Raw genomic sequence first — 72089 nt, forward strand, 5'->3', positions numbered from 1 at the left:
CCCGTTTGGTGTCTCGGGAACCCTGCACACATCGTTTGGGGCTGTGAGCGAAACTCCGACTGGATCTCCTCGCGGATGGAACCCGAATAGGCGATAAACCTGGACTAGAGACTTGTGCGGTTAGTCAGGTCGTGGTATACACCCACGTCGGCTTTCGCTTGAAGTCTGCCGAGCACATGTCGTGTGCAGACGCTAAGTGGTGGAAACATGTGTGATGAAGTACACCCCTGCAGGGTATAAAACTATTCGAATAGCCGCGTGCGCGGTAAAGGACTTCTGGGTTCCCTATAACAATTCGTAGACAAGTGAAAGTGGATACTCTAAAATGCGCAAGATAAGCGTGAGTGCTATGGATGGCGTTCTCATAGAGAGACGGGAGCGGATCCATAGTGGTGTATTGATATGGTGAATATGTGGACTCGTGTGCGCCACCTCAAAAGAGTTACTTGCAGTCGTAGTTTAAGATAGCCACCGAGTCAAAGCTGGCTTGCTGCAGTTAAACTCCACCACCCCCCTTTGTTGATACCGATGCATATGTAGCTAGTTCTGATGTATGTCTTGCTGAGTACTTTTGTACTCATGTTTGCTTAATTTATGTTTTGCAGAGAGACTTCAGTCTCGCTAGTAGTTTCGTGTGGACTTCAACGTTTAGCTTGATACCCCAGCTACGATCTTTTGCCCTCGGCAGGATCTGGTAGATAGTCAGGCTTCTTAGCCTTTTCCATTTGTAGATGTCTGTACTCAGACATGTTAAGCTTCTGCATGTGCTTTGATTTGTATGCTATGATTGTTGGGTCATGAGACCCATGTTTGTAATATCTCGCTCCTCGGAGCCTAATGAATAAATACTTGAGTCGTAGAGTTATGTTGTGATACCATGTTGTATTTACACATATCGAGCATATTGCGTGTATGATTGAAATGCTTGGTATGTGTGGGATCCGACAATCTAGTTGTTTATCCTTGGCAGCCTCTCTTATGGGGAAATGTAGTCTAGTGCTTCCATGAGCCATAGTAGTCCGCTACAGCCCGGTTCACCGGAGTCCTGCTAGCCCAGCACTACTGCTCAGGATACTTGACTGGTCGGCATGTGTTTCACTTCGTTCTTGTGTCTGTCCCTTCGGGGAAATGTCACGCGCTGACATCCGGAGTCATGCCTAGCCTGCTACAGCCCGGGTTCCCAGAGTCCTGTTAGCCCAGTGCTACAGCCCGGATTCACACGCCGTTGACCGACATGCTCGATGTGATTCATGTATGCCTGTCCCCATAGGTCTGTGCCGCTTTGGGTTCACGACTAGCCATGTCGGCCCGGGTTCTCTGTCATATGGATGCTAGCAACACTATCATCTACATGAGCCAAAAGGCGCAAACGGTCCCGGGCCATGGTAAGGCGACACCCATGGGGATACCGTGCGTGAGGCCGCAATGTGATATGAGGTGTTACCGGCTAGATCAATGTGACTTGGAATCGGGGTCCTGACATCGAGATAGTCTTCCTTAGCTGATTTATCAGCTTTGTTGGAGACCAACAATGATGTGTCACTATCCTGAACCTTATATACATTAATTCCTTTACCATTGCTTAATAAGGCACTCTTCCCCAATATTCTGTCAGCATTCTAAAAGAAGAAACAAGCAGACACATAACAGGTTTAGCATGTACTAGTATGTGAAACTCATTTCGGTGAACCAGTTCATTAGTAAGGTGGACAGGATTAAACTACCAAGTCTTCTATTGCCAAGTACTAGTACATAATAAAAGCATCAAACAAACATATATCTATGTCCTATGGTCACTGCATTGTCTTCCCAAATCAAAATAGAGACAAGGTTCAAATCATATCAGTTCAAGATAAAGCAGCAATGAAAGAATACAAAGCATGGGAAACTGCACGGCACAACAAGATTTCAGATGGGTATCACGGGTCTACATGTACAACAACACTATTGGCTCTGTTGTGATGCTAGGAATGTGCATGATATGAGAAGTCAACTGTATACACAATTGAAATTGAAATCAACAGAGCTATTGATAAGAGCAAACCTATTAAAGAAACATGCGTGAGCATACCTGCTGTGACATTGGAGTTTCGATTGGATCCTTCAATTTAAAAATAAGTTTCTATGAGTAAATACAGTGATACAAGAGCAAAGTAGTATGCACGATAACAATCATAGTTAAAAAAGGCGCGCCTAGGCTCTAGGCGTTGGCAAAACGCATTGCGCATAACTACGCTTAATCTGTGCATAACTGCGCATAAGCATGCGCTTTGGTCGGTAAAGCGCAAGGCGGTGGCAAAACACACAATTAATGCCTAGCGCTTTTTTGAACTATGATAGCAATGGAATCTTAAATTAGAACAGTTGTTCTTCGGGTTTAGGCACTTATTCTACATGAACAGAGTATAGTAAGATGCAAGAATATAGTACTTAAAAATAGAAAATGAGCTCAGAGACCTTACCACATTCTTGGTTCGGGACCAGTATAGAGCAAGGCATTCACAGTCATCGTCCAGTAAATGTGTTTCAGGAGAACGTAAGGGAATTTGATGAATTTCTTTGCTGGTGAAGTACGTTTTCTTCAGGTAATTCTGATACTACCACCAAGCATTCTTGAAGATAGCAGAGGTATTAGCATAGGTTACCTCATCCTGAGTTTCCAAATCGGTCCTTCTCTATAGAGAAAAATGGGAAAATTTGCTGTATTATAATCATCATAGAGGTAGGATGTATGGGACAAAGCAAAGTAATTGCCATGAATAACATTACTTACACATAACTCATGGAAAAACACCTGCAACTGGCATTTTCCTTCATCTTCAGTATAATATTTCCAAGATGGGAAGATACGCACATACGATTTAACAACATCAAATGCAATAGATGCTAAACTACGACTAGCTGGTTGTGCTTCCTCCACAGGAATAGGCGTACTAGCTGGTGGAGTTGGGGTTCGCCGTGGTAGTACTGGCCCTTTGGGCACTGGAGATGGTGTTGTGTGTCAATAGGAACTGGGTTACTATCTGCTGGGGTTGGGGTTAGATTTGGTGAAGCTGGTTCTCTGTCCATCGCAGTAGGGGTACAATCTGCGAGAGTTTGGATTATGTGTGGTAGGGCTGGTTCTCGTGCATGTACAACTGAGGTGCCATCTCCACCAAGAGGTAGCACTGTTTTATTTGAAGATCGTGTTTTTAGTCTGCTAGATACTGGCATCACCCGCTCCAATTCAAATGGCTGATAAACAGGAAACATAGTTGAATATACAGACATTGTATGAGAGACAGATGCAATAGATAGTGTGGAAAAAAGAGGGCATGAAATAGTTGACATGTATATTGTTTAACTAAAACGGATAGCATGACATAATTACACATATATGATGTCTATCTAAACTGGATATCATAGCATAACATAATTCAAAGATATGATGAATAACTAAACAGGATCGCATGACATAATTCACCTACATGTTATCTAAGTAATCAGGATCGCATCATTTAATTCACATATGTGATTTATATGCTAAACAGAGGGCATTCGATATGATGTCTGAACTAAGAACATGGTGTTGAATATTGTGTATATGATGTCTAAAGTATGCAATGCAAGACACCATATGCATGATATGAGCAGTATAACCGTGCCAAGTTAGAGCATACACCTCGGTGGGGGAATAGGACTGGTCATCTATCTCTGAATCCATCTCTGAGGAGCTATCGGGACCCAACAAGAGATATGCTTTGACAGGTAGCACTGTCTGCTCTGAAGGCCTTGTTTTCACTCCAGATTTTTCAATCTCCCACCCAAATGGCTGATTCACAGGAAGAGTAGTTTAATGTACAAACATTGTCGACAAATGGAAATGTAATGAAGAAAAGGATGGGCAAGATATCATTCAAATATATGATGCCTGGTTAAACAGGATGGCATTGCACATTTCACATATATTATGGCTGGCTAAAAGATATGAGACTGCATAATTCCCATATATGATATAGACACTAAACAGGTGGCATTACTGAACATGTCTAAACTAAGCAGATGACATATATGATGTCAAAAGTAGGCACTACAAGGCAACATATGCATGATATGACTAACATCATCATGCCAAGGTAGAGCAAACACCTTGGGGGGGTAAATAGGAGTGGTTAGCGGTGTCTGAATCCGCCTCAGAACAGATAGCTTCCTCTGGATTACAATCTGGGGAGGGGTGGGGAGGGTTTTCCATTGAACCCGCCATGGAGCGATGTCTGCATGACATTGTATTGCCGCGCAAAACTCTTCTCTTTTTCTCTACATGTTCAGCATGACTGTGTACAATATCAGACATGCATATGAAAAAATATGGTGAGATTATGTAAGGAGAGCATGCAGAAATTTAGAGTGATGGTAACAACCAGTGGATGGATCCAAAAATAATGATAGCAGGCTGATGATTGCTTTAATTTAATAAAAAGATAGATGATGATTGCTTTACTATTTGTTTCCCACCCAAGATGAACAACATAGGCATACCCTAGGTGAACCAGATATTAGACAGAGATACTATTCATTGCTTCCTAGATATGTGCCCCACAACTAATTTAGAACTCAAGTTTGAACATTAATTTGGACCTGACTTGGAGTCCAAGAGGTGAACAGGACGTCAAGGCTGAAGCAGCACAAGACAGACATCGTCAATCTCAAGTGGGATTCTAATAGCATCTCCAATAGATGATGTAAAATAGATGTAAAATTTACATCACCAAAAACCACCTGACTACAACAGATGAGGTAAAAACTGTTGACTCTGAACTTAACTGTCGAAACTGAAATTTACTGTAGAATCTGAATGTTACTGTCGAAACTGAACGCAATGGTAGCAGAGAGGCACTTGACATGTAGTTTAGGGAGGGCCTGCAGTTCATCTTCAACCTGCACCCCCCTGAGCCGCCAGCCACCAACGGCCGAACCACCGGCCCCAGCACTGCCTCGCCGCCCCGAAACAACTCCCCACCGCCGGTCCCCCGCCGCCCTGGCCAGCCCTCTAGGCCCCCCGCCCCCACCCTGAACCCTAAGTTAGATAGTGGGGTTCCTCTCCGGTGAGCCCCCGTCCCCGCTGCGGGTGGTTCTTCCTTAACTCCGGCGAGCCCCCCCCCTGAAAATTGACTGACCCGAAAGTCGATTCAGTCGACTGAAGTGTAGCTACATCGAAGCAGAGCAGCAGCACGAGCGAGGGGGAGAGCAGCAGTGCGAGCGAGCGAGCGAGAGCCGGAGCAGCAGCAGCTGGGCGAGCGAGCGATCGAGCGAGAGCCGGAGCAGCAGCAGCAGCAGCGCGAGCGACAGTCGGAGCAGCAGCAGCAGATCCGGCTGGTATGGACGCCGCCGCCAAAGGGGCCTCACACTAGGGGGGCGCCGTGGAGATGTCGCCCGCAGCGTCGGCTTCAAGGTACGCTCCATAGGGGTGCGGGATGGAGCATCGTCGGCGCCAGGAGGTCGAGTTAAGGAGAAGGTGCGATGCGATGAGTGTACAACCTCTTTGGTGGCGTAGAGTAGGCCTCGGCTTCGTCCGAGGAGTCGGTGAGGAATGATGTGGTTCCGGTAGAGCAGGTTAAGGCGACGCTGTGGGGATGGAGCAGCCGCGATAGACGAGGCGATCATCGGGGCAGCTCCTTGGAGGTGGAGGACGGGGCGGCTGAACCGGCGGGACGACGAGATGGACGACAGATCCTCATTTGGGGAGGTGGACGAGGAACATCGAGCTGTTGCAGTGGACGACGTAGTCGGGGAAGAGGCTCCGGCTGGACAGCGGTGAGGTGGCGGACGGAGGAGGGTGGGGTTTCGTGGCTGGAGCAGAGAGGTTATGGCGGCCTAGGATTTCGAATGGCAAAAAGGAGGCGATGGGAGGGGGTGAACCATGACTTATGGACGCGCTTGTCCAAAATGTAGGGTGTGTAACAAAAGTACCCCCCACCGATTTGAACTAGCGGCCCTTTCAGCTCAGGGTTATAAAGGGGATTTCGCGTGTGGGGATTTTGCATCTGGAGGGAGTTTTCGTGCGCATTGTAATTTCAGGATAGCAAGGTGCGGGTTGTGAAGGCACCAGTTTTGGGAGCACGATATCTGAATTTTCAGGATATAACAAGACGTGGGTTGAATTTTAGGGACAAGCCTAATGTGTAATATTGTACTTGTACGTACCAAATCAACTCGCACTTCCCTCAACCAAAAAAGAAAACGAAAAAATAAACTATTCACACCACAGAAAGAGAGAGTCTTGCCCCGTTTTACTATAAAAATGCTATTCAAAGCTACTCCCTCCTTCCATCTATATAGGGCCTAATGTGTTTTTCGATGCTAACTTTGACCAAATATTAGAGCAATAATATATGACATGCAACTTACACAAAGCACACCATTAAATTCGTCTGTGAAAGGTTCTTTCAATGATATAATTTTCACATTGTGCATGTCATGTACTATTAATCTTGTCAATAGTCAAAGGCGGTCTTAAAAACGCATTACGCCCTATATAGATGGAAGAAGGAGGGAGTATGAATCCATGTTATGTCCAATTAAATTTTTTCGCTTCCTGTATGATGCATGTAACCTACTCATACCAACATTTTAGTGCATTCCAAATGTCTATACTACCGCTGCAATTCGAACTGAATTTGAATTCGTTTCTCTATTTCAATAAGAATCTACAATCATGATTGTTGCCAACTTCAACCATCATTCGTGTATTACACATTAGCCCAAATTATGATCAATGTTATATATATTATACATAGTACTAGCAAGGTGCCCATACGTTCCACAGAACATCAACATGATCAAGGGGAGGCCTAATTTGCAAATATGGAGAGGGGTGTGGGTATCTTTTTCAAAATTGCCATAGTTTCCTTCCTATCCGTCAGATATAAATCAGACGGCCTATATTACAGGATGGCAGGCACACCATCATCAACAAGTCCATTTTTTATAAGAGTAGATATAAAATATATTATATGTAGTATAACATGTTCATAACCATGTGTATCACCGTTATATATATTCACACATGCGTCGGTTTAAAGCATTATGATAAATTCTTCAAATATCTGAATTCTCTTTTTATAATGAAGTATGATCTCTATTCGTCTTTTACACCCACACAACCCTCTTATCTTTGTAGCTAGCGCTAACTCTCTCTTGTGCATGCACACGCCCGCATCCCTCTCACCCTCCCGCAGCATTCTCTAGCTCCATCGCGCCAATTCGTCTTTTCACTTTAGGTCGTTCACCCACGGTGTGTGTAGGCCCAGCTCCTTCTTTATGGCACACATCGATCGATATGCCTCTCTAGCCAGGTGTGCCTAGCACAAACACAAGCTTCCCCTCTTCTCTTATCAGCGTCCATGCCTCACTCCCACCACTCTTTTCATTGATCTTGTACTCGCACACTCCTTCCCCCTCGATATAGTATGTCTCTCGCACCACCTCCTAGATGCATCCCTCTCTCTCTCTATCCTTCTCCCCATGCCTCATTTGCTTCTAACACACACACATGCATGTATACCGATCAATCTCCCAACATATACCTAGGTCGACTTTAGCTATTCCCCCCCCATCGATCGACGTACCTCACAAGTTATGTCTCTCCTTTCTTTGACAAAGGACGATTGATCTTCCTATGTAGTTACGTCTGCTTACCAAAGCCATATCGTCCCCCTCATCATTCATGCATGCCTCCTGACCCGTCTCTCACACGCACGTGCACAGACAGGCAGCCATCCCCTCTCTTATTGATATTGCAGGCATGCCCTCCGGTTGTCTAGCGAGCCTATCCCACCATTTGTTAGAAGCAACTCCAGTACCACCCCCTCCAACACTCTAGCTCTGTCTCTCTCCCAACCTTATTCCTCTCCTACACATATGCATGGATGCCGATCGATCTCCCATAATACATGAGGTAGATCGATCTCCCTTAATACATGAGGTAGGCCTCTCTCCTCCTCCACACATATACCAGCCATTGTACCTCTACAGTTAATTAGGCCTCACTCCCCCCCCCACCACCACACACCGATAGTCGAGCGCTGTAGGTAGGTATCCATGCCACAGAGACGAACTGCACATGTCCCCTCTCACGTCCCAGTAGGCCATCCACTCTATATCTTTGACGTGGGCACACACAAATTCGATGGCACTCCTTATCGATCGCGCGCGCACACACACACATGATCCCTCTCTTCGATTCTACGGACACCTCAAGCCGATGATACCTCCACTCTCTTCTCATGGATCGCCCCCTCTATATATATGATATATCCAAGACTCTATTTCACACACATTGCATATGTTACATTTTTTGATTGACCCCCCCCCAAAAAAAACTCTCACGAACCCACACACTATATCTCTCTATGTTTGAATCTCTCTCACACAACCCCACGTAGGTGGTGTACATATACAAGAAGATAATAGGTGCATCGTGCACATACTCACGCTTCGTGCCCAGCCACACCCGCACGGGTACACAGTGGAGCTCATTTCTGTACGAAATGGCAGCCTGATACGTCTCCGTCGTATCTATAATTTTTGATTGTTCCATGCCAATATTCTACAACTTTCATATACTTTTGGCAACTTTTTATACTATTTTTGGGACTAACATATTGATCCAGTGCCCAGTGCCAGTTCCTGTTTGTTGCATGTTTTTTGTTTCGCAGAATATCCATATCAAACGGAGTCCAAACGGAACAAAAACTGACGGAGATTTTTTTTGGAATATATATGATTTTTGGGAAGAAGAATCCACGCGAGACGATGCTCGAGGGGCCCACGAGGTAGGGGGGCGCGCCCCTGACCCTCGTGGCCACCCTGTAAGGCAGTTGGAGCCCTTCTTTCGCCGCAAGAAAGCTAATATCCGGATAGAGATCGTGTTAAAATTTCAGCCCAATCGGAGTTACGGATCTCCGGGAATATAAGAAACGGTGAAAGGGAAGAATCTGAGAACGTAGAAACAGAGAGAGACAGAGAGACAGATCCAATATCGGAGGGGCTCTCGCCCCTCCCATGCCATGGAGACCATGGAACAGAGGGAAAACCCTTCTCCCATCAAGGGAGGAGGTCAAGGAAGAAGAAGAAGGAGGGGGGCTCTCTCCCCCTCGCTTCCGGTGGCACCGGAGTGCCGCATGTGGCCATCATCATCACCACGATCTACACCAACACCTCCGCCATCTTCACCAACATCTCCATCACCTTCCCCCCTCTATCTACAGCGGTCCACTCTCCCGCAACCCGCTGTACCCTCTACTTGAACATGGTGCTTTATGCTTCATATTATTATCCAATGATGTGTTGCCATCCTATGATGTCTGAGTAGATTTTTGTTGTCCTATCGGTGGTTGATGAATTGCTATGATTGATTTAATTTGCTTGTGGTTATGTTGCTGTCCTTTGGTGCCCATCATATGATTGCGCGCGTGGATCACACCCTAGGGTTAGTTGTATGTTGATAGGACTATGTATTGGAGGGCAAGAGTGACAGAAGCTTCAACCTAGCATAGAAATTGATGCATACGGGATTGAAGGGGGGCCAATATATCTTAATGCTATGGTTGGGTTTTACCTTAATGAACATTAGTAGTTGCGGATGCTTGCTAATATTTCCAATCATAAGTGCATAGAATTCCAAGTCAGGGATGACATGCTAGCAGTGGCCTGTCCCACATAATACTTGCTATCGGTCTAGTAAAGTAGTCAATTGCTTAAGGGACAATTTCGCAACTCCTACCACCACTTTTCCACACTCTCTATATTTACTTTATTGTTTCTTTATCTAAAAAGCCCCTACTTTTTATTTACGTACTCTTTATTATCTTGCAAACCCATCCAACAACACCTACAAAGTACTTCTAGTTTCATACTTGTTCTAGGTAAAGCGAACATCAAGCGTGCGTAGAGTTGTATCGATGGTTGATAGAACTTGAGGGAATATTTGTTCTACCTTTAGCTCCTCGTTGGGTTCGACACTCTTACTTATCGAAAACTATTGCGATCCCCTATACTTGTGGGTTATCACAGCCCACGTGCTAAGTTGAACGTGTGTAGCGGTTGTTTACCTACGGAGGTCGTGTACCACGCGTGCACGAAACAAAGTTCGACTTGATGCGTTGGCGCGTTATTTTTAAATAAAGTTATATCGCTCAATGGCATGTACACGGAATATAAAACGGTTTTCATGGATAAAAAGGTAGTCCGCTCCACTATATACAATCGAGCCTGCCTACCTGGTTTGTCTCTCTTCAGAGTATCTCACACAAGGCTGCGGTGGCCTCTCTCTCTCTCTCACCATTGGTCACTGATCCGGCCGCATCCTATCCGCCGGCGGAAAGGGAGGACGTGCATCGTTTCTCTGTTTGACGGCGCCGAGGCAGCACGTCCCGATCTACGGTACGTACCGTTCTCTCTGACCAAGCTCTGGCGTGGTAGGGCCTACGCCACCTACTCGCTGCTGTAGTATGGGCATATTCTGCCCGCCGCCGCTCACCTAGTTACATCCCGACGACCTCCAGGTATCCCCTCCATCCTTGCTCCACTGCCCGTCTTCCCACGTCGCTGCATGTGGATCTTCCATAGTTCTTTGCCCAAAACGTAGCTCGTCCGGCGTACTTTCTATATTGCAATCTCGTCCTCACACCGTTTTAGACAAACACAACCGTGTTGTTATCTTCCCTTAGGACAAGGAACATGCTTCTTTTTTGTCGTCGCATGTGTCATCAACTGTTATTGGCCAGTAATTGTTTCCTTTCTACCTCTTTTTTGCAAACAGGGCTATCCATTTCACCTTGTTGCTATTGCGACCTTTTGGTGAACTGCACAAATCACTTTTTTCTTAAGAGTGTTTTGTGCAGTTGTACTAAAATGTCACACGGGCAACGTCTCTACATTTTAGTGCGACTGCACAAAGGGATATTTGTTTTGCTCTATCCTCCTCGTCCAACTCCGAGCCTAATCTTCTCCAACTAGTTACTCTTAAGAGAGACCGCAAAGGTGACCGGCTTCTATTTTTTGTGTTTATTGTTTCATCAGCAGTCCTCTATTATTGTAATCACACTTAATATCTTTGGAACAGGGACGCTCGGCTCTATTTTAGTGGAACTGCACAAAATGATCGGAATGTTGCATGCTCCAGACAGCTACCTTTTTCCCAACATGCCTTGCTGATTTAGACAGAGCTGGGGGGGGACGTTGCTGCCAATGAAAGCATGGATTAATTTTAATTTATCACCTTCTCACAACTTTGTCTTCAGTTGTGATGTAAATATTAGCTCTGATCTGCTAATAATTGAGATGCATTAGCAAGGAAGTTAGTTTTTTTGTTGTTTTCGAAAGAGCATCAATGGCAAGACACACGAAACAAAAGCTGAAAGCTCACACCATTGTACAATTTCATGTCGCTGGAAAATTATTTGTATAGTACAGCAATTATGTAAACAAATGCTGGAAGCTTGATAGCATCGTCAGAAGCCTCTTCGGCATCCGGGTCCATGTGCCATGCACAAAATTATACTCCTTCGTTCCTAAATATTTGTCTTTTTCCAAATTTCAAATGGGCATAATTTAGAGTGTAGATTCACTCATTTTGCTTCGTATGTGTACTCCCTCCGTTCCTAAATATTTGTCTTTCTAGAGATTTCAACAAGTCACTACATACGGAGCAAAATGAGTGAACCTACACTCTAAAATATGTCTATATACATCAGTATGTAATAGTCCATTTGAATCTCTAAAAAGACAAATATTTGAGTAGTCACTCATTGAAATCTCTAGAAAGACAAATACTTCGGAGTATATTTAAGAACCGAGGGGGTAGTGCACAACCACATGGGAGACTCAGCCCGGTGGTTGCGCCGCATTAATAGTGAGTAATGAGCGGTCAAATCATAAGCCCCACCTTTCCCACTGTAAGTTGCTCGGAAGAAGCAACCATCAATACGCTCTTCTTTGAATCCACTCATACTACTCCATCCGTCACTGTTTATAGAGCGCGCTTCAGAAAAAGAAAAAATCTCTGGGACCAAGGCGACTAGCGATCGGCCTGAAAAGTAGCATTGGTAGTTATAGCACGGCGTCTATTACTAGAGGAAATAATGCATACACACATGCATGCGGTGCTTCCACCCCGGGTACACACATGCATGCACTTACTCCACTCCGTAGTACATCGAGAGAAAATTGTGGACTTGATTGCGGTTACCACGCCCTAATTAATTGAGCATTAAATCAAACGCATCTAAAGTCTCTCTGCTGGTGGAAATGCATTGAGAGAAATGCATCATAATGAAGCGCGCCCTGTAAACTGTGACGGAGGGAGGAGTAGTATGAAGGTGCAAAACCAAGTACGCGTATGGCCAGTCGGTCAACGCACCTCCTCTTGGCATATCACTGACATGTGGGACTGGAGTGTGAGCAAACCGATCTCAATTGACGGCAAAATGGCCAACCCGCCATTCCTTGAGAGTGACGAGGAGCGAGACCACACAGACGGGCTCGCACGGAGGCCAAGATATATTCGAGCATGGTTGATCAATATCATCATTACATGTTGGGCTGCCGTTTTCCGCCCTTCTCCGGAATAAATGTGTACTTTATCAGAGATTAAAAAAATAAGAGTACAGACGCTCCACCATGCGGTTCTAGTAGTAGTACTACTCGTACTACTAAACCTTGCGCTTGGCTCTTTGCCTCTTTGTGAAGTCAAACAATGATGGTACTTCGCATGTTCGGTACTACAGTGTATGCCTCTGGCAATCTGACACCGAATGAAATGATGCATGTCCACCGCCTGGGCGAGGATAGGTTGCATTAGTCAAAAGGCGTAAGCAAGCTTCACCTTGTCCTGCAAGCTTCTCCTCGTTCTGCGAGTTGACGGGACACACCAAAAAGTAGTGCTAGTCCATACTCCCTCCTTTCCGGTTAATATGGCTTAATCTTTTGTGGGTAAATGAGAGAGCTTTATTCATATATAAGCATTCTTAGGACGATCAACCAAGACACTGGTCACTAGGAAGCGAGGTACCCCGCAAAAAAGAAGTAGGAAGCGAGGTGTTTCATCAAGCCAGCTCTCGGCCACATTCAAAGTGCAGCATGCACGGTTCGCACAAAGATGCGCCACAAGGTTTGCCGACCTGTTTACATGCTGAATAACAAAAAAGAGGAAATTTTACTGAGCGCTCCTATTTGTAATAGGATATGAGCCAGAATTAAGCGAGAATTGTGGTGAGTGTTCCATGCAATCAACTTCCATTATCACATGCGAGAACCCTCGAAGAGAACCAAATGTGTTGAAGATTGCTTTATCACATTTTAAAAATATAATAAGAGTGCAGACTCTCCTCCATCCGGTTCCTAGTACTAGTATAGTACATACCTCTATAGACTATAGTAGTAGTACTAGTACTAGTAAACTTTGCGCTTGGTTGTTCGCCTCTTCGGGAAGTCGAACAATAATAGTACTAGTATAGTGTATGCTTCTAGCAATCTGACGCCGAATTAACTGTTGCATGTCCACCGCCTGAGCGAGAGAGAGCTTGCATTAGTCAAAAGTTTCTCCTTGTTCTGCGAGCCACCGCGTGCAAGCTTCTCCCGTCCTGCAACCTTCTCCTCGTTCGACAAGTTGACGGGACACAACAAAGTAATGCTAGTCCATACTGCCTCCTCTCCGGTTAATATGGCTTAATTTCAAACGAGATAAATACACTGTCTGTCACTGTATATTTGTAAAAAATACGATCAGTGGACTTCATAATACGCTCATTGCGCTCAATATATACATTTTCCGGTGTTTATACGATCACTAGCTCACCCTGGCTGAGTATGTGTGTGCATGCACGTGTAGGTTGAGCACTTGAGCGTGACCGTGTGTGTTCCTTCGTGTGCTCGGACATGCATGCATTAGGGCGTCACGCGCGTTTTTGCGTCCATGTGTACGTGTGACTGTTGCATACACGTAGGGGGAGTACATGTAGGGGCCACTAAAGGAGCAGTCAAATCACACGGTAAGTTAGTCGGAAGAAGCAACCATCATTTCACTCTTCAATGACACGTACGCAATATAAAATGGTTGATATGGAGAGAAAAATAAAACCACTATATATACACTAGCAGGAGCCTAAGCTACAAGCCTGCTTGCTTGGGTTGCTCTCTTCACAAGCATAGAAAAACGGTGGCCACACCGCTGGTCACATATCCGGCCTGGTCCTGCAGCTGGGGGAAGGGAACAATGTTCTGCGTAGACGCGGTCGACATCGGCGAGGGATAAAATCCACAGTCAGTGCATCCCAATCGAGGGTCACCACGGTATGGGCTGATGTCGTGTCCCAACCGCCCTTCTAGCTACATCCCGACGTCCCAGGTAGTCCATCTTCCTTTTGGAGCCGGCTTGCTCCACTGCCGCAGCTCCCCACGTAGCTCCATCTCCATGTCGATCTTTCTCCACTTCTATTGGCTTCTACTTGTGATGAGTTTATGTCTCATGAACTAGTGCCAGTACTATTATTCTAATCACACTTCTTCAATATCTTTTCCATTAGGGATGCTCAGCTCGATTTTAGTGGAACTGCACAAAAGCATCATACGATCCGAGGGTGCCAGCCGTCTTTCCTTCGACAGGTTCTACCTGGCCAGTAAATTAAATCATGTTTAGGGTTTAGGGTTTAAGTCGTAGTGACCCCATTAGTAGTTTTTCTTTCGTGCACGCTCTCACAACTTTTGTCTTTAGTTCTGAAGTAAATATTGGCTATGATCTGTGAATCATTGAGATGCATCAGCATGCGTGTTAGCTTTCCTTTGTATTTGATGGAATGTTGTAATGGGGCAACCTTGGAGTAGGAATGAAAGTGGAGTGGAAAGTTTCTGTTTTTCCGGAGAAAAAATGGAAACGGAGAGAAACCAACGTTTCATTTCGTTGGATCGTGCCATCGAGCAAAACCAACGTTTAAATCACGAAAATTCTAAACTCACGCACTTTTACAGGGATCTTTTACGGGGTCATTCACAACTAATCTTCTCTCCCCCTGATTTTAAATTGGAGTGGGCCCCTTACCTTATTTCTATCCATTGAAAACCTGCCAGCTAAACCACCCCGTGAATCCTGTAAAAACTTGTCCGTGCGTGTAGCATTGCTCTTTAAATCACGTCTGTCTCGTTCGTGTCTCACCCTCCTCCACGGCTCGACCCCACACGGTCGCTCGGCATGCCACTCACCGCAAACCGAGTATACGATAACTTTCCTGCCTGCTTGTCGATGGATCGCGCCATGGAGTACTAGTACTATTGGAAGAGCATGACGAGTTGGGGGAGGACAGCTAGCTGTAGCACGGACTCCCAAGAACTTTTTACATGCATGTTGTGGCCGGCTATTGCGACCTTTGAACACGGAGCAGTCGCATGCACTAGGAAGCGGCGCGGGCGACGCTCTCTCGGCCAGCGCACTGCTTCAATGCCGGCGCCAGTGAGAGGCCGTGTCTGCTCTGGCTGGGCATGAATGCGGCACTGACCGTTTCAGGTGGGAAGCATGCATGGGTGATGAAGAGGGTTCGGGTTGGTCAGGAGCGACGGTGCCAGCGGTCCAGACGCCCGCAAGCAAGAGATGTTGTACGTTAATATTGCCGCGTATATAATTAACAACGTAAATAATGTGCCAGTTGGACGAATATGATTGGAGATGGGGATGGAAATGGAATTTTACGTAAACACGGATATGCATGTCTATGTCTATGTGTGTGTGCGCGACGACTCTCGCGACCTGGAAGCGGGGGCATGTTTTTGATCGAGTTTCCTTTCTTGGTATGTTAAAAAATTGTCCGCCAGTTTTCGTTTCTTTTTTCCGGAACGCGTGTATTCTATTTAAAACCACTGCTATGGAGAGATTGTTTTAGTCCATTATAGCCTCTTGTTTGATAGAGTTTCTCGCGTCTTGCTCTCTCACCCTCTCCATATCAAAACAAGATGACAGTGTCCACACTATCTCTCTCCTCACCGGTGGTCACAGATCCAGCTGAATCCTATACGTTCCGGGAGGTGAGGAGGTGCAGCGTTGACGTTGTCACCGTCGGCGATGGAGGAAGCCAATGCGTACCGTCCTCTTGGAGCCGGCACTGGCATGGGCAAAGGTCCTCCGCGCCCTTGTTCGCTGCCATCGTGTGGGCAGATCCCGCCCGCCCGCCTAAGCGACATCTCGCACACCTGAGGTATAACTTCTGGTACTGGTCCAGCTCCCCAGGTCACTGCATGTGGGTTTTCTTCTATGCGACTACTCCCCAGCTCCCCATGTATAGTAGCTAGGGTTCGTCGGCTGGTCCAACATCACCTACTATTATAGAGGAAATGCCACTCGAAAAGTTGCCCTGATGTATGCCTCGGTGGAGGAATACATGTTGTTTCAACAAAAAGTACATGGTGGTTGTGCGGTCATTGTCCATATGCTCCTATTGCTGCTGCTAATCTAATACTATCACTGGTTAAATGAAGAAATGTTTTTTTCTCGGGTATCCTGGTTTAGTTCCCATCAAGATAATCATGATGCTTCTGTTTGTTGGTGTACTTTTCATAATTCTTATTGACAATTGAGATGTCATTGTTAATCTTGTAAAACAAAGTAACAACACTATATCCCTTTTTTATATTTTTGGAAACAGCGATGCATATCTCCATACCCGGGCATGTCTTCCTCAATTTTAGTGGAACTGCACAAAATTGGATGGCCATTGTTGTTCCGCCTCACTGTCCTCTGCCACGTGGTTCTTCCTTCCTCGAGCTTGATTACTAAGAAGAAACAGACCACAGTGAGGATTTGTCAAACTTCATAGGTGCCTCATCCAAACTTGATGCCAAATGGATGATGCATCACCACGATGACCTATCGATGCTCATGGTTTCGCCTCATGGTTGCGTCGGCTGGTGAAGCTGATCGGTTTTCAATGAAAAACAAGATGTCTTCCATCAGTGCTCTTTGCTTGTTACCCACAAAGATGATATCCTTCGTCGGTTCACCTTGGTTGCGTTGGAGACGCGGTCGTCTTTCACGTTGGTGCAATTTTGTCACACAATTGGCTATGAACCAAATGTTTCCTCGAAGAAGGATCGATGTTGGTACTAAGAGCATAAGTTTTGTTTTGATTTCTAAGCCTTCTCACAACTTTGTCTCCAGCTCCCCTATAATTTTATTTGTCCAGCTGTTAACTTTGATTAAAAAATGGTGTGGACTAAAAACCCGGATGGACGTTGTAGCCCTTCAGTTTTATTTACTCCGCATATTATATTTGACTGAAGTAAGTTTAGGCCGAACACAACAAACCATAATTATTAGAGAGGGCAAACTGTACATACTCTCAAACCTTTTCGATAATTGAAATTAAAATTCTTTCTTTGTACACACTCTCACATGTTTCCGATAATTTGGCGCATGTGTGGTTGTTCACTTAAGGGAGGGTAGTGTACCGCACGTGAAGGACAGGAAGTGCGACCAGGACGCGTGGATCGTTAGTTCATCAGAAGTACTCCCTCCATTTCTAAATATTTGTCTTTCAAGTGGTTTGAAATGGACTACCACATACGGATGTATATAGACATTTTTTACAGTGTAGATTCACTCATTTTGCTCCGTATGTAGTCATTTGTTGAAATCTCTAGAAAGACAAATATTTAGGAATAGAGGGAGTAGTAGTTTTCTTCACTGGTACGTTAAATAAAGAGTTTCGTTTCATACTTACACAATTTAAAATGATTGTTATGGAGAGAATAAGAAAACCACTCCACTATATATTAGTCGTATACACGAGTACTATATGGACGCAGCTTCATTGACTTTAGTGCACCTGCCTTTGGGTTTATGACAGGTGGGCCCAAAATGTGGCTGGCCCACCTGTCATACAGCCAAAAGCAGGTGCAGTTAAGGCACCGGAGCTCAGTCCATACTACAGTATATATATAAGTTGGAGCCTCAGCGCTTGTTCGCTAGGGTTTGCACTCTCCACACTCTCGCCGCACTACATATATATATACACGCTGGAGGCTCAGCGTTCCTTTGCTAGGGTTTGCTATATTCATAGTCTCTCACCCTCTTCACCAGATCTAAACAAGACTGTGTTGTGGCCTCTGTCTCTCTCACCCCCCTCACAGCTGGCGAAGGAAGCGCCGGGATCCCGTCGCACCGGGAAGGGGAGGAGGTGCAGCGTTCACTCTATCACCTTCGGCGAGGGAGGCAATCCACTACCGGCTGCGCTTTTCTCTTTCACCCAGCACCTGTGTGGGAGGGCCACTGACCCCTTCTTGCTCGCTGTTGTATGTAGTTTGGGCAGATCCGACCTCCCGCCGCAAGCCTTGCCACATCCTGACGACCCTAAGGTATAAGTTTCTTCGAAACCATCATTGGTCTAGCTGCATGCAGATCTTTTTCGATTCTGTAGTCGAATCTAGGTATTGGTTCAAAGAGGAAAGAAGGATGTGGTGGGGTGGAGCATGAATCTAGGACGTGGTTCAATGAGGAAAGGAGGGAGGGAAAGTAGTATAGACTAGCTATCCAGCCACTTTGTTGGTCGAAAAGGGAAAAGGGGGGTAACCCAGTACACACATCTGTAAGGAACCAAACTCTTTGTTGAAAAGGGAAAGAAACTGGGGGGTCGGGTAGTTTGTGCAGGACTAGATTTGATGCCCTCACATAGGAAAAAGTATCAAAGAGAACAAATATGGGACCAACACAGATATGTTGCTTGGCTACATACTCTGCATCACCCATTTATACGTGTGGACGCACATGGTGCTGGCATGTCCCATGTCCCATCCACATGATCGTGCAGTGTGTTTTGTGATGTTGTGCTACTTGTATTGGTACTGTTTTAAATAAATGTTGAATTGAAGCTATTGTATTGCTCTCTTTTCCCATTAAGTAGTGAACAAAAATGGTACCAACCCAGACATGATGCTTGTTGCTTTGTTATAACAAACTCTGCATCACCCCCTTTATAAGTAGATGGAAGCACATGGTCTTAGGGATCGGCAAGAGTACCATTTCTGTTAGGGATCGGCCGGAGTACATGTTTAAGAAATGTATTGTTCAGATAATGTCTCTGTTATTATATATCAATTACAGTATTTACAAATGGTACTGTCCTGCTTTGTAGTTCTTTCTACATGTTTAACCAAGGTATTGTTAAGATAATGCCTCTGTTAAAATGAATCAGTCACATTGTTTTAGGAATGATACTTTTCTGCTTTGTCGTTCTTTATACATGTTGAAACGAGGCATTGTTAAGATAATGCCTCAGTTAATATGAATGAATCCCACTGATTGAGAATTGCTACTCTCCTACTTTGTTTCCCATTAAGATAAGGTAGATCAGTAGATGTTTTTCTTCTGGGAGTACAAGTCATCAACCGTTATTTCTCAGTAATTGTTTCCCTTGTACCTATTGTTGCTTACAGGGATATCAAAATTAAAGCTTGGTTTTATTCCGACTTTGATTTTAGTTGAACTGCACAAAAGGAGCCAATGTGTCTAAGGCAAACTGCTGCATTAGTGGGTCCAGTTGGTCTTACCACTTTGTAGAAAGAAGCAGTCACTATTTGCGCTACATTACACAAGGAATGATCAAGAAGCTTTCTAGAGTATTAGTAGACGTTGGTGACATGACTAGTCTGCAGAGAGCATAGGAAACTCTACAACACGTGGAGTGCACTGAGCAAAAAGTGCCCAAACAAGTACAGGAAGCTAGGACAGGACTCCAAATCTGTCAATGTCATTCTAAGCAACAATGATGGGGCATCTGGGTATGGTAATCTGTTTATCGTACTTTCAGTTTGTTAGTCCACCGATTGGTGGGTTGACACTGGGGCCAATATTCATGTGGGTGCTGTTGTGTCTTTGTTTTCTTGCAGCATATAAATACGATATCCACAGGGATGCTCAGCTTGATTTTAGTGAAACTGCACAAAATGTCTGGATGGTTTGTGTCCTCCATAATACTTCATCATGCACAATACATCGACTGGTTCTCTAATCATTCGTCGTCACTTGGTGTTGCCAACGTCAGCCATTAAGAAGGGTAAGAAGAAAGACAAAAAGAGATATGGCTGATTTACTTGTGGTTCGGAGGAACACTAGGAAAACAAGTGCCCAAGAAAGTACCAAGAAGCCAGGACAGGACTCCAAGTCTGTCAATGTCACTCTAAGCAACAATGATGGGGCATCTGGGTATGGTAATCTGTTTACCGTACTTTCAGTTTGTTGGTCCACCGATTGGTGGGTTGACACTGGGGCCAATATTCATGTGTGTGCTGATGTGTCTTTGCTTTCTGGAAGCATATAAATATGAAATCCACAGGGATGCGCAGCTTGATTTTAGTGGAACTGCACAAAATGTTTAGATGGTTCGTGTCCTCCATAATACTTCATCATGCACAATACATCGAATGGTTCTCTAATCATTCGTCGTCACCTTGAGCCACTGGACTATCAGATGACAAACTAATGGCAAACCCTGCCCGTTCCACAATCATAGGCATTACATATTTTTTATGGGAAAAGCTTGTCAAAGTTGACATTAGTTTAATATATTGGAATTGGAAAACCTTGTCAATTTTTGCTCATTGATGTTAGCCAGAAGACATGCATTTGATATTTTTGAGTGGGATGCCCTTTGCTGTGAGCAACGTCGATCGTTTTTTCCTATTCCTGTCTTCAATTCAGAAGTAAATATTTACTCTGCTGAGATGCATAGTCACATGAATGTTGACTTATGTAAGATATTTTAAGAGTTTGTTCTGAATATTGTCTATGTAATGCCAGGCATTGTATTTGATTGCAAAGTTGAGCTTGGAATGTTGTGGCATGCGGCATCACGAGTTGTTCACCGTGCCTCCTGAGAATAATGATTTGTATTGTTTTGCATGTCGATCTAATGCCAGTGATTTGCTTGTTAAGAAGATCATCCTCTTCTGTTGTTTCCGTGCTTAAGAAGTTCATCGTCTTATGTTTCATTCATAGCCTATACGACAAGTCGGGTAGGTTAGACGTGAAACCATATGATCTTCCGACCAACTCATCATCTTAGGTCGTGATTCGATCGTCGTTTTCCAAACAAAACCACTTGTAAAACCAACACTTGTAAATAAAAGCAGATGGTCTCGGGCGAAGCGCTTGGTTGGTCGATTTCGACTAGTAAAATATACATTGGTCTCTCAAATTACACGCGTAACCCACCGATTTTACTTACAGACCTCGGGCCCTCGGTTTCATTACGCTTGTATTTTACGCGTTGTTTCCAATGACGAGTAAACTACACTTGTATCTTAATACAAGTGTGAAATAAACTAGAGCTCCCAAGTGCGGCCTTACCGTTTCATGCCGTCTCAGTCTCTCGAAGGTGCTCATAGGTGTCTGATGATCCTGGCTTTCTGAATGAGCAGCGGGCGCTGTATCAAACCATTCGTAGGGCCCGCGAGGCCCTCTCCGTCGTCCTTCAAGTTGTTGCGCTAGCCGTGGCGCCGAGCATTGTTAACATGGTCAATGAACATGAGGATTTAGGAGATGACTTTATTTTGAGTGGATGATAGTAGGGACCCACTAGGGCCATAGCCGTACGTACGCAAGTGCCTCCTTATTATGTACAACTATATATTTTTGATTCCTCCTGGTTTCCTGACATCACGGTCCCACACCATTGTCAACCTATGTAGTCAATATAAGCGAGAGAATTGCACAAGGTGCGGCCGACAGTTGGGACCAAGCAGCTCGAGCAGTGTTTGTGTTTTTGAGGCGTGAGCACTGTAGAATTTTTCTTGGCGATGTTTTCGTTGTTGTTCAGAGGAGAGCAGGGTAGTAACTGTGCGGGTTGTGGCCCGTCTAGCCCAGGACAGATATCCAACCCAGATATTAATTTTTTTCAAGATGAAAATTGCTAGCCCAGCTATACGTTTTTTTTTGAGGAATACCCAGGCAAGGTCAACTTGTTATTCTCCGCCCCGCTGGGCTGCAAACCTTTCCTAGGAGGGATGCATTAGGCTTAACAGGAAAATGGGCTTTAAAAAATAATAAATGGGATGTAATTATAGAAACTGGGCAGTAACTATAAAAAATACACCAAACACGAAATTAGTTTATAAAATATTATTTATGGATTTTGAAAATCTTAATTTTTAATTGTTGTGCGCGCAATGTTTCATTGGATTTTTACGTAATTCAACTTTATATTTAATCTGACTAGAAATTTCAGGATAAAAATATTTTGGATCCCATCAAAATGTGGGAAATTTTATTGAATTCTGTCTTGAACGGTTGTTTTTTTAATAAATCTTGAACGGTTGGTTGAAATTATTAATCCTTGACCTAGCTAGAAAATGGGCTATACTTTTAACAAACTGTAAATGGGCTGTAGTAAATTACATTAGAATTCAAAATGGGTTGTACATTCTTACAAATCGCAAATGGGCTATAAGTTCTCTGCCACACACTTGTGGGCCTACTAAGTTGACGCGTCCCCTAAACAAAGAAGTTGACGCGTATGCAAGGCTTTGTCAACTTATTATAGTCAACACACGATTCTAGCAGCAGTGGCCGTTGGATGTCTATCCGACGGATGTCGTGCTTCTTCTTCAATCTCGGATATTCTAGCTTCGGTCGCCCAAAAAATGATTCCTCCCCTGACATCTGGGGCGCACCGTTTTGGAGGCTGACCTATGGGCCTACTAAGTTCACGTGTACCAAGGGCTTTGTCAACTTAGTCAATATAAACGATTCTAGCTGCAGTGATCGTATGATGTCCATCCAACGGCCGTAGTGCTTCTTCAACCTCTGGTCTTCTTGCTCCAGCCGCCCAAAGCAGCGTCGGTCGTGCCGCCTGCTCCTGCCTCCCGTGGCCGGCTGTGCTGCCGCGGAGGCCTCACCGCCCCCTACTACTCCCACCACTGGCCAGGCCATCCCTCCACTCACCCACACCCCTGTTATTCTGCGGCAACGGTAGCCTCACACTGCAGCCGAACCAGTGAACCCTCGTACTCCTCTCCACGCGGGCTTCCACTGCCGCGTCTTCCCCAGCTCCACGTCGTCCCCTTCCTAGGCCTCGCCGTCGTCCACCGCCCTGGTGCTCTCGGCGTGGCGTGGTCAACGTGGTCAAAGAACGACTTCCATCGGAAGAGTACTGTACGTGGAGAGGCTGACAGCTGGGTCCACGACGGCCGCAAGGAAGTGCCTCCTTATTACACGCAAAATAATTATTCCTCCACCTGACAGGAGGGACCCACCGGACGGGCCACCGTATTTCGCAAAAAAATGTTTCCCCCTGACTGTTGGGACCCACCAGCTACATCTTCGCACGCAAGGAAGTGCCTCCTTATTACGCACGAAAAAATGAATACTCCCCCTGCTAGCTGGGACCCAGTATAGTGGTCGGCTGACTTGTGGGCCTACTAAGTTGACGGGGACGGAGGGCTTTGTCAACTTAGTCAATATGCATGATTCTAGCTCCAGTGACCGTACGATGTCCATCCAACGGCCGTAGTGCTTCTTCAACCTCTAGTCTTCTTGCTCTAGACGCCCAAACCAGCGCCGGTCGTGCCTCGTGCTCCTGCCTCCCGTGGCCAACTGCGATGCGGTGGAGGCCTCACCGCCCCCTACTACTCTCACCGCTGGCCAGGACATCCCTCTACTCACCCACACCCCATGTTATTCTACGGCGACGGCAGCCTCACACCGCAGCGAACTAGTGAACCCTCATACCCCTCTACGCGTGGGCATCCACTGCTGCGTCTTCCCCGGCTCCGCGTCGTCCCCTTCCTAGGTCTCACCGTCGTCCACCGCCCTGGTGCTCTCGGTGCGGCATGGTCAACATGTTCAAGGAACGGCTTCCATCGAACGTGGACTGTATGGGGAGAGGCTGACAGCTGGGTCCATGGGCGCAGCAAGGAAGTGCCTCCTTATTATGCGCAAAATAATTATTCCTCCACCTGACAGCGGGGACCCATCGGACGGGCCACCGTATTTCGCGAAAAAAACATTTCCCCCTGACTGCTGGGACCCACCAGATACATCTTCGCACGCAAGGAAGTGTGTCTGGGCCAAAAAACAATTCGCCCCCTGACTGTTGGGACCCACCAGCTACATCTTTGCACGCAAGGAAGTGCCTGACAGTCGGGACCCACCTGGTCAAAGCGTACGTAGCGTTGTCATTCTGGTCACGAACGTGTACGTACATACTAGTCGATGTAGAGGCGCACACGTGTCGTAGTAGAGGCGCGCACGTAGCGTGTACACGTACGTACAGCGGCCAGTGTGCAAGAAATAAAATACGGCCACGTACATACATACGGGCGGGGTCTCGAACGCCTACTCGTGCATACGTACGGCCAGGGCTCGTGTACATGGCTAGGTCGGAACGGAGAAACTGCATCGTCCTCGTGTTCATCGGGAGCCAACCGGCTGGTTCGGAACGGAATGCGTCGTTGTGTTCATCGGGAGGGCTTGGACGGAACAGCCGATGGAAACGAGGCCTGGCGTACCGCAGAACGGAGAAAACGGCCTTGTGTTCGACCGGCCATGTTCGAAATGGGATCTTGTTCATCGGGAGGGGTCTGGTGTATTGCAAAATGGAGGAACCGGACCTCCTATGGTCAAAACGGGGTCCTGTTGATCGGGAGGGGTGTGGCGTACCACAAAATGAAGGAAACGGACTTGTGTTGGAGCGCTACGGTCGAAACAGGGGTCCTGTTCATTGGGAGGGGTGTGGCGTACCGCAAAACGGGACTCCATGGGATACTGTTCATCTCCACCGTCGACCCCCTCCAGCCTCCACGGGCTACTGTTCATCCACCGTCGACCTCCTCCAGCCTCCACCTCCGATTGTTCATCCACGGGCTCCTGTTCATCCAGCCTCCACCGTGCGCTACTCCACCGGCTACTATTCTACCAGCCCTCTCCACGGGCTCCTGTTCAACCACCCCTCCACGGTCTACTGTTCATCCAGCCCTCCACCGTCTACTGTTCATCCAGCCCTCCACGGGGTGGTCCTGTTCATCCAGCCCTCCACGGGTCCTGTCATCCAGCCCCAACCGGCTCGATCGATCGGGGTCATGTTCATCCAGAGGCAACATCACGGGGTCCTGTTCATCCAAACCCCCCCCCAGCAACGCTCACTGTTCATCCAGAGGCAGCATCAATCGGCTTCAGTTAGCAGCAGTAGCGAAGGAACCGCTCGATCGAGTTCAGTTAACAGTCATTGATTGATCGCTCGGATTCAGTAACGCGTAGCCTGCAGTGCAATCGCTCGGGTTCAGTTAGAGCCCAACGCCTCGCACCCACGCGTGTGCGTGTACGAGAGATACGCGCATCGCTCGGCCTCGACCACCCACCGTAACTGGGAACACCCCGATATTTTCCTCGCCCTCGCTTCTACCATAGTTTTTTCTGTCATGGACGGCCCAAAGAATGCCATAGTTACGTCTCCGGCCCGCCCAGGACGAAAAGCCCATTTTTTGTCATGATTTTTTGTCATAGAAGTAGGATCCCACCACATCTATGATGATACCGGGTTTTGTCACAATTATCGTCATCGAAGTGTCATAAGTATGACAGGAAAAAAATTCGTTTGGCCCAAAATGTCACAGATGTGTCTTTTTTTTGTAGTGCAACGAGTTTGCCGGAGGTTGAGGTTGGGTTGAGTGAAGATATATTTGAGGCTCTTGTGATTGGTGAAATGTCCACTTGCCTTCCCAACAAGAGATGTCTCCATGTTATTAATGCACGGACAACTGCCGCCAACTTAAGATCGTGAGTGGGGTACCTCCTTTCATTTGGCTTCAACTGACGAGAAGCATAGGCCACAACTTTCTTCTCTTGCATTAACACGGCACTGAGACCTTGCAACGAGGCATCACATAAAACCTTGAAGGGTTTGTACTCATCCGGAGGAGTTAGGACAGGAGCTGGACGAGTTTCTCTTTGAGAGTGTTGAAAGCAACGTCACACTCAGGAGTCCAGGAATACTTGACATGCTTCTGGAGGAGGTTGGATAGAGGCTTAGCAATCTTTGAGAAGTTTTCAACAAATCTTCAGCAATAGCTTGCAAGCCCAAGGAAACTGCGGAGCTGCTTGACATTCTGAGGAGGCTCCCAGTTCACAATTTCATAAACCTTCTCCGGATTAACAGCAATGCCCTTGGCAGAGATGATGTGGCCAAGGTAAAGAAATTCATCAAGCAAAAACTCACATTTGGAGAACTTTGCATAGAATTGATACTCTCTGAGCTTGTCGAGCACCAATCGCAAATGCTTGGCATGATCCTTCTTATTCTTGGAGAAAACCAGGATATCGTCGAGACACACCATGACGAATTCATTGGTGTAGGGGTTGAAGATGAAGTTCATCATGCGAGAGGAAGTTGGAGGGGCATTGACAAGCCCAAAAGACATGAAAGTATATTCATAAGAACCAAAGCTTGTTCTGAATGCTGTCTCGGGGATATCTTCTTCACGAATGTGAATCTGATGATAACCCATACGGAGGTCAAGCTTGAAAAACACCTTTGCACCTTTGAGTTGCTCGAATAGCTCATTGATGTTGGGAAGTGGTTACTTATTCTTGATTGTCTTCTTGTTCAATGGGCGGTAATCGACGCAAAGTCGGTCCGTGCCATCCTTCTTCTGGACAAAAAGAACACCACAACCCCACGGAGATGAACTTGGTCTGATCAGTCCCAGACGCTCTTGTTCATCGAGATGTTTCTTCAATTCTTTCAGCTCTTTTGGCCCAAGCTTGTATGGGCACTTGCAAACGGGTTCTGTACCGGGCTCAAGATCAATAACGAACTTGACTAGCCGATGAGGAGGCATACCTGGATGCTCTTCTAGAAAGACATCTTGATACTCACAAACAACTCGGTCTAAGAAATAGCGTCTAACTCTCCCTTCTCATTTAGAAAGAAAAGCCAAATGGTTTCATCACGAGCGGCATAGATGATCACATCCTCAGAAGGGTGCGTCAATTTAATCTCCCTGGCAGCACAATCAAGGGAAGCCTTGTGCTGAGAAAGCCAATCCATGCCAAGAATGAGATCAATATTAGAGTCGCCAAGAACCATTGGAGAAGCCAGAAATTTATAATTGCCCATCTTGATGCCAACATCCGGAACCATCATTTTGGTATGCATGAACAAACCGGGAGAGGAAACCGATATCGGCCTAGGAAGATCAACAGTATGCAAATTGTGCATGGATGCAAAAGGCCTTGATATGAATGAAATAGATGCACCAGTATCGAATAAAACTTTTACAGGAATATCATTAACTGGGAGATTACCCATGATCACTTCTGAAGAATCCTCTGCTTGAGCTGAATTCATCATGTTCACCCTTGGAGACTTGGGATTCTGCTTGACAACTGCATTGCTTGCTAACCGGACAGGAGGAGGAGGCGGAAGGCGCCTTTGGTTGACGCACTTTTTAGAATAGTGACCCTTCATACCACACTTGTGACAAGTGACCTCTGAAAGCGGATGGAAAGGTGTAGGAGGACCACCTGTCATCGGAGCCTGAGTCTGAGACTTGTTCTGATAGCCTGGGTTGGGGGGGTGGGAAGATCCACGACCACTTGAGTTCTTCTACTGGTAGGGCTGACGAAGCGGAGGAGGTGGAGGAAGCCAGAACTTCTGTTGCTTAGCTGCCACTTTTGAGGAAGAAGAAGACTGGACTGCATCCCTGATTCTCTTCTTTGAAGCCTCACATTGAGTTGAGCAGCTTCTTGCTTGAGGGCCATGTTGTAGAACTGATCGAACTGAGTAGGCTCAACAAGAATGAGAGCTAACTGCAGATCCTCTCTTAGGCCACCCCCGATGTGATAGATCATGCTCTTTTCATCAGGAACGTCTTGCCTTGCGAAGCGAGCAAGCTTCTAAAACTAGATGTTGTATTGATACATGGATATGCTTCCTTGCATGAGATTGCGGAATTCCTCACGCTTGCTCTCGACAACACTTGTTGGAATGTGATGAGCTCGAAAGTCCCAGCAGAAGTTAGTCCAGGTAATCTCTTGACCCCCTCTGGAATCTTTGTACCGCTGATACCAATCAGCTGCTTGGTCCTTGAGCTGAAAAGAAGCGAACTTGACGTAGTCCTCAGGCCTGACATTGCTGCATTCAAAATGCTTGTTGATGTCCACGAGCCAATCATCGGCGTCCATGGCCTCGGCACAATCGCTGAAAGACTTTGGTTGATTTGCAAGAAACTGGTTGAGGGTAGCAAACTGAGGATGGTTGTTGAATTGCCCTTGACCTTGATTTCCTTGGTTGCCTTGGCCTTGGTTGCACTCTTGCAAGAGTTGCAAAAGCATCTGAGTATTGGCGTTGGTGGCCGCCATCACAGCTTGCCATGCCTTCGGAGGCGGAGGAGGTGGTGGAGGTGGAGGGTTCTACTGTTCCCCATCGTTGCGGTCCGGATTCAGACACGTGGGAGGAGGCATCCTGAAGAGGGTGACATCTGTTAGAACCATTATAGACATATAGACAAGCTGAATCAACGAATAGAAATTGCAACATACAGTCTTCACGATAAACATTCGAACAGAGATTGAACGAATGCATTGCAAAGTTAACATTACACGACCATTAAGGGTGAGAAGCCACTTAGAGAAAGGTTGATGAATGAAACAACAAGGTACGACTGGAACAAATAAATGGTAAGGATCACCCAATCCCATACCAATTATCTGCCGGAAGAATAACTAAGAGCTACTTGAATTCCCACCTATTAACTCCCGAAACTTTCTGGTTATGCAATCTGGTGTTGGGGATACAGGGAGGCACAATATATATCAGACAACTAACAAGCCCTACGCTCCAACTGTATCCATCCGTCAACACATAACCAAGAAAACTTCGGAAATCGTGTACCTCAACCTTCGAAAAGCATCCGTTATACTAGCTGTGGCAATACTCCCGAACTCCTTCCCCAATACTGGGTGGCATCGAGGTTATCTCACCACTAACTGCATAAAAGAGATTTTCGATGTCGGCGAGCTCAGGTATTCCAGAACTGCAACAATAAGATTGTGACGACAACACCTTGGAGCTCAACTCCCCGGGACACTGCCACAACCCCAAAATGTTAGGAGGCACCAAGAACAATGTTCTCGTCACAAGAATATCGGAATGATCCCAAGATACCCGCGTGATCCTAAAAAAATTAGTGAAAATGAGGAGAGGAAAGTCAAAAAATCTACGTCAGGAGTCCTTAACAGAGCGACGAAGGGGGCTGAGGAGTAAAAAGAATCCTACTCTCCGATATATATAATCCTAAGACTCAAAACAGTTTTGTTCTAGACTCAACAACGTCAACGATTCGATCAAGCAGGGGGCTCCTAAGTCGGGATGGCTCTGATTACCAACTTGTAACGCCCAAGATGCGGCTATATCTCCCACATGTCGGGGCACGACTTAGAGGCATAGCCGCATTTTGGTATGGTCACAAGAAGGGTCATCTTCACACAATCCCATGTAAATGAACAAGATGTAAATAGTTGGCTTACAATCGCCACGTCACACAATGATCAAATTATTCATACATCAATCAGAGTACACACAAGGTCCGACCATGGACGACCCAGATGAAAAGAAGACAACCCCAAATGCTAAGTCCCGATCGCGTCCCTACTGGGCACCACTACTAATCATCCGGAAAGGAAACATAGTAACGGCCAAGGTCTTCGTCGAACTCCCACTTGAGCTCAGTGGCATCACCTGCATTGGTATCATCGGCACCTGCAACTATTTTTGTAATAACTGTGAGTCACAAGGACTCAGCAATCTCAAAACCCGCGAGATCAAGACTATTTAAGCTTAAAGGTAGGATGTGGTTATAAGGTGGAGTTGCAGCAAGCACTAAGCAAATATGGTGGCTAACATATAAGTACAAGAGTAAGATGAGAAACTGCGTAACACACGTAGAGCTACAAGTGATCAAGAAGTGATCCTGAACTACTTACGTTCATACATAACCCAACCATGTTCACTTCCCAAACCCCGTCGAAAAGACACCATCACGGTTACACACGCGGTTGGTGTATTTTAATTAAGTCAAGTGTCAAGTTCTCTACAACCGGATATTAACAAATTCTCATCTGCCACATAACCGCGAACACGGCTCTCGAAAGTTTATACCCTACAGGGTGTCCCAACTTAGCCCATCACAAGCTCTCATGATCAACGAAGGATATTCCTTCTCCCTGAACAACCCAATCAGACTCGGAATCCCGGTTACAAGACATTAATTTCGACAATGGTAAAACAAGACCAGCAAGACCGCTCGATGTGCCGACAAATCCCGATATGAGTCACACGTATCTCGTTCTCAGGGCACACCGGATGGGCAAGACGTCGGGTTGGCTGAAACCCTGGTTGCCCAGGGGGCGTCGGACATCGCCCAGGTTGGACCAGCACTCAGAGGAACACTGGCCCGGGTTGTTGATTAAGAATCCTCGGGTTAATTAATCCCTATGCATATTTTAGTTGTTATTACGCAAATGGTAAAACCAAGGTTGGGCCTTGCTGGAGGAGTTTTATTCAAAGCAAACTATCAAGGGGGTCCCATAACTCCAACCACGTAAGGAACGCAAAATCAAGGAACATAACACCGGTATGATGGAAACTAGGGCGGCAAGAGTGGAACAAAACACCGAGCAAAAGGCCAAGCCTTCCACCCTTTGCCAAGTATATAGATGCATTAATTAAATAAGAGATATTGTGATATCCCAACATGTCCATGTTCCAACATGGAACAACCTACACTGCACCTGCAACTAGCAACGCTATAAGAGGGGCTGAGCAAAAGCGGTAACATAGCCAAACAACAGTTTGCTAGGAAGGTGGGTTAGAGGCTTGACAAACAAGTGGTAGGTAGCGTGACATAGCGATAGAGCGAACAACTAGCAAGCAAAGATAGAAGTGATATTGGGGGTAATGATCATCTTGCCTGCAAAGTTCTCAGGGTTGTCGAAAGCTTGCTCCTCATAAACATACTCGACATGATCCTCGTTCACGAACTCGTCTCCCGGCTCTATCCAAAGAAAGAACAGAAGCAACGGAACAACAATCAATCACGGTGTAATGCACAAGCAACATGATGCAAGACATGGCATGGAATGCAAGGTATGATGTGCAATGCATAAGGGTACTCCGGAAGGGAAAATATGATAATGGCATTAACTTGGCTAAACAAGCATGCCATTGGATAGGTTGAGAGATTTCGGTTGAAATCGATATGAAGATCACCGAAAACGGATGCACAGTTTGCAAATGACGAGCAAAACAAGAACAACGCAAAACTACGTTTAACAGCATCATAGCACTTAAGATGCATCATGAAAATATGCTACAACACTCCAACATAACAACAAAACACATGACAGAGAAGTACATGTGAAGCTCTACAAATCATGAACACTGAGCTACTACTAGAACTCACTAGAACAAGTCTAAAATAGCATGGCAAACATGCAAATGAGAATAGTTTACAGACTTAGCAGCTTTTCACTGATCTTGACAGAAACAGTATCAGGTAGCAATGTTTAGAGCTAGTAAACTACATGCTACAGGAACATATCATGGCAAACTTAAGCATGGCATGCTAGTACTAAAGGCAATGAACAAAACTCCCTTACTGAACTTGAGCCAAAGATGCACAAAAAAGATGGTAGCATCAATGCAAACATGGGAAGTGATATGAACGGATTCGGACAGTAGAAAACATGGCATCGCAGAAACAGATTCATGATAGCAATTTTGCAAGCTCGTGCAACTCACCACAAAGCATTTCATGGCATAACAAAGCAACTAACAGTAAGAAGACACATTTATGAAGCTAAAAATGGCAAGATCATGGTCATAGGGTGCATGGATCACTAGCAAAACACATGGCAAAAATGCACTTCCTGTTAACAGACTGACAACAATAATATTTAGCAAAAGGAGAGCATGGTAATGACAAGCTACAGTACCACATAATTACAAACAAAGGCATGAATAGATAGAGCATAACTATATCTTCAAAACATCCTTACTTAACTTCATCAAAATATGCAAGGATTTACTTGTGGCGACAAGTCAACATAGCAACCTAATGTGACAGGAAAAGACTTGGCAGAAAAACTAAGTGGTTGAAATCAGCAACATCAACTGGCCTACTTGGCATGCTTGTGCTAGTCACCACAGGGCACATAAAAATACAATGATTACACCACTGTAAATATGGCATGAAGATGCTCCTAAAACATGTAGACATGATGCTCAAAAGATGAGCACACAAAATGCTATGAAAAAGACAAATCAGCAAGTTATGATAATTTCCAACAGATAACATCATTTAGCACTTTTGCAATGAAGATTAGTGCATCAATGTGGACAGTAACATGCATGCAAATGACACTAGCATGTAGAGCATCACGAGACGAACATTTCGGTATATCATGCATGCAAAACGGAGCTACGAGCACGAACTTATGGACGGTCGAACATGTGCACATGAGATGAAATATTTCGGGGACTCAGAGAAATTTTACCCTCACAGATCTAGGGTTTGACTGGGCACGCGAACCGAGGCGCGGCGAACTCACCGAAGACGGGCGGCGCGGAGGTGGTCGACGGGGAAGGAGGACGTCGGGGTCGGCGTGAGGCGCCGGAGACGATGGGGCGGCGGAGGCGCGGGGTCCGGCGGCGAGGTTGGGCGGCGGCGCGGGCAAGGCAGGTGCGGTTGGCGGCGAGGCGAGGCCGGGAGGCGAGCGGCGGCGGCGGAGCTCCTGCTCCGACGAGGTCGAGGAGGGAGGCCGGCATCGCAGCGGCGGCTGGCGCACGGGTGCGGTCGGGCGGCGGCACGGGGCGGATGGGCCGGGAGGGCCCCGTTTGGGCTTGGCGGGCCGCGGGACGCGGATGCGGTGGCGATGATGGGCGGCCGGAGGGCCACGTGGCAACGCCTGGTTAGCTGGGCCATCGGCGGACGTGTCCGGCGGCGCGTGGAGCGGAATGGCTAGGGCTTGCCTATGACTCTGGAGGGGAGGCCTTTTTATATGTAGATGGAGCTAGGAGATTCCAAATGAGGTGCGGTTTTTGCCCAGACGATCGTGATCCAACGACGGAGAGCATGGAGGAGGTTTAGATGGGCTAGTGGGCTGTTGTGGAGGGGTGTTGAGCTGCAAAGAGAGAGGGGTTTCGGCGGTTACACGGTTAACCGTTGGGGCATCAAACGACCTCCAAATGGAACGGAATTTGACAGACGGCCTACCGGTGATGTATCAACGCCACTCGACAAATCTCAGTCCATTCCGATAACATTTTTCTCCCGCTCACGAAACAAGATCTGAGAGGTGTAATGGGTGCATGTGTGAGTGTCGGATCCTGAAACGGACAACGGGAAAAAAGACCGGATGCATGAGACGAATACAAATGCAAATGGGATGCACATGATAACATGAGATAAAATGCATGACATGAACAAAATGCAAAATGAGGACAAAACTCAACCACGAAGAATATAATATATAACATTACCGAAAATGGCAAGAGTTAGAGTTACAATTATGAAATGTTACATCTGGAACGTTACAAGCGGCTTCGAGATATTGAACGTACTATAAATTTAGCAGAGATGTCACCATACACCTTCAGCCCAGCATCGTCGGATCGGATGCTTAAACCTCGAGTTAGCTAACTAGGATGGATTATCCATCCAACCTTAACCAGAAGGTTAGCAATTTCCCTTGCAAATTTAGGTTTAGTTGCACACCAAGAGCATCTTCACAAGGTATTACTTAGCTTGTTACTAGGAAGAGAGAGAATGAACCATTTTGTGCAAAGTAGGTCTCCAATAAATAGTTGCTTTGACTTGTTACTAACACTACAGAAGTATTAATTGCTGCCATGTGTGAGGTGGTGAGAGGCAGCAGCATTGAGGGATGAGGCCATGGAATTCCCCATTCCCAAATCCTTCTTTAGGATGAGAGAGGGTAGAGCTGGGTCAAGAGTAAAATGGGACTCAGCATTGAATTGATGGTACCGTCAGGTGAGGGAGAAGCTGATAGGGGTTTAACCAGGGGATAGTGGAGCTGGTGTCAGTATGGAGATCAAGGCCGCGCCGGCATGTCCCAGTCTGTGGTGCTGGAAGCTACAGAGCAGCATCAGGCGAAGCCTCCAGGGTGAGGATCCAAGAGAATAGAAGGGTATCGAGTCATATTAGTATTTGCGTTTCTTGTGAGATCATGCTCATCATCTTGTGTGCTTATTGAGCATGTCTGTGTTATCCTATTCCTTCTTAACTCTTTCAAAATGGAAGTAAAATCAGATTCTAAAAATTGATATCTTTGAATTTGTGCAGTTTGTATCATGTTGGGGAGTAACCCTCTTAACGACGCGCCATATCGGAACCCGGGTGTGGTGTCAAATGGGCAAGGGTTGGGCCGTCACCCACTTGGTGGCGCGCCGTATCTTGATTTGGATACGGTGACAAGTGAGCAAGGATTGGGTTGTCGCATCCTTAGTGGCGCGCTACATCGACGTCCATGTGTAGTGAAAAATGAGCAACTGTCTTCACATTTGACTCGAGAAATGCAAAGGGTAAGGAAGCTAGCCAAGCCTAGTATGATCCGCTTAGGTAGCTGGAAGGTAGGGTCCCTGATAGGTAAGCTACGGGAGCTAGTTGATACATAAGTGAGGAGAGTTGCTGATATCCTTTGCGTCCAAGAAACCAAATGGAGGGGACAAAAGGTGAAAGAGGTGGAGGATACTGGCTTCATGTTGTGGTACACGGGAACAACTGCAAACAGAAATGGAGTAGGTATCTTGATCAACAAGAGCCTCAAATATGGAGTGGTTGACGTCAAGAGGCGTGGGGACCGGATTACCCTAGACAAGCTGGTAGTTGGGGACTTAGTTCTTAATGTTATCAGCGTGTATGCCCCACAAGTAGGCCACAATGAGAACGCCAAGAGGGGGTTCTGGGAAGGCCTGGAGGACATGGTTAGTAGTGTACCTATTGGCGAGAAGCTCTTCATGGGAGACCTCAATGGCCACGTGGGTACATCTAGCACGGGTTTTGAAGGGGTGCATGGAGGCTTTGGCTATGGCATCATGAATCAAGGAGGAGATGTCTTAAACTTCGCTCTAGCTTATGACATGATCGTAGCTAACATCCTCTCTAAAAAAAGAGAATCATATCTAGTGACTTTTAGTAGCGGTCAACACTCTAGCCAGATTGATTTCGTCCTCTCGAAAAGAGAAGACAAACGTGCTTGCCTAGATTGTAAGGTGATACCTGGAAAGACTATTGTCCCTCAACATAAGCTCGTGGTGGCTGAATTCCGCTTTTGGATTCGTGTCCAGTGGGATAAGCGCGCCAAAATCACTAGAACGAAGTAGTGGAAGCTCAAGGAGGAGGCAGCTCGGGCTTTCAAGGAGATGGAGGGTCATTAAAGAGGGCCCTTGGGAAGAAGGAGGTGATGCAGACAACATGTGGATGAAGATAATGACCTGCATTCATAAGGTGGCTTCAGAGGAGTTTGGAGTGACCATGGGAAGTAGAAGCGAAGCTAAAGATACCTAGTGGTGGAACGATGATGTCCAGAAGGCTATTAAGGAGAAGAAAGGCTGTTTCAGACGTCTACACCTGGACATGAGTGCAAACAACATAGGGAAGTATAAGGTGGCAAAGAAGACCGCAAAACGAGCTGTGAGTGAAGCAAGTGGTCGGGCATATGAGGACCTCTACACGCTTAGATACAAAAGAAGGTCAAAGGGACATCTATAAGATGGCCATGATCCGAGAGAGGAAGATGAGGGATGTCGACCAAGTCAAATGCATCCAAGACAGAGCAGATCGGCTCTTGTTGAAGGACGAGGAGATTAAGCATAGATGGCGGGAGTACTCCGACAAGTTGTTCAATGGAGCGGATGAGAGCTCTACCATTGAACTGGATCATTCCTTTGATGATATCAATAGGTGTTTTGTGCGGCGAATCCAGGATTCTAAGGTCAGGGAGGCTTTAAAAAGGATGAAAGGAGGCAAGACAATGGGCTCTGATTGTATCCCCATTGAGGTGTGGAGGCCTAAAAAACATAGTGATAGTATGGCTAACTAAGCTTTTCAACCTCATTTTTTGGGAAAATAAGATGTTGGAAGAATGGAGGCGGGGTATATTAGTACCAATCTTCAAGAACAAAGGGTGTGTCCAAAGTTGTACTAATTATCGTGGAATTAAGTTGATGTGCCATACAATGAAGCTATGTGAGAGAGACATTGAGCATCGCTTAAGAAGAATGACAAGCGTGACCAAAAATCAGTTTGATTTCATGCCTGGGAGGTCCACCATTGAAGCCATTTTCTTGGTACGACAACTTATGGAGAGATACAAGGAGCAAAAGAAGGACCTGCATATGATGTTCATTGACTTAGAGAAGACCTACGATAAGATATCATGGAATGTCATGTGGTGGGATCCAAGGTCCCAACAAAGAACATTACCCTCATCAAGGACATGCATGATAATGTTGTCACAAGTGTTTAAACAAGTGATGGTGACATTGATGACTTCTTGATTAAAATAGGAATGCACCAAGGGTCAGCTTTGAGCCCTTATCTTTTTGCTTTGGTGATGGATGAGGTCACAAGGGATATACAAGGAGTTATCTCATGGTGCCAGTCGATGATAGTCAGACGGGGGTTAATAGAAAGTTAGAGCTACGGAGATAAACCCTGTAATTGGAACATTTTAGGCTTAGTAGAACTAAAATTGAGTACGCGAGGTGCGCTTTCAGTACTACTAGGCATGAGGAGGAGGTTAGCCTTGATGGGCAGGTGGTACCTTAGAAGGACACCTTTCGATATTTGGGGTCAATGCTGCAGAAGGATGGTGATATCGATGAAGATGTCAGCCATCGAATCAAAGCCGAATGGATGAAGTGGCGCTAAGCTTCTGGCGTTCTCTGTGACAAGAGTGCCACTAAAGCTAAAAGGCAGGTTCTATAGGACGGCGATCCGACCTGCAATGTTGTATGGCGATGAGTGTTGGCCGACTAAAAGGCGACATGTGCAGCAGTTAGGTGTAGCGGAAATGCGCATGTTGAGATGGATGTGTGGCCACACAAAAAAGGATCGTGTCCGGAATGATGATATACGGGGTAGAGTTGGGGTAGCACCGATTGAAGAGAAGCTTGTCCAACATCGCCCAGATGGTTTGAGCATATTCCGCGCGGGCCTCTAGAAGCCCCGGTGCATAGCAGACGGCTAAAGCATGCTGATAATGTCAAGAGACGTCGGGTATACCAAACTTGACATGGGAGAAATCCGTAAAGAGAGATTTGAAGGACTGGAATATCACCGAAAAACTAGCCATTGATAGGGATACGTGGAAATTAGCTATCCACGTGCTAGAGCCATGAGTTGGTTTCGAGATGTTATGAGTTTCAGCTCTAGTGTACCCCTATTTGTTTGAGACTAAAGGCTTTGTTGTTCTTGTTGTTTTTGTTGGTGGTCTGCTGGGTGCATCTTCAAAGTAAAATCCACTATTGTTGCTTATATCGTTATAGTTATATTTGCATTCCAACATTTGTCAGGAGGATGTGTTACGGTAATTATGGAGCTACTTGTGAGTCCATCTTTGTTTTCGTCCTAGTTAATTGCACCACTTTTTATGTTTTGCCTGCTGAGATAGAGTTTATTTCATGCTCACAAGAACTTTGTTCCATCTAGGTTCTTTAGCATTCTGAGATCCTCCTGTTTCTATGGCTGTCTTCCTTTCGGGGGTGATCAAGATGTTGCTTTTCATGATGAGAAATTTTAGATTGAACAAATGCATAACTTTGGTCATGGCTTATGGCTGCATAATCCCATTGTTAGGTGTCTGAATAGTCTATCATTTAACTGATTTATCGTTGGTGTTATCTGACATTTTCATGAAATTGGTGGCTAAAGGAACTATGCCCACACCTGCATTGCAGTTATCCTCGATTCATCGGGGAAATTGAGATAGTTCATAAATAGGATCCATGTAGGGCCCTGCTGGAGGTAGGCTTTACGCTTTAGCTAATAGGATGCTTGCGTAAAGTTACAATCCAAATGACTTCTGAAAATGATCGAACGGGATGGACTTGATAAGATGTGTAGCAAAAATATGCCACCCTTTTATGGCGAAGATTTTGCCAAGCTGGTGCAGAATAGACCTGAAATTGTTTTTTTCTTGCTGAAGTTTTATGTTTCCTCATAAATAGTCATTCGTCTGTTTTATTATCATCTCTGCAGTTGTAAAAAATAATGCATTAAAGGAATAACTTATCTTTTTTTGCTTAGGTGGGCATCACGGAGTTCCTGGCAGGGGTAGGGTGGCGAGAACAATTATTGTAGCAAAAAAGAAAATGTGTGCTAGATATGGGAGATGATTTTTTTTTTCCTTCAAAAATTCTTTGTTCACAGAAGGTATGTAAGGACAATCACACCTTCAGAATTAGAACTTGTGGTGTCTTCCATTTGAGATCCTGGATCCATTGCAACGCTGGATCTATGAACATAAAGTTTGATTCAAGAAAATAAATAAAATTGAAGCACTGTAATCCTATTTCTTTTCTTTTTTGAAGATACCGGCTCCCAAATGATTTCCATGTATTTTTTGGGTGACTCGATTTAGTGACAGTTAACTTCTCTAGTATTCCTTTTTAGGAATTTCTTGCGATAATTTTCATTTAACTTTATTGGTTGAGTCGTGCTGGGTCACTAGTATTTCTGCAACTATATGTGTATGTACATTGCACAAATTATGTCTTCCTTTTTCGTGATTTCATGAGTCACATGTCTTAATTTCATCAGTACTTTTTCATGATTACTACCCTCTGTTCCTAAATATTTATCTTTTTAGTGATTTCAAATGGACTACCACATACGGATATATATAGACATATTTTGAGTGTAGATTCACTCATTTTTGTTTCGTATGTAGTCATTTGTTGAAATCTCTAGAAAGACAAATATTTAGGACCGGAGGAAGCACTACGATGTTACCTATGCATGGCTTTATGGTTTGTTTACTAATACTACCTGTCTGCAGCCTTTGTGTTTGAAAACAAAGATGCACGGCGTGGTGCTTTTGCTTTTGCTTTTACTTTTACTACCTGGCCTTTTTTTTTTGAGGTCTACTACCTGGCCTTGGGAGACGGTAATCGAAACTGAGATCCGGCATGGAAACTGCTTCCTTTTACTATTAGGGGTTTTGCTCCTTCCGAGTATGCTGCATCCTGGCAGCTCACTTGGTATCGTTGGAGTACCTTCTTTCCATCCATCTAATTCCCCAGTTTTTTATCCTTACAGCTCACTTCGATATCTACTGTAGGAAGGTGGTGATGAGCCGCTATGCTGCAAGAACTTGTGTGTCAATAGCAACCGAATTTTAAGTGAACTGGCCAGCTGCTGTATAGATCTTTGGCACTGCGCGGGCTTTCCCTGGACGGACCTAAGCTTGTGACCGCAACCCAGCGTGCGTTAGATGAGAAGAAAATTGGGGAAGATTCCTAGGTCAACCTGCATCCCAGTTCTATTCATATCTTCTATATCTAAATAGCTAGGCTCCACTAACATATTTCTCTCAACATGCCACATCATCAAGCAACATGCATGACAAAAGGCCCACCACAACATGCATTCATGCACATGAAAATGTCCATCTCAACATGCAAATATATATTAGATATTTTACAATACATTAATCAAACACAATAAAGCATATGGATTTGCAATTTTAGTTTTCATAGTATCACTATTCATGTTTCATAGAAATCACATATCATCGAAATGTATTGCAAATATTCCCGCAACAACGTGCGGGGTATCATCTAGTTTGTGTAATACTCCATCCGTTCCAAATTACTCGTCGCAGAAATGGATGTATCTAAAACTAAAATACATCTAGATACATCCATACCTGCGACAAGTAATTCGGAACGGAGGGAGTATAAATTAGGACATTCTGGAGAAATTAGTGCACTTGAACCTATAACTTTTTGGTGCTGGCATCGCCACTGGTGCAGCTGCTAGAATCGTCGCCTGTTCAGTTGGTGTCCGATGCGGAGTTGCAGGAAGATTTTCAACACATCTGTGTAAAACACAAAGTAACTATAGCGAGAAATTTGAGTGGATGCAATTTTCTCTCCAAAATAAAGTACATGTCAAAAGATTTTTTTTGAACATGTCTAAAGATTTGAACTCTATTTCTAAAGACACTGTAGGAAAAAAAAAAGAACTTAGGATTCAAATCCTTCAAAAATCAAGACAACGGAAAATTCTCGTTGTCGAGGGATGGCCTCGCTAGGGTTCTGCACCCATGGCGATCGGGAGGTGATTGCCACGCTGCTACTGCCACCGGACGTCGCTCTGGCCGCGTGTGGCCTCCTCTCCGTGTCCTCACCCAGGCAGGACTACGGAACCGTGGCGGCCCTGTCCGCCACCAGATCGCATGGCCCCTGTGGCCGTAGCGATCATGTCATGCCCCATCAGAAGCCTGGAATCGGGAGGAGTCCGGGAAGGCCACGATACCCGGAAAACCTAGGGATCCTCGATCCCTCCTGCAAGAAACCACCAGATCCTCATCTTTCCGCAACCGAGCCGCTGAGTAATTTCGAGCCAACCTCGATGTCATCGGTTGTGGCGCCTGAGGGCAAGCTGCTGTCAGAGACCGAGGTGAACCCAGAGGTCGGTGGGGGTGATTATGGGGCACCCTCTGCGGTTGCCGCCCACCCGAAGCCTTCTGAAGGGGAATCCGAGGCCATCACGGCGATGAACCCGCGTGTGAAGCAGCTCGTAGATGAGCTGCATGTTGAGCAGATGCGCAAGTTGGAAGGCCAAACCAGCGTCAGGGATCAGAAGGAACAAATTGTAGCAGATCGCCAAGTTCCATCTACTAGAAAGTTTGCGCAAGCCACGGCGGAGTCGCGGCCGAGGAGCTTTGACATTATTCCGGCCTTAAGGATTTTATATCAGGAAGTGAGGATGGAAGACGCAGACTTGTCTGATGACCTTTCATCGTTCGGCAAACGTACTGCAGGAGATGACCATGCTAAAGGAACACCTAAGAAGCATAGACTGGAGGCGAACCTTGATGTGTAGCAAATAGGAAGCGGAGGAGAGATCCATGATCAGGAGATGCATGAGAGGACCAACACTATGGAGGCAGCCGGCCATGGGGCCGCCGGTGACCTGACGGGGCCAGCGGAGCCCCGTCAGGAGCAATGAATATTCTCAGCTGGAACTGTCGAGGTGGGGGGAACCCTTGTACAGTTCATGATCTCATGAGTCTAGCACAGACTCACTCCCCTTGTATTGTTTTTCTTTGTGAAACTAGGCAGCCTAGGAATAAAATGAAAAGATACAGTGCTCGATTAGGTTTAAGTGGTTTTGAAGGCATAGATAGTGTTGGTCTTATTGGTGGTCTTGCCCTATACTGGCATGAGTCTTTGAGTCTGGTTGTAAAAGATATAAATGAACGATATATTGATGCGTATGTGACTGCGGCGGCGGGTGAGCCACCTTGGAGGCTTACCTGCGTATACGGTGAACCCCGGACGGAGGACCGTCATCACATGTGGTCCCTCCTCCGTGATCTACACCAGCAGGCTGACATGTCGTGGATGGTAATTGGAGACTTCAACGAGGCCATGTGGAGCTTTGAACACTTCTCCGGAACACCTCGTTCGGCAGGTCAGATGATTGATCTTCGTGATGTTCTGGAAGTTTGTGGCCTCGGTGATCTCGGTTTTGCAGGACTCCCGTATACTTATGATAACCGGCGAAGTGGGAGGGCCGACGTTAAGGTCCGACTAGACCGTGCCGTGGCAAAGAATGCTTGGCGGGACGCCTTTGCGGAGGCCAAGGTGGAGCACCTGGTGGCTCCGAGCTCGGACCACCTCGCCATCCTCCTCAAGTGCGTCCAAGAGGAGCCCGTAAAGGCAGTTGGTAGGCGATGCCGCCAATACGAGGTGATGTGGGAGAGAGATCCGTCTCTCCAAGAGGTCATCATGAACACATGGACGGAGTTGGGCTCAATGCTTCATTTGGGCGACATTGCGGATGGCCTAAATAATTTGATGAAGAAGCTTCAGGACTGGAGCCGCAAAAAATTTGGTAACGTGATCAAAGAAATTAATAAGTCTCGTTCTCGCCTTGAGGAGCTAATGTCTATGAATGCAGACCGTAAAGAGATAAGGGAGGCCAATGATAGGCTGAATGAACTACTGTACCGTGAAGAAATGTTGTGGATGCAGAGGTCTCGCGTTGCGTGGCTGCGTGAAGGAGACCGAAACACACAGTTCTTTCATCGTAAGGCAGTATGGAGGGCGCGAAAAAATCATATTAAGGCTCTAGTGGATGATGCTGGCGTGACACACAAGGACCATAAGTCCATGGCTGCCATGGCGACTTCTTATTTTGCCTCACTGTTCACCGCTGATACATCATTATGTGCTGATCCGGTTATTGATTTGATTAATACGCGAGTCACAAATGACATGAATGCTCGGCTGTGTGCAGAGTTCACTGAAAAGGAAATAGCAGATGCATTGTTCCAGATAGGCCCCCGGCCCAGATGGTTTTCCAGCTCGCTTTTTCCAGAGGAATTGGGCGATCATGAGAGAGCAGGTAATTAGTGGTGTCAAGGAATTTTTCTGGACAGGAGTGATGCCGAACGGGGTGAAAGACACCTCCATTGTCCTCGTCCCCAAGGTAGACAATCCAGAAAAACTCACGGACTTCAGACCTATCAGTTTGTGCAATGTCATTTATAAGGTAGTTGCTAAGTGCTTGGTTAATCGGTTGAGGCCCTTATTGTACGATATTATTTCACCTGCTCAGAGTGCTTTTGTTCCTGGACGGATGATTACTGATAATGCTCTAGTTGCTTTTGAATGCATACATCATATTCAGCAGGAAAAGGACCCAGAGAAAAGCTTTTGTGCCTACAAGTTGGATCTATCCAAAGCTTATGACAGGGTAGACTGGACCTTCTTGAAGCGAACGACGCAAAAGATGGGTTTCGCTTGCCGGTGGGTGGTGATGTCTACTACACAACCTTCTTCTTGTAGACGTTGTTGGGCCTCCAAGTGCAGAGGTTCGTAGGACAGTAGCAAATTTCCCTCAAGTGGATGACCTAAGGTTTATCAATCCGTAGGAGGCGTAGGATGAAGATGGTCTCTCTCAAACAACCCTGCAACCAAATAACAAAGAGTCTCTTGTGTCCCAAACACACCCAATACAATGGTAAATTGTATAGGTGCACTAGTTCGACGAAGAGATGGTGATACAAGTGCAATATGGATAGTAGATAATAGTCTTTGTAATTTGAAATAATAAAAACAGCAAGGTAGCAAGTGATAAAAGTGAGCGTAAACGGTATTGCAATGTGTTGAAACAAGGCCTAGGGTTCATACTTTCGCTGTGTAAGTCCTCTCAACAATACTAACATAATTGGATCACATAACTATCCCTCAACATGCAACAAAGAGTCACTCCAAAGTCACTAATAGCGGAGAACGAACGAAGAGATTATGGTAGGGTACGAAACCACCTCGAAGTTATTCTTTACAATCAATCCGTTGGGCTATTCCTATAGATGTCACAAACAATCCTAGAGTTCGTACTAGAATAACACCTTAAGACACAAATCAACCAAAACCCTAATGTCACCTAGATACTCCAATGTCACCTCAAGTATCCGTGGGTATGATTATACGATATGCATCACAATCTCAGATTCATCTATTCAACCAACACAAAGGACCTCAAAGAGTGCCTCAAAGTTTCTACCGGAGAATCACGACGAAAACGTGTGCCGACCCCTATGCATAGGTTCATGGGCGGAACCCGCAAGTTGGTCACCAAAACATACATCAAGTGGCACGTGGTATCCCATTGTCACCACAGATATCCACGGCAAGACATACATCAAGTGTTCTCAAATCTTTAAAGACTCAATCCGATAAGATTACTTCAAAGGGGAAACTCAATTCATTACAAGAGAGAAGAGGGGGAGGAGAAACATAAGATCCAACTATAATAGCAAAGCTCGCGATACATCAAGATCGTATCCATCTCAAGAACACGAGAGAGAGAGAGAGATCAAACACATAGCTACTGGTACATACCCTCAGCCCCGAGGGAGAACTACTCCCTCCTCGTCATGGAGAGTGCCGGGATGATGAAGATGGCCACCGGTGAGGGTTCCCCCCTCCGGCAGTGAAAGGATCGATATGGTTGACTAGAGGGGGGGTGAATAGGCAACTAACAATTTTTAGCTTTTCTTTAGCAATTTAAACTTTGCATCAAAGTAGGTTGTCTAGATATGCAACTAGATGAGCAACCTATATGATGCAACACGAATAGGAACACAAGCAAGCAAGATATATGAAACAAATAAGCTACACAAGTAAAGGCACGAGATAACCAAGAGTGGAGACGGTGGAGACGAGGATGTGTTGCCGAAGTTCCTTCCCTTTGAGAGGAAGTACGTCTCCGTTGGAGCGGTTTGGAGGCACAATCCTCCCCAAGAAGCCACTAGGGTCACCGTAATCTCCTCACGCCCTCACACAGTGCGAGATGTCGTGATTCCACTATTGGTGCCCTTGGAGGCGGCGACCGAACCTTTACAAACGAGGTTGGGGCAATCTCCACAACTCAATTGGAGGCTCCCAACGACACCACGAAGCTTCACCACAATGGACTATGGCTTCGCGGTGACCTCAACCGTCTAGGATGCTCAAACACCCAAGAGTAACAAGATCCGCAAGGGATTAGTAGGGGGAATCAAATATCTCTTGGTGGAAGTGTAGATCGGGGCCTTCTCAACCACTCCCGAGCAAATCAACAAGTTTGGTTGGCTAGGGAGTGAGATCGGGCGAAAATGGAGCTTGGAGCAATAATGGAGTTTTAATGGTGGAAGAGGTGAGTCAACGGGGAAGAAGGAGACCCTTTATATAGTGTGTGGAAAAGATCCAACCGTTACCCACCAACCAGCCTGCGGCCAGCGGTACTACCGTGCCTGGCCAGCGGTACTACCACAAGGCCGCGCGGTACTACTGCTTGCAACCAAGCGGTACTACCGCACGGCAGTGCGGTACAACCGTACCGTCCCACGGTACTGCCGTGACCCCGGCACAGAAACAGACGCAAGCTGGGGGCGTTACTTCCGCACGCGCGGTACTACCGCGCCCCCCATGCGGTACTACCGCAAGGCAAAAGTACCAGCCAGGGGGAAGGGTAACTTCCGTGCCTACTTCCGCAAATAAACGGAAGTAGCAAAAACCCGACACAGTAGTACTGCCGAGGGGCGGTACTACTGCCTGACCGCATAGCGCGGTACTACCGCACGGCGAAAGCGGTACTACCGCGGCAGGTGTGGATGTAAAAAATTACATCCGCTCCTACTACCGCAAGGGGGCGGCACTAGCCTGGTGGGCAGCGGTAGTGCGGCTCCAGGGGAGCGGTACTACCGTGAGCACCAGCGGTACTACCGCGCCACGGCACGGTACTACCGTGGATGCCTACGGTACTACCGTTGATCCAGGAGCAGTACTACTGCAACCACAACAGCAGCCAGTCAAAGGAGGCAGGAAAAACGGAGGAAGCTCCAAGGAAGGAGGGGATAAAAGGAGACGTGTACGTGATGATTCCACCCAAACCTTTCCAACGCGGACCCCCTCTTAATAGTACGGCTTTCCTACGACTCAAATCCACCAAAAAGAAACGTAGAAAAGACGCCGTCTTCGTCAGTCTTCGAGGGGCACCCAATCGTCTTGTGCCTAGCAAAAAAGTGTCTGGAAAACTCACGGCACACGATTAGTCCGCAAATGTGTTGTCATCAATCACCAAAACACTTTGGGATAAATATGTCCTTACAATCTCCCCCTTTTTGGTGGATTGATGACAAAACGGGATTGCACAAGGAAAAATACTATTAAGTAAAAGCAAACCCCTCCTCTCTATAATATAGACGGGCTCCCCCTAAATATGTGCCACCTAGATGAGCACGAATACTAGGAACAGAGCTCCCCTATATTATAGAGACAAGGCAAATTTATCACTAGACAAGATAGTACAGACATAAGATAACTAAGATAGATAGAGTGCATATGTCTTACACCATATGGAGGATAGGTCTCGAAGGCACAAACCGAACAAAAGCAAACGAGGCAAACGAGGTCCAAATGACAAAGCAAACAAACACACCAAGCACGACACAACGCAAATCCCTACACTCTCTCCCCCTTTGGCATCGAGACGCCAAAAAGGCAGAGAGGACACCTACACACACGGGGTGGCTCAGGCAGAGAAGTCGTCCCACTGCTCCTCGTGCTCCTCGTCAGACTCAGCGGCGGGGATAGTCTCCTCGATGTCATCCTCTGAACTGGTCCACTTATAGCCCTGCTTTGACATCCAGGCAGCCTCAGGTGTGATGACATCCTCAGACCCGCCAGACACATCCTCTCCAAAGAGCCTCATCACCTTCTTGTCACGGCGGCCACTCTCCTTGTCAGTCACGTGAGCCCTGTATTGTCCCTTCGCCTGCATGCAGAAGAGAGTCTTCATCTTGTCCTTCAGCTTCTTGGCCCATGACGGCTCAGAGGAAGAAGTGGTGGACCTAGCAGCACGGTCCTCAGCAGCAGTCTCAGCAGCAGCAGCCTCCCCCTCACCAGCAGCCCTCCTAGCAGAAGATGCCTCAGCACGGGTAGTGGTGTTGGCCCAGTTGGGCTTGACGCGGAGGCTGATGGACTCATGGCGAATCCAGTCTGGAGCAAGGAACTCATCACCTGGATACGTCTTCTCCCAAGTGGTGGAGAGTAGCAGAAACAGGTACGGTCCATAGATAGGTACCTTGCGAGTGAACATCGCAAACCGAAGCTCACACCACATGATGTGTGAGACATCAAGTGGCTGAGTCTGAGAAGTACGTGCCTCTGCACACAAGAGCAACATGTCCACTAGATATGCATGAACCTTGTTCTTGTCGCCAATGCGTGGGAACAGAGTGTTGCGGAAGATGCGATGCATGATATCCAGAAAGGAGTTCAACACCTAAGATGACTTGCCATTGGGGAGTACCTTCTCAACAAGGAAGGGCTAAAGCTGGTTCTTGTTGGCAGACTCAGAGTTGGCATGGGGGCGAACGCCAACGGGGGTGTGAAGCCCGTCATCAGGAATGTGCAGCAGATCCATGAACTCTTTCCATGTAGCAGACAACTGACGGCCATTGGTCATCCAGGTCATCCTCCGCTCCTCCCCGGGATGAAAGTACACTGAGGCAAAGAACTGACAGATAAGCTCAGGGTCATAGTCAAGGTGAAAGGAGATCACCGGCTCAATAGCAAACTGCTCCACCAAGTCCAGAGCCTCTCCAAAATAGTCACGAAACTTGTCTTTCCGCAGGTGATGCATGTCTATCCACTTGACATCCACAAAGGTATTCTGCTTGTTCTTGATCACATCCAGATAGATGAGAGCCTGTTGCTTGGTCCAGAACAACTCGGTGCCTCTGAGGATAGCCCAAGGATTCACATAGGGATTGATCTTCCGGCGCTCAACATACTCAGTGGTTGAAATCTCGTCCATGCCCTTATCCGGTTCCTTTTGCTTGCTGGCAGTGGTCTTGACATTGCGCTTGGAGGCATTGGAGCCCTCTGGGGCTTCATCTTGGGGGTTGTGCAGACGCTTGGAGCCAGTGTCACGACTGGGATTGGAACGGCGAGAGCCACCACCTGAGACACATAACGCAAAAACACCCACAACAGCCAAGAGAGATTAATGCAAAGACCACAACAAAGCAAGTGAAACAAGTAGAAAGCACACATGATAAATGCCTAGAGAGAGATTTGATCCCTACGGTAGTACTGCTAAGAGTTGCGGAGCTAAGAGAGTAGTACGGCTCTTAGACGTTGTAGTACCGTGCAAGATCACGGTAGTACCGGGTGTAGGAGCGGTAGTACGACCTTAGCGCCGTGGCCGGCGCGGTAGTACCGCGTCTGCGGAGCGGTAGTACCGCACGGCACGGTAGTACCGCACATCGGGCACGGTAGTACCGCACCGCGTCAGATCTGAACTGGTTCAAATCTGAGAAAGCCCGTGAAACCACGGCGGTACTACGGTTGGACAAAGCTACCACAAGACAGCATATCAAGTATGTTTCCTACGCATCACGACTCTCCTACATCCTACTCTTGCATAGATTTGGCCTAAAATCTCAAGAACGACAAGTTTCTCCCCAAAAGCCTAGAAGCAAGAGAACAGCCAAGAAAAAGAGGGATTTGGGGAAAAACCTTGGTCCATGGCAAGAGGAAGTGGTGGGGAACTATCCCACCGGTCGGAATCCGAGGAGAGTGGCCGGAGATGGAGATCCGGCGAGGGCCTCCGGCGCCGTTCTTGAGAGGGAGAGACGTGGAGAGAGAGACAATGAATGGGTATGGGGAGTTGGAACTCCCCTGCCCGAGTCATAACCCCCACGCGCCCTTGACGGCGCGGTAGTACCGTGCCCAAACACGGTAGTACCGCACGGTGCGGTACTTCCGAAGTACCGCACCAGAGCGGTAGTACCGCGCCCAGACGCGGTAGTACCGTGGGCTCAAGAAGATGCACGTTTCGAGCGCGAAAAACTAGATCTTTGCACAAACCACTCCGAGCCAACACGACACCACAAGACCACGCAACACACAAAACCAGAAAGGCACACGACAAACGAACCAACCACGAGACACCACCTCTCCAAAAGAGAGGGCGGTGGCCGTAGCCACCTATGTTTGAGTCAATTGGTATGGCACTACGAAGAATTATCCTTGGGTCCATGACCAAAACTCGTCTTTGAAGCACACATACCATCAAACATGGCTAATGTGAAAGACTTGATTGATTTATGCATAATGGGGGGAGGGAGAGTTCATTGAGAGAACATCACTCCCCCTATGTCCATGCCTACATCTAAATAGGACAACACATTGAGTATGGTGTGGTGTGCAAGGGTTCAAGCAACATTGCTCGAATCGATTATATTTAGCTCATGCCTTAACTCGCGAAATCTTGCTTCACCAAGGGCTTCGTGAAGATATCTGCAAGGTTATCATGAGTGTTGACATAGTTGAGCTCGATCTCTCCTCACCTAATGTGATCCCAGATGAAGTGATACCGGATCTCAATATGCTTCGTCTTGAAGTGTTGCACCGGGTTGAGAGAGATCTTGATGGCACTTTCATTGTCACACCAAAGAGGCACTTTGTCACAAGTGACACCATAATCCTTTAAAGTTTGCCTCATCCATAAGAGTTGTGCACAACAACTACCGGCTGCCACATACTCCGCTTCGGTGGACGAGAGAGACACACAACTTTGCTTTTTGGAAGACCAACTTACCAAAGAGCAACCAAGGAATTGGCACCCTCCGGAAGTGGACTTCCTATCCACTTTGTCTCCCGCCCAATCAGAATCTGAGTACCCTACAAGCTTGAAGTTTGATCCTCTTGGGTACCATAAGCCAAAGTTTGGGGTATGAGCCAAATATCGAAAGATTCGTTTGACCGCCACATAGTGACTTTCCTTAGGTGCGGCTTGAAACCGTGCACAAATTCCCACACTCAACATGATGTCCGGTCTAGATGCACAAAGGTAAAGCAAGGATCCAATCATGGAACGATATACCTTTTGATCCACCACTTTACCATTGGGATCTAAGTCAAGTTGGCACTTGGTGGGCATTGGAGTGGAAGCCGGCTTGACGTCACTTAGCTTGAATCTCTTGAGCATGTCTTGAGTGTATTTGGATTGATTGATGAAGGTTCCTTCTCTTCTTTGCTTCACTTCGAACCCTAGAAAGAACTTCAACTCTCCCATGGAGGACATCTCGAACTTTGATGTCATGAGAGCGGCAAATTCCTCATTGAAAGCTTTGTTAGGAGAACCAAAGATAATATCATCAACATATAATTGGCACACAAACAACTCCCCTTTGACCTTCTTAGTAAAAAGAGTGGGGTCGATTAGCCCAACTTCAAAACCACGGTCTTGTAACAACTCGGTAAGGTGGTCATACCACGCACGTGGGGCTTGTTTAAGGCCATAGAGTGCCTTATCGAGTTGATACACATGATCGGGAAAGTAGGGATCCTCGGACCCGGGGGGTTGCTTGACGTAAACCAATTCATTAATGGGACCATTAAGAAAAGCACTCTTCACATCCATTTGTTGTAACTTAAAGTTATGATAAGAAGCATATGCAATCAACATGCGAATGGATTCAAGAAGAGCAACGGGAGCAAAGGTTTCACCGTAGTCGATACCCTCGACTTGGGAGTAGCCTTGTGCTACCAAACGAGCCTTGTTGCGAATGATAATCCCATGGGCATCTTGCTTGTCCTTGAATATCCACTTGGTTCCAATGACATTGTGGTTCCCCGTTGGCCTTGGCACGAATCTCCACACTTTGTTGCGCTCGAAGTTGTTGAGTTCTTCGTGCATGGCATTGAGCCAATCCGGATCTTCTAGCGCCTCATAGACCTTGTGGGGTTCCACACAAGAGACAAACGCGTGATGCTCACAATAATTTGCTAATTGTCTACGAGTGCTTACCCCCTTTCTTAAGCTTCCAAGCACATTCGTCATGAGATGATCCTTGGTGGAGAGCTTGGAAGCAACCTTGGCGGCACGACGCTCTAATTCATCCTCGGTGGTGAGTTGAGGAGCGGTTACTTGATCATCTTGAGCGCCGTCATGAACTTGTTCTTGATCTTGAACTTGCTCGGGGAAGAGAACTTGACCTTGGGCATCATTTGGTGTGTCCACACCGTCTTGAGTATGATCTTGCCCTTGGTCTTGTTCATGAGGTTGAGGGCCTTCACTTTGTTCTTCAGAAGCGTGTGGGCCTTGGGTTGGTGATCGATCCACTTGACTGGAGCATTGTCCTTCTCCTTCGGCCACAAGGGGTTCCTTAATGGGTAGGATGAAACCAACACCCATTCTTCTTATGGCTTGAGGAGGAATTTCATCACCTACATCACAAGTGCCACTTTGCTCCACTTGGGAGCCGTTATTCTCATCAAACTCCACGTTACACGTCTCCTCAATAAGTCCCGTGGATTTATTGAGGACACGGTAAGCATGAGAGTTTGTAGCATAACCAACAAATATGCCCTCATAAGCTCTAGCCTCAAATTTAGACAACCGAACACCTTTCTTGAGAATGAAACACTTACACCCGAATACCCGGAAGTACTTGAGGTTGGGCTTGTTACCAGTGAGTATTTCATATGGAGTCTTGTTCAAGCCCTTGCGGAGGTAGAGCCGATTTGATGCATGACACGCGGTGTTGATGGCTTCGGCCCAAAAGTTGTACGGAGACTTGAACTCCGCCATCATGGTCCTTGCCGCATCCATCAACGTCCGGTTCTTCCTCTCCGCAACACCGTTTTGTTGAGGGGTGTAGGGTGCGGAATATTGATGCTTGATTCCCTCGTCACTAAGAAACTCATCCAAGGTGTAGTTCTTGAACTCGGTGCCGTTGTCACTTCTTATTGTCAAGATCTTTGCATTGTGTTGACATTGTGCTTCATTTGCAAAGTCAACGACGGTTTGTTGGGTCTCGCTCTTCCTCTTGAAGAAATACACCCACGTGTACCTTGAGTAGTCATCCACAATCACCAAGCAATACTTCCTACCTCCAAGACTATCGAAGGATGGAGGCCCAAAGAGATCCATGTGAAGGAGCTCCAAATGCCTCTTTGAATAAATGATAGTCGTGGGAGGGTGAGCCTTCTCATGTAGCTTTCCTTCGATACAGGCACTGCAAGCACAATCTTTAGCAAAACTAACATTCGTTAGTCCACAGACATGGTCCCCCTTGAGGAGACTTTCCAAAGATCTCATATTGACATGGGATAAACGGCGATGCCAAAGCCATCCCACATCAACTTTAGCCATTAGGCATGTCGCGGTCTTAGTGGGTTGCTCCGAAAAGTTAATCACATATAGACCGTTCTCGACATGCCCAACAAAGGCTACTTTAAGAGTCTTGCTCCACAAGAGGGCCACGGTATCGATATCAAAGAAAGTGGCAAAGCCCATGATAGCAAGTTGACGAACGGAAAGTAAATTGTATGCAAGGGACTCAACAAGCATGACCTTCTCGATCGTGAGATCATGAGAGATGACCACCTTGCCAAGTCCCAATACCTTAGAAGATGAGGCGTCACCCCACTCGACATTGGTGGGCATAGATGGAACCTTGTGCACGTCCACCACCAAGTCCTTGCTTCCGGTCATATGATTTGTAGCTCCGCTATCGAGCAACCATGATCCCCCATCGGAAGCAAACACCTACAAGAGATCAATGCTTGGTTTTAGGTACCCATTTTGTAATGGGTCCTTTGATGTTAGAAACAAGGGTTTTTGGAACCCAAATAGACCATTCAATGTATTCATGAAGAGAACCAACAAATTTGGCATAAACATGCCCATCACTAGCACGGCATAACACATAAGAAGGATTAAAATCGCCGGCTTTGTTGAGAGGGATGGCATTGCCCTTCTTGACATTGTTCTTCTTCTTCTCCTCAGGGGCACTCTCTCCCTCCCTCACAAAGGTTTGCATGAGGGGAGGAGGTCGTTTGGTCTTGTCATTCTTCTTCTTGTTCTTGGAGTCGGGCACGTACCCAACCCCTTCCTTGGCCACACCTCCCTTTTGGTTGATCAAGAGATCGTTGAGGTTCTTCTTGCCTTGTATGCAAGTCGCAAGACCTCTCTCAAGTTGCTCCTTCAACTTCGCATTTTCCTCAACAAGATGTATATGCTCACAACACGGGTTAGTAGCATTTGCATTATCAATTAAAACCATATGAGGAAAAGTTGCTTTCTCCTTAGTTAGCTTCACTTGGAGTTGATCATGAGACTCCTTGAGACTAGCGTGAATACCCTTCAAGGCCTTGTGGGCCTTGTCAAGTATATCAAACTCCTCTTTGAGTCTAGCAAGATCAACCCCGAGTTTGGCCTTCTCGGAATTTAGCACACGAGAAACAATGAGGGCATGATCATATTCTTTCTTTAACTTAGCATGATCAACGTTGTGTGACTCCTCAAGAGCCAAACGAAGACCACGCTCTTCCTCAAGAGCATTGGAAAGATCCGAAATCTCATCGGCATAGTCACAACTATGCCCTTCCATCTTAGAGATGGTGTCTTCGTGAGCCTCGATCATGTCATTGGCCTCACCCAGTTGTTCCAAGAAAGCAACAAAGTGCTTCTTGGATTTTCCCTTGAGTTTGCCTCATATGGCGAAAGTTGCGCGGTACTAGAGAGGCTAGCAAAGGTGGAAGGGTGAGAGTGCGTATAATCCATGGACTCAACATTAGTCATAAAGAACTCACATACTTATTGCAAAAATCTATTAGTTATCGAAAAAAATTACTACGGCATGCTCCTAGGGGGATAGATTGGTAGGAAAAGACCATCGCTCGTCCCCGACCGCCACTCATAAGGAAGACAATCAATAAACACCTCATGCTCTGACTTCGTTACATAACGGTTCACCATACGTGCATGCTACGGGAATCACAAACTTCAACACAAGTATCTCTCAAATTCACAACTACTCAACTAGCATGACTCTAATATCACCATCTCCATATCTCAAAACAATCATCAAGCATCAAACTTCTCTTAGTATTCAGCACACTCATAAGAGAATTTTTATTATTCTTGAATACCTAGCATATTAGCATTTTAAGCAAATTACCATGCTATTAAGACTCTCAAAATAATATAAGTGAAGCATGAGAGTTCATCTATTTCTTCAAAATAAAACTACCACCATGTTCTAAAAGGTATAAGTGAAGCACTAGAGCAAATGACGAACTACTCCGAAAGATATAAGTGAAGATCAATGAGTAGTTGAATAATTATGCAACTATGTGAAGACTCTCTAACATTTAATAATTTCAGATCTTGGTATTTTATTCAAACAGAAAGCAAAGCGAAATAAAATGACATTCTAAGAATAGCAAACATCATGTGAAGAAGCAAAAACTTAGGATCAACCGATACTGACCGATAGTTATTGAAGAAGAAAGGTGGGATGCCAACCGGGGCATCCCCAAGCTTAGACGCTTGAGACTTCTTGAAATATTATCTTGGGGTGACTTGGGCATCCCCAAGATTGAGCTTTTGTGTCTCCTTAATTCCTCTCATATCACGGTCTCCCTAAATCTCAAAAGCTTCATCCACACAAAACTCAACAAGGACTCGTGAGATAAGTTAGTATAAACCATTGCAAAAACCTTATCATACTTTACTGTAGCAAATCACTAAAATTATTATTAAACATTGCATACTAAATTCCTCTGCATATTTAATAGTCCTATCCTCAAATAGAATCATTAAAGAAGCAAACATATGCAAACAATGCAAACATAACAGCAATCTGCCTAAACAGGATAGTCTGTCAAGAATGCTGCAACATCCATACTTCCATAGCTCCAAAAATTATGAAAGAAAATTCCCACTGTAGTAAATTTATCAGAGATTAATATGCAAAAGGTTTCAACATTTTATCACCTGAATTTTCTAGGGAATTATTGCAACAGAGGTAAACTTTCTGTTTTCAAACAGCAACATGTATACTTGTAACATAGGCATAGTAAAGGCTATCAATGCCACTTTTATTGAAATAAAAGATGCAAAACATTATTCTAAATAACAGCAAGCAAATCCTAACAAAATAAATTGACGCTCCAAGCAAAACACATATCATGTGGCAAATAAAAATATAGCTCCAAGTAAAGTTACCGATGAACGAAGACGAAAGAAGGGATGCCTTCCGGGGCATCCCCAAGCTTAGGCTCTTGGATATCCTTGAATATTACCTCGGGGTGCCTTGGGCATCCCCAAGCTTAGGCTCTTTCCACTCCTTATTCCATAGTCCATCGAACCCTTACCCAAAACTTGAAAACTTCACAACACAAAACTTAACAGAAAACTCGTAAGCTCCGTTAGTATAAGAAAATAAATCACCACTTCAAGGTACTGTAATGAACTCATTATTTATTTATATTGGTGTTATATATAGTGTATTTCAACTTCTCCATGGTTTATAAACTATTTTACTAGCCATAGATTCATCAAAATAAGCAAACAACACAATGAAAACAGAATCTGTTAAAAACAGAACAGTCTGTAGTAATCTGGGTCAAACGTATACTTTTGGAAATCATAAAATTCTCAAATAAATTGTTGGACCTGAGGAATTTATCTATTAATCATATGCAAAAAGAATTAACTCAATATCACTTTCCAAATAAAAATGGCAGCAATTCTCGTGAGCGCTAAAGTTTCTGTTTTTGACAGCATGATCAACAAGACTTTTCCCAAGTCTTCCCAAAGGTTCTACTTGGCACAAACACTAATTAAAAGCATAAAACCACATCTAAACAGAGGCTAGATGGATTATTTATTACTAAACAGGAACAAAAAGCAAGGAACTAAAATAAAATTGGGTTGCCTCCCAACAAGCGCTATCGTTTAATGCCCCTAGCTAGGCATGATGATTTCAATGATGCTCACATAAAAGATAAGAATTGAAACATAAAGAGAGCATCATGAAGAATATGACTAGCACATTTAAGTCTAACCCACTTCCTATGCATAGGGATTTTGTGAGCAAACAACTTATGGGAACAATAATCAACTAGCATAGGAAGGCAAAACAAGCATAACTTCAAAACTTTAAGCACATAGAGAGGAAACTTGATATTATTGCAATTCCTACAAGCACATATTCCTCCCTCATAATAATTTTCAGTAGCGTCATGAATGAATTCAACAATATAACCAGCATCTAAAGCATTCTTTTCATGATCTACAAGTATAGAAATTTTATTACTCTCCACATAAGCAAAATTCTTCTCATTCGGAATTGTGGGAGTATCATAGGAAACTTGAATACTATAAATTGTTTCCACATTAAAAGAGTAATGTTCAGAGAAGGGGTAATCATAACCATGACAAGTTTTATAAATATAATCACTACTTTTTATAGCATAAGTATCATCACAATAATCATCATAGATAGGAGGCATGCTTTCATCATAATAAATTTGCTCATCAAAACTTGGGGGACAAAAATATCATCTTCATCAAACATAGCTTCCCCAAGCTTGTGGCTTTGCATATCATTAGCATCATGGATATTCAAGGAATTCATACTAACAACATTGCAATCATGCTCATCATTCAAATATTTAGTGTCAAACATTTTATAGATTTCTTCTTCTAGCACTTGAGCACAATTATCCTTTCCATCATACTCACGAAAGATATTAAAAAGGTGAAGCGTATGAGACAAACTCAATTCCATTTTTTATAGTTTTCTTTTATAAACTAAACTAGTGATAAAACAAGAAACTAAAAGACTCGATTGCAAGATCTAAATATATACCTTCAAGCACTCACCTCCCCGGCAACGGCGCCAGAAAAGAGCTTGATGTCTACTACACAACCTTCTTCTTGTAGACGTTGTTGGGCCTCCAAGTGCAGAGGTTCGTAGAACAGTAGCAAATTTCCCTCAAGTGGATGACCTAAGGTTTATCAATCCGTAGGAGGCGTAGGATGAAGATGGTCTCTCTCAAGCAACCCTGCAACCAAATAACAAAGAGTCTCTTGTGTCCCAAATACACCCAATACAATGGTAAATTGTATAGGTGCACTAGTTCGATGAAGAGATGGTGATACAAGTGCAATATGGATAGTAGATAATAGTTTTTGTAATCTGAAATAATAAAAACAGCAAGGTAGCAAGTGATAAAAGTGAGCGTAAACGGTATTGCAATGTGTTGAAACAAGGCTTAGGGTTCATACTTTCGCTAGTATAAGTCCTCTCAACAATACTAACATAATTGGATCACATAACTATCCCTCAACATGCAACAAAGAGTCACTCCAAAGTCACTAATAGCGGAGAATGAACGAAGAGATTATGGTAGGGTACGAAACCACCTCAAAGTTATTATTTCCAATCAATCCGTTGGGCTATTCCTATAGATGTCACAAACAACCCTAGAGTTCGTACTAGAATAACACATTAAGACACAAATCAACCAAAACCCTAATGTCACCTAGATACTGCAATGTCACCTCAAGTATCCGTGGGCATGATTATACGATATGCATCACACAATCTCAGATTCATCTATTCAACCAACACAAAGGACCTCAAAGAGTGCCCCAAAGTTTCTACCGGAGAATCACGATGAAAACGTGTGCCAACCCCTATGCATAGGTTCATGGGCAGAACCCGCAAGTTGGTCACCAAAACATACATCAAGTGGCACGTGGTATCCCATTGTCACCACACATATCCACGGCAAGACATACATCAAGTGTTCTCAAATCTTTAAAGACTCAATCCGATAAGATTACTTCAAAGGGGAAACTCAATTCATTACAAGAGATAAGAGGGGGAGGAGAAACATAAGATCCAACTATAATAGCAAAGCTCGCGATACATTAAGATCGTGCCATCTCAAGAACACGAGAGAGAGAGAGAGAGAGATCAAACACATAGCTACTGGTACATACCCTCAGCCCCGAGGGAGAACTACTCCCTCCTCGTCATGGAGAGTGCCGGGATGATGAAGATGGCCACCGGTGAGGGTTCCCCCCTCCGGCAGGGTGCCGGAACAGGGTCCCGATTAACTTTTGGTGGCTATGGAGGCTTCTGGCGGCGGAACTCCCGATCTATCTGCGTTCTGGAAGTTTTAGGTCACGTGGGTATATATGGGTGCAGGGAGGATGTCGGAGGAGCCACAGGGGTCCCACGAGACAGGGGGCGCGCCCTAGGGGGGGCGCCCCCCACCCTCGTGAGCACCTCGTGTCTCCCCTGACGTGGGGTCCAAGTTCATCAGGTGTGTTTCCTTCCAAAAATAACTTCTCCAGTTGATTTCGACTCCGCCTGATATTCCTTTTCTTCAAAACACTGAAATAGGCATAAAACAGCAAATCTGGGCTGGGCCTCCGGTTAATAGGTTAGTCCCAAAAATAATATAAAAGTGGATAATAAAGCCCAATATTGCCCAAAACAGTAGATAATATAGCATGGAGCAATCAAAAATTATAGATACGTTGGAGACGTATCAGGTGGACTGGATTATGACTTGCGTCACCTCGGTAAGATACACAGTTAAATTTAATGGGACCCTCTTGGATTCGTTTGCACCGACGCGTGGGCTTCGGCAAGGTGATCCTCTCTCCCTGTTTTTGTTCCTTTTCGTGGCTGATGGGCTCTCTGCGTTGTTGAAAAATGGAGAGGACAGGGGCGATTTCACTCCCCTAAAGGTGTGCAGGCGTGCACCAGGTGTCTCACATTTATTGTTTGCAGATGACACTCTTTTGTTTTTCAAAGCAGAGGAGGAACAAGCTAGAAAGGTGCATGAGTTATTAAACGTATGAGAAGGCAACCGGTCAGTGCATTAACCCGGCCAAGTGCAGTGCACTATTTGGCACGTCTTGTACAGAAAACAATCAGGAGAAGGTTCATTCAGTGCTACAGATTAACCTTGTTACTTTTGAGGAAAAATATTTGGGTCTGCCTACTCCGGACGGATGTATGTCTAGGGGAAAATTTCAGAATTTGCAGTCGAGGCTTCTGAAGCGGATCATTGCTTGGGGAGACACGTTGTCACTTGCTGGAAAGGAGACTATGATCAAAGCTGTAGCACAGGCAATACCAACATATATTATGGGGTTTTTTAAACTTTCGATGTCAGTATGCGACGATCTGAACAGGGTGGTGCGGAACTTCTGGTGCGGTTCATCTGAGGGTAAGAGAAAAACGCATTGGACGGCTCGGCCGAATATTCTGGCTCATAAAATGAAGGGCAGTTTGGGTTTCAAAGACTTCCGTCTCTTTAACCAAGCCCTCCTGGCACGGCAGGCGTGGCGACTTCTATCTAATCCTAACAGCTTATGTGCGCAGGTCCTCAAAGCCCGATATTATCCGGACGGTCGACTGGAGGACACTGTTTTCTCTGGAAACGCATCCCCCACATGGCAGGCCATCCAGTACGGCCTTGAGCTCCTCAAAAAGGGGATTGTCTGGCGAGTCGGAGATGGCCGGAACATACGCATTTGGCGCGACCGTTGGCTCCCAACGGTACCAACGGCCCAGTCGATCATGCAGCAGGGAACTTGCCGTCTACGCCGGGTCTCAGAGCTCCTGGACGTGTCCAGCGCCTGGCGTACAGATGTGCTACAACGGTATTTCCTTCCGGCAGACGTTGCGACCATCACCAACATTCGCACGTCGCCTCGCATCACCGACGATGTCATTGCATGGGCTCCGGAGAAGAACGGTATCTTCACCGTTCGCTCCGCATATCGGCTCGCCATGGACGAACGCGAGCGTCCACTGGCGACTGCAACGAGCAGGGCACCGGATGGTCGTCGCGCCATCTGGAAGACCATATGGGGGTGCCCTGCTCCCCCAAAGGTACGCGTCTTCGCATGGAGGCTGGTTTCCAACTCACTCGCTACCTGGGCAAATAAATTCTCTCGTCACCTCGAGCTTTCTGACGTGTGTCCTCTTTGTGGTGTGGAACGAGAGGATGGCTTCCACATAATGTGTAGGTGCCCCCTGGCGAAAGAGTTGTGGCATGCTATGGCTCGGGACTGGCCCATTCCCAAGGTGGAGAATATCATACATACAGGTCCAGAATGGTTATTCTCACTACTGGAGCCTCTACCTGACACTACACGTATGATAGTCCTCATGGTCATGTGGCATGTGTGGCATGTGCGGAATGAAATAACTCATGGCAAGCCCCCACCTCCAACGGAAGCATCTCGCAGATTTCTGCAAGGCTACATCAATTCCTTGTTGTGCATTCATCAGTGGCCCCAAGGTAACATGGAGAAAGGAAAGATGGTTGTTCAGGTTGGTCTTCTGGCGCCACAAGAGCGCGTACAACAGAAGGTGGAGCTGCGGTGGACGCTACCCCCAGCTGGATGGACAAAATTGGACATGGATGGCAGCTATGTACCGGCTATAGGAGCAGCTGGAGGGGGCATGGTCTTACGAACAGACCAAGGGGACATAATCTTCACTGCCTGTAGGGAAAACTGCTCATGTGTTAATGGCCTAGAAGCCGAGTTGGCGGCGTGTAGGGAGGGGCTTGAGCTAGCCCTGCACCGCACGGATCTGCCCATTCTCATCGAGATGGATAGCGTCGAGGCTGTGAACATGTTGAACGCTTCGACAAATGATCGCTCGAGGAACCGCGTGCTAGTTGAGGAGATTAATAGGATGAAGAATGCTGAGACTAGGGTAGCGAGGGGGGGGCGTGGATTTCCGCAAGCAGGTCAGGGAAGTTGGTGTTACACCACTGGCCCCCAACCATCTCACGGAAACAGGAGCATGAGAAGAAGATGTGGTTAGCATCCTCCACCGTGTCGCACAAGTGGCACATCCCGTTCCCATGTCCATTACGCTTAAGGACCTCCACGCCGGACGGGAGGCGGCCGCGAATCCATTGCCACAGGAAGATTCTGATCTTCAGGGGCAAGCGGATATCCCAAATCAAACTAAAGGGCTCGGGGGCCGTCGAGGGGGCGATGGTCGTGTAGAGGGATTTGGTGGAGAAGCAGCCGGAGGGCTCAAGCCGCCAAGAGGTGACATCCGGGGTGCCAACGCCGTCCATAGGGAGGAGGGCGATGTCCTGCATTAAGGCGTCCCAAGCAGCAACCTCTGTTTATATGTTGCCCTTCTGTTTTGGAAAGCTAAAGATTTTTTTGCTGCAAATAATGCTTCATATTCTTTACTAAACAAAAATTAATTTCTGTTTCTAGCAGTATTCAGTTTTGCTAACAAACTGTTAACTTTTATTTTACTTGGTTTCTTTCCATTTAACTGGGTGTATATAGTGGCATTGTATATTTATCCAAGTGATTGTAGTAATGTGTCGCTATTGGTTTCATCCGTAGAGAAAAATGACATTCGGCAGATCTTTGATTGTTCGTAAATGAAAGGTGTCATACAAGTATGCTTCATGAAGAAGTACGATATAAATTTGTTAAATCAGACCTACTTCTATTAATATAAAATTGTTACATAACCTATGGGGACAAGATATTTTGGTAAGCACGTTAACCTATGGTGATGATGTAACTGAAACATGTAGCTGCTAAAATAGTACACTAACCTTTGTTCTTTTCTTTCCAGATATCTGGATATTGGATTTCTATTTTACTGCAAAGCCAACCTATGGCGATGAAGAAACTAAAACATGTAGTTGCTAAAATAATGCAGTCACCTTTGTTCTTTTTTTTAGATATATGATATTGGATTTACAGTTTGCTGTAGAGGTATAAGCTCGCGCTTGCCTTGGCTTTTATTAGGGTGCCTGTATCTGAGATTGCGACATTAGACAATATGAAATTAATTTCTAGGATGTTGGTTTATGGCAATCATCAATTATAATGTTATTTCTTATACATTTAGTAGCTATGGTTTGATGGACCCCCCCCCCCCCCCCCCCCCCCACACTAAAATCATTGTACATCGGTGGTACAATTTGTTCGCTTTCTTCTTATATTATCAATAGATTTTTTGTTTGAAAAAAAATCTGATTTTACAATAGTTGTCCTCTTTGGCCTATAGCGTCCATCATATCTTTTAATCTATTTAGCCCACTAATGTCCCGTAGCAACACGCCGGGTGTTATCTAGTTCAATCAATGGTGGATGCATCTTGTTGCACACATCAAATTCAGGTAGGGTTAACATGAGTGGCACGCTCGTGTAGTTTGAACACAAATCTGGGCTGACTCTACAGACACCCGACTCCCACTACTCGCGTTTAAAAAAGCTTCCCCCTTCCTCTGTTGCTGCACCGCCCAAGGTTGACTGCGGCACGCTCGCTCCTGTCCTGGCTCCACCACCCCACGCATCCCAGAGCACTGCAGCCTCCATTGCCGCTCTCTCGTCAACCATGGCATGGCAAACGCTGCTCCTGTTCGTAGCCACGCTCGCTGCCTTTGCCATAGCGGCCGCGGCGGCGGTGGAGCTCGTCATCCAGGGGCGCACGACGGATGTGGCGGGGTGGATGCATCCGTGCCAAGGCACGGTGGGGGAGTGCCTACGCGAGCACGACGTCGGGTTTGGGCTCAGGCGCCGCCTTGTCTACGAGGAGGAAGAGGACACTACAAGAAATATGCTTAATTGTGACCTTCTCGTAGTGCCCGCGGGTGAATTGGTTATAAATCTATGACCATTTGTGCGGCAGATGGTCGTAAGCCGTTTGGGGGGGGGGGTCCAAACTCTAAATCATCATGACCATTTTCGTCAAGAAGGTCGTAATTGTATTATCTAAAATGGTCATAACATAGACAACACTGATCTACATCTTTCATTTTAGTCCATCTTGACCAATTTAAATGGTCATGACTACTGATTCACAATGCTTCAAAATGACTGGTCAGACACGTCACCAGGTTTGTCGATGTGGCGTGTTCACGTGTCAAACCACCTCAACATTGCCTCAGACCTGACATGTGGTACCCGCCAAGCCTATTACGAGCAATTTAAATGGTCATGACTACTAATTCACACTGCTTCAAAACGACTGATCGAACACCTCACCAATGACGAGCGGGGGATCAAAATCATTTGGCATGCAACCATTTGATCAATTGTATGTAAAATGTGGTTTAATATTTTTGAAAATGAAGTGGTGCCATTTTAAAACAAATATACAGTAGGTTCTTCATAGAAAAAACATTTTGGGCACCCGGAAAATGAAAAATGAATTTTGCGTGCCAAAAAAAATGAAAACTCACTTTGACAACATTGTTTGCCATTCCAATATGCACCCTTGTGCACAATATGAGATCATTAACAAACTATGCCATGAATGTAACATAATGTTGATTATTTGGCTTAAAAGTCATGAATCTTCATACATGATAGCTCTTATGAGAACACGTTTTGAGAATATTTGTCGTATTTCAAAGTTTTTTATTTTTCCTAGAAATTAGGTCACAAATAATGACACAATGCGAAGGTTTCCATTATTTTTTTGATTTTTTTGAATTTCATATTTTAAAATGGGGTCAAAACCACGGGCATGACCGTTAGTAGGTAGGGGCTTAATAATGCAAAACTCCTAGTGAATCTCTGATGAAGTAACTACTTTCCTGTCTAGAAATGATTTTTGGAAAAAAAGATCAAACTATGAAGCACTTGTAGTTTAAATTTGACCTTAGTTCCTCCTTAAACGGCGATAATATGTCTTTTTGATAAGAGGTGTATCGAAAGCTTTTCACATGTAACCATTTGGTTATCTGTACATAAAATGTGGTCTAATACTTTTTAAAATTGTTTTGGTACAATTTTTCGACAAATATTTGGTAGGTTCTTAAAAAAGCCCATCTTTGGCACTTCGGAATTAGAAAAAAAATCGTGCAATGAAAATAAAAACTCTATTCGATAACATTGTTTACCCGAAATAAGAGGCCATTTGAAAAATATTGGGTCATTTGAACAAACTATAAGAGGGTAATATGTTGAGTCTTTACCCGGAATTGGAGGATAAAAAATATAAGAGAAACGAAAGGAAAAACACACAATTTGCATATGCTTAATTCTCATTGGTGGAATCATTTGTGCCATGGATTGATGACATGGCAAACATCCTGCCATTCATTCCCAGCACTCCCACCGTCCACCATCCATCCATCCATCCATCCATTCTAAAGAAAAGGAGAAAAAAAGGAGAAGCCCACCGCACCAATCTCTCCCTCTTCTCGTGCGAACCTTTCCTTCCCAACCTACAATCTCCTCGCCGCCGCCGCCAACCATGCCGGCCGGTTCCGACGAGCTCAGGCCACGCGCAGCTCGACCCTGAGCTCCCCAAGATCCGCCCCTCCCTCCCCTCCGTTCAGATCCGCGCCTCAAGGCCCGCAACCTCGCCCGCGGCTAGGGTTCCTTCGTCGGAACCCGGCACAACCGGCGATGTCAAGGCAAAGCTCGCGAGATCTGTCACCAGCATTGCCCAGGTAGGCCCTTCCCATCCTTCCTTGATCGGATCCAACCTCTCATCCTCATCTCACCTTCTCCTCCTACCCGCCCCTTTGCTGCAGGTCACCATGACGTGGAGACGGCGACGATGGCAGGAGGGCGCCGGCCTTTCCCTGCTCGAGGAGTAGGAGGGGCACACCTAGCCACCGGCCATGCTCTGCTCAAGGAGGAGGGGCAGGAGGGGTCTGCTGCTAGGGCAACCAAGAGATCTTGCCGAGCTCAAGCACAACCACGACGACCCACTGCGGCAGGTAGCATATCCCTCCCCCTCTACCTCTGCTCACTAATGATGCTAAGTTAAGGAATATTGATGCAAATCCCGGTTACCTCAAGGAATTCAAGAGGGATTTGTCTTAACAAGTCCAGTTTTTTTATTTAGTTAGTTAGTGCCAAATAGAGAGAGAAGATGAGGTCTAGATTGGTCAATTTGGCTGCCAGCTCATGGATTTGTATCTATGCAACCATCTCCTTCCTGTTGGTATGGTTTGGTTGCAAGAAATTCAATTTTTGGTGACCTGCACCTAGTTTAACTTCTTTGACATAAATATGTTATGTACATTCTGAATCCCCAACATGACACAAATTCAATTACTAGTGATTGTGAACATAGCCTCCCTGTTCACCAAATGAAGAATCCACCCAAGATTCTGGCCATGTCGGCAAGTTCACCCCATCCAAGGACCTCAATACCACGCCTCCCTGTCTCAGATCTCGATTTCCCCACCTTCACGCTTGCTCCACTTGCCCTATTGGCTTGGTGTGCAGCTCCAAACCATCACCATTCACTTCTAGAGGGCCTTCCAGGTCCACGACAAGCTCTACACCGGCCTTGTCCCTCCCTTTTGCCTCTATGGGTAAACTTACTTGCTACAGATTATTCACAATTTCTCCATTGTTAGCAGCATCTGCTTAAGTATAATTTTTAGAACTGGTTATTAGCTGAAATTACAATAGTTAATTCTTTTATCTGTATGTCGCCTGATTTGTTGCTTGTTGCCAGATTCTTGTTATACGAAGATTGTCCTGATTATCCTAAGATTGTAGATTTATTTTTCTCTTGAAGCTAGGTTTCTTTTCAAGCATGTCTAACATCTACATGGAATTCTTGAGATAAATAATATAAGGAGATTTTTTGTGGTACATGTGCATGAACCTATAGTCGGTTATTGTCGGCTGCCCTTTTTTATTATATGTGGCTTGTTGCATAGAGGCTTATCTATGCATTAGTATTGGATTCTCTTATCATGTTAGTTTCCTTGGTCTTCTTTTTGAGCCTTACCATCAATTTTTTCTTGTACACGGCAATGGCAGGAGTGCCATATTGGGCAGAGGAAGAGGATGAGAAGAAAGAAGGCTTGGGCGTGAGTGGGTGCTGGGTGGCGGCGGCCTTCCGCTACCTACACCATGGCACCTCACTCTACCGTGGTGGCAAGTATGTTTGACTTCCACAACTCCAGCCTCCTCTATGTGCATGTATATACACCACCGACCACAAATCCTAGATTTAGCTTTCTTGTATAATATGATGTGACTTATGGATTGTCCTCTCATTTATTTACTATAATGGAGATTTCAAATATGTTGTTATGCTGGAGGACGAGTCTTGTTAAGCCAGCAACAGTGGGGAGCTACAAAATTACCTTACCTGATCTGAACTGTGAGCACCTGAATGATTTTGCGTGTGCAAATAAATGGAAGTCAAAATGCTTTTGGTTGTGACTTACTTTTCCTTAGCATATATGTATGTCTTATTTAAACTTGAATCATTGTTTTCTCCTATGATGATATGTGATTCAGTAATAAATTAGTAGACTTGAATATTTCTTGTTCTGATCAGCCTTGTGTGGAAGATACGACCTTCTTTGAATACCCTGCTCATTATATGTTGCTCAAGGGTTCGCTGTCATAGCTCTTGTTCTTGTTTTTGTTGATCTAAGAAACATCTTGCATGCTATAGAAGTTCTATTAGCTAAACTTGCCTTTTAGTAGTCTCCATAAAAGTGGTTATATTTTGAATTTAATTATATTTGTTTGCTGCAGTGGAATGCTCATCACCTTGTAGGGAAGATCTGAACCAAGTGACTGCAAAGGGTTGTTTGGCAATGTGTAGGTCAATCTCACCCTTGTGGACAAGTAATTTTTTTTCTCTAGATTTAGTCTACATTGTCCAGGTTGTATGCTTCGATTGAGATCATTAATGATTGAGATCCCATCAAGGTAATGCTCTTCCCCCACATGTTCTACAAGAAAAGTATATACAAGATTCAAGAGCGTTTATGGGGTTGCTTGTTCGTATGATTTGTTCATGTGCTTCATGTTGTAATTCCAGTCAAGTAAAGACAAAAGAAACATGGTACCCTCTTTACTACCGAAGTTTTGCAACCATGTTAATAGTTAATGCAAATTGTTGGGACTCTTCTAAGAAGATTATTTCATTTGTTTATTTCTGTAACTATTTCCCGTGCAATAATAAAGGTTGAGATCACTGCAAGAAATGGTTCTGATTGGTACTCCTTAGATTTAAACTGATGAATTATGTTAAATTCTACATATGAGGTTGTGTTTCTGCCATGTATACTTTGTGTGCATATGAGGTTAGTTGACAAACTCAAATAATGCAGCATGCATTGTCCTTTTCCCTGCACTAATAATGCAGTATGAGACATGTGACCACTGACCACATCATGTAATTGTTGCATATATACAGAGTGGTCCTTTTTGATCTGCAAATGGTAGTAACTGTTGCCTGCCACCACAGCATGTAATGAGCAACAGTCACACACAAATTCAGACAAATGCATCCATTGCATTGAGGTTAACTTATACTCCCTCCGTCCCATAATATAAGAGTGTTTTTGACACTAGTGTAGTGTAAAAAACGCTTTTATATTATGGGACAGAGGGAGTAGTTTGCAATCAGTTTGGTTTGGTTGTTTATGAGCTGTGTTGTGTTATACTGCTCATGGTTGTGATGTTTATTATACCGTGTTAAAGATACACTATTCATGTATCTTGATCTTGGAAGTTATTGATGTGAGCTGTTTTGCACAAAGTGTTCAGAGCTAACACACGAATAATCTTGCAAGTCCTGAAATTTCTATGGGAGTATGTCTTAATGTCTTGTGTTTCTGTTCATTGATGTGAACTTTTAAGTCTCATTGCTGAATGTAAAACCACCATTTGTCTTTCTTTTGCTCATATTTTGTATGCTTTCTTATGTTTGCTTATTCCTATTACCAGGATGATCTGAGTCACTCAGAAGAAGTGGAGAGTAGAAGGAGGGCACAAGAAGCTTTGTTTCTCATTGATGTTATGTGTGATAACTTAAAACTTGTGCTTCTCATCCAATATTTGTAGAACTATGTTGCTGTGCGCTTGTGCACTTGTTGGATCCTTTTGTTGTGCACTTGCACATATATAACTATTTTTCTGTGCACTTTTAGAATCATTTTGCGGTGCATTTGTTGGGCCTTGAACCTTGGTGTATCGATGAGTCATTGGATGATGCATTGTATTTCATGTGATGTGTTACTGAAATGAAATATACAGTTTATCTGCAATATTGTATTTTGTTGTACTTGCTTTTTAATGGGCCTATCTTGATATATGCATGCTTCTGACAAAATAATGCATCAGCCCATACAAATCAGACATTTCTTATAATAAAATATGTATTGGGCCAGGCCCATGTAGGCTAGATTGGTGGACCGGGCTGTGAAATTTATGATGATTCCATTTGGTCACTAGCAATGCCACGTCAGCTTAGCCACATCAGATCCTACGTGGCTCAGAGAAATGGGTAATGACCAAACCAAAATTTTGGTCAATAGAGATCTGCGACCAAAATTTTAGAAAGGTCATGTTTGTTCGTTCTTGACGGCCAACTATTGACCTTTTGAATTTGGTCAAAACAAGGTCATAAAACATGAATAATGATGATTCAGTAATCAAAATGGAGGGTCAACAATGAACAAATTTCTTGTAGTGGGAGAATAGCGGCGGCTACCCTACGCAGTACTACGTCAGCTACTCCGCGCTGATGAGGGATTCGGTGTCGTGTTCCGTGCCGAGCGCATCCTACTACAACTGCCATCCGGGCGCCGTCGCCAACCCCTACTCGCGCGGCTGCTCCGCTATCAGCCAGTGCCGCGACTAGCCGGACCACTGCCCCATTTTCTCCCGTAGGCTGCAACAGCTCTGCTCCGCCCTCTAGTTGTGGGGTTGTTCTTTGCCCACTTTGTGATGTTCTGGGTGACAGGTCGATGCATGAGCTATAGGTTCAACACTCTTATGTGGATGGAACAAATTGAAGTGACAGAGGCTTGTATATACTACTTCCTTCGTTCGGAAATACTTGTCGGAGAAATGGATACGAATGAATGTATCTAGAACTAAAATACATCTAGATTCATCAATTCCTCGAACAAGTATTTCTGGACGGAGGGAGTACTATATGCACAAGTAATTGGTATTTTTTTAGTACTTTCTCTTCTTTTGGACAGCTAGGTTTTGCATCTTATCCCATGAGTCACCATATTAGCACCCTTCATATTGTAAATGCATGCTCTATATGGATGTCAAGGCTGCAGCCAGAGGCACACAAACTCATCATATTTGGTGCCTCCATAATCCTCAGAGACGAAGCAAGAAATAAAATTCTATGGGTCAGCTTCATAGCCATGGTGTCGTGTTCACAAATTAATATTGATTGGTGCAAATTCAGTGAAGAAATCTTGAAAATCGCTGGTGTCAGCTGACACTAATGCCAATGCTAGAGCTCTGTACCTAATAATCGTGGGACTCACTTGTCAATGGAGAGAGAGGTTTCTACGTGGGGTGATGAGTAGTGAACCTCGAGACAGAATTTAATAAAAATAGAATAAGGATATACAAACAAGATCTAATCCCAGCGAAAAGGCAGAATAAATGGAGTTGGTAAATAATACTACTCCTAAACCCTCTAGTAGAAGAACAAATCCCCCAAATAGCATAAGAATCTCATGTATTGGTCCAGGTAAACCCATTATGGATAAAAAGAAATTAATAGTATAATTTTTTCATGAACTGACTAAAACTAAAGAATTCAAGGAAGGAAAAAAGGATTAGGGTATTTTTTTGTGAGGGTCGATCCGTTGTTGGCCCGATCTTTCATGGCACAAAACTTTATCGCAGCAAATAATAGCAGGTTTATGAAGATGTTCGCAAATCTCGTGGAAACAACACGTCAACCCCATCCGAAGGAATAACGTGGACGGACCGTATAAGCTCAACTTGCAATATCCTATGCGTCGCGTCGTAGGAATTCACACGCCAGTAGAGATTTTTGACAAGAGTTCTCTAAACTTAATAATGGCCGACGGCCGCAAACACACAAAGTGTCTAACTCATTAAGAAAACCTAACTATTACATGGCCGCAGCATGCCTTTAAATAATCTGACTAAACCTGTCCTAAGGGCCCTCACGCAAGCACATATCCATACTAAGGAAAAAAGAAATATAAAATAATAGAGTATAATTAAGACTATGGTGCGCCATCTATTTTTGATTTGTTCTGGTGGGCCCCATCCTACTTTGTGCAAGGACAAATAGCTCCACGCATTGAATCTTCTTGTCGTATAAGCCTTGTACTTCTGCTTGCACGGTAGAAATAAAAATAGCATATGTCGCCTTGTCTTGGATCTGTAACTACAAAACCCACGTGATCTCCTTTTAATTTTGCAACTCCAAGAAATCTCTTTCCATGCAAAACCGTCTATTGTTTGCTGATTATTATTTGGTGGAATAAAATAATATTCATCTTTCCAATGTACGCATGCATCAACTTTCTTCATACCAGTCCATTGTGTGAGCTCTATGCTTGCTTCCTTAGTCAGCTCAAGTTTGTTATTTGGAGTAACGATAGTGTAACGCCCCTAATTTAATCATATACGCAAACATGTATGATCAAGATCAAGGACTCATGAGAAGATATCACAACACAATTCTAAAACTAAAATAAGTCATACAAACATCATAATACAAGTCAGGGGCCTCGAGGGATCGAATACAAGTGCTCGATCATAGACGAGTCAGCGGAAGCAACAATATCTTAGTACAGACATAAGTTAAACAAGTTTGCTTTAAGAAGGCTAGCAGAAACTTAGATACAGATCGAAGGAGGCGCAGGTCTCTGATACGTCTCCAACGTATCTTTAATTTTTGATTGTTCCATGCTATTATATTATCTGCTTTGAATGTTAATGGGCTTATTTATACACTTTTATATTATGTGTGAGTAGTTTGCCACAGACCTTCGGGTCCATAGTTATTAGCTAGATGACTTCTTCTCTCTCTTTGAATCTCAATACAATGTTCTCCTCGATCTTCTTGCAGATCTATTTGATGTAACTCTTTTTGCGATGTGTTTGTCGAGATCCGATGAATTGCGGGTTTATGATCAAGTTTATCTATGAACAATATTTGATTCTTCTCTGAAATCTTTTATATGTATGATTGGTTATCTTTGCAAGTCTCTTCGAATTATCAGTTTGGCTTGGCCTACTAGATTAATCTTTCTTGCAATGGGAGAAGTGCTTAGCTTTGGGTTCAATCTTGCGGTGTCCTTTCCTAGTGACAACAGGGGCAGCAAGGCACGTATTGTATTGTTGCCATCGAGGATAAAAAGATGTGGTTTATATCATATTGCTTGAGTTTATCCCTCTATATCATGTCATCTTGCCTAATGCGTTACTCTGTTCTTATGAACTTAATACTCTAGATGCATGCTGGATAGCAGTCGATGTGTGGAGTAATAGTAGTAGATGCAGAATCGTTTCGGTCTACTTCTCGCGGATGTGATGCCTATATACATGATCATGCCTAGATATTCTCATAATTATGCACTTTTCTATCAATTGCTCGACAGTAATTTGTTCACCCACCGTAATACTTATTCTATCTTGAGAGAAGCCACTAATGAAACCTATGACCCCCGGGTCTATCTTTTATCATATAAGTTTCCCATCTATTTTATTTTGCAATCTTTACTTTCAATCTATATCATAAGAATACTAAAAATATTTATCTTATTATTATTATCTCTATCAAATCTCACTCTCGTAAGTGACCATGAAGGGATTGACAACCCCTTTATCGCGTTGGTTGCGAGGTTCTTATTTGTTTGTGTAGGTACGAGGGACTTGCGTGTAGTCTCCTACTGGATTGATACCTTGGTTCTCAAAAGCTGAGGGAAATACTGACGCTACTTTGCTGCATCACCCTTTCCTCTTTAAGGGAAAACCAACGCAGTGCTCAAGAGGTAGCAGCCTCCTGCCTGGGATCCTCCTAAACTACTCCTGGTCGTCGTTGGCGGCCTGCACGTAGTAGTAGGCACCTCCGGTGTAGTAGGAGTCGTCGTCGACGGTGGAGTCTGGCTCCTTGGCTCTAGCATCTGGTTGTGACAACTAGGTATTGAAAGGGGAAAAAGGGGGTGCAAAGCAACCGTGAGTACTCATCCAAAATACTCGCACGCAAGGAACTACACTACATATGCATTGGTATCAATGAAAAGGGTAGTATATGTGGACTGAACTGCAGAATGCCAGAATAAGAGGGGGATAGATAGTCCTATCGAAGACTACGCTTCTGGCAGCCTCCATCTTGAAGCAGTAGAAGAGAGTAGATGGTAAGTTAACCAAGTACCATCGCATAGCATATGTTGAGGAACGTAGTAATTTCAAAATTTTCCTACGCACACGCAAGATCATGGTGATGCATAGCAACAAGAGGGGAGAGTGTGATCTACGTACCCTCATAGACCGACAGCGAAAGCATTAGGACAACGCGGTTGATGTAGTCGTACGTCTTCATGGCCCGACCGATCAAGCACCGAAACTACGGCACCTCCGAGTTCTAGCACACGTTCAGCTCGATGACGATCCCCGGACTCTGATCCAGCAAAGTGTCGGGGAAGAGTTCCGTCAGCACAACG

The 72089-nt window shown here is 45.2% G+C and overlaps 1 long non-coding RNA gene across 1 annotated transcript; it reads left to right on the forward strand.

Moving 5' to 3' along the window:
- The first annotated feature begins 20788 nt into the window (after positions 1 to 20788).
- On the forward strand, positions 20789 to 38626 carry LOC125551585. The gene is made up of 3 exons (XR_007302851.1): positions 20789 to 20802; positions 32751 to 32754; positions 38344 to 38626. It is a non-coding gene; the product is annotated as an uncharacterized LOC125551585 (long non-coding RNA).
- Positions 38627 to 72089: the final 33463 nt, after the last annotated feature.

Source organism: Triticum urartu, chromosome 4 (genome assembly GCF_003073215.2).
Source record: "Triticum urartu cultivar G1812 chromosome 4, Tu2.1, whole genome shotgun sequence".
Classification (NCBI taxonomy): Eukaryota; Viridiplantae; Streptophyta; class Magnoliopsida; order Poales; family Poaceae; genus Triticum; species Triticum urartu.